Source organism: Sceloporus occidentalis, unplaced genomic scaffold (genome assembly GCF_023333645.1).
Source record: "Sceloporus occidentalis isolate IW3139 unplaced genomic scaffold, rSceOcc1.0.p SCAF_232, whole genome shotgun sequence".
Classification (NCBI taxonomy): domain Eukaryota; kingdom Metazoa; phylum Chordata; class Lepidosauria; order Squamata; family Phrynosomatidae; genus Sceloporus; species Sceloporus occidentalis.
In genome coordinates, this window is record NW_028317212.1 from 698,204 (window position 1) to 770,292 (window position 72,089).

Sequence of the window (72,089 nt, forward strand, 5' to 3'; positions counted from 1 at the left end):
GGGGATATATTACTGTATACAGCAGTGGGGATTATTATTGTATACAGCGGGGGGGGTTATGCTCAAAATTAAACATATTTTTTTCATAGAACTTCCCCTTTCAATTTTTATTTTGTAGATTGTTCAACGTTCAATTCCCGCTTTAGTATTACCATGTCACATTAAGCCCCGCCCACATTATAACCAAGCCCTGCCCACTTCGCGCAGGGGGCGCCTATACAGCTCCGCTCAGAGACACGGGGTGATCACGCTTTAAACAATTAGAATTTTGAATCCATTTGTAATCTGAAGGTATTATCACACCTCTCCTAGCGTCATTATCACTTGTTCCTTCGTATGTAATGTTAATTATACTCTTAATTTTTTTATATATATGACATACATTAAAATGCTCATTAACATTATTTAAATGCCCCACCCCTTTCTGACGACAAAAACATTTAATTATATACATTAAGTGGTGATATAAGCTTTAGTTTTGCCGTACAATGTCCTCACAAGACTTTACATAATATGTGATATTCTGCATCATGTAGGCGATTGTTTGTGCACCGGCCGGCAGATCGGCCCCGTTTGGCCCGTCTAATCTGCCCGTTTCTCCTCAAACCTTAATCAGTCGTTGGTCTCGTCTTAGATTCAGGAGCCATATGCCTATCCCATGCATGTTTAATACCCTGACTATATTACCCTCTACCACTTCTGCTGGGAGGCTGTTCCCTTATCTACCACCCTCTCAGTAAAGTAAAACTTGAATCTTTATGGTTTTTTTCCTGGAATAAAGTTTATTGTGTGACTACGTTTAGAGTTGTGTCCCATCAGCTTTCCTCAACTCACCTCTAGTTGAGCTCAGAGGTAACACCATTAATGGTGGGGGTATCATGGGTCCTGGAGATCATTTCGGATCTCCAACAAAGAACATAAACTGAATCTGGATGGGCCAAACCAATAACATAAAAGCTGATGCAAGGGTTCCTGGTGTCCATTTGGACTAAAATGTTGGTCCCACCTTGGATGAACTCAACGGAGTTCTCTTAGAAGTTGGTGGCCGAGTCGGCTGTCACGTTCCTCTCTATGGTTGAGGAGATCTGCGTGGAGAGATTGCAGATTAATAGAATACTGAAACTAATAAACTGATACAATCATCGGATATTGTTACACCGAGTATCTACATCATTCGTATCCAGGGCCGAACTGGGGATGCTTCTTCTCATGGAGCAACATGATGATAAGGGAAATATAGGGTTAACGATGAAGTTAAGTATGAAGCATCACCTCTCTATGGTATATTATTGTCCAAAATAAGCTTCTCCGGCCAGGAGAACAAGATTGTCGTGGTCACACCTAACACGCTGATTTCTGAAGAGGAAAAAATAGCAATTCCTACTCCTTTAGTAGTCAGGGCCGGCTCTTCCGTATAGGCAAAGGCATTGAGTTGATGATGATGATGATGAGTTCCACCATCATGTCCTCTACTGTGGTGGCCATTAAGCGCATGATGGAGGAGAAGTCTGGTTCCTTGAGGGTTCTAGGAACCCTAGGCCGGCTCTGTTAACTATGTTACTGGAATCTCAGTTTGAATTATCTCATCCCATACTGGAAACACCAAAAAAACAGATGCCTACAACCGACGGCCTCAACCAGTACAGAACGCTGCATTCAATGAGACATTGCCTTCCGCTCCACTCCGCTGAGGGTAAGTACAGCAAGGAAATATGGAAGAAGGAGAGAAGGTTGACATAAGGGAGCGTCAGGAAGCAGCTGGGCTTTTCCAGGGGGCTCCAATGCTGGAGGTTCTCAGTTGTAATCCTGAAGCCCCACAAGAGTCCAGGCTTTCAGGATCTCCTCAAACGAGTACCGTACGTTCCGATGTATTCGGATGCTGCTTGAGATGATGCCAAATCCATTCCAAGTTCTCCAGTGCAGACCATGGGATCAGAGATCTTTTGCTTTAATTCTTCAAGTCTGCCCCAAACACCTAAAGAACGCATCACAACATTAAAATTTTTGTTTGTTGAATGGCATTGGATGATGTCATAGTTGTACAGGAGCACGATTGGCTGTCGGATGCCCTCATCTTTACCCTTCTGGATTGGACACTGACAGATAGACACCTGTTTATTGCCCCGGCTTATTTTTAAACTGCACTTGATGCCCTATGTAAAATATGTATATCCCAGTACGAGGACGGCCCAGCCTTGGCTTATCTCTCTGTGCATGCGCTGGCTGTACTTACTTAGATCTCTTTATCCAGAAGCTGCAGGACGACTCGCTTATAATATTAACATAAAGATACAGAGAAAAGCTTCAGAAAGGCATACTTTCTGCCCCGTGGAAACTCCTATGGGGGGGGGAAACATTATTTTATTAAATATAAAGTAAGGAAGTTTTACTTTGCTGAAAGGGTGGTAAATAGCTGGAACAGCTAACCAGCAGAAGTGGCAGCAGCTAATACAGTGAGGGAATTTAACCTCTATCTACATTCCGTAAAACAAAAGTGCCCTTTAATCATTTGGAATGTTGGATATACATGCGCGTCTCAGAGTAGTTACTAGGCTAATACAAGCGGTAATTAAATCAATGTCTTTTAGAGCAATTATCTATCTTATTCTCTTTTTTGGGGGGGTCTTTGGAATCACCCTGGGAGAGTGTGACAGAGCAGGGAGAAAAGCACCAGTCGGGAGAGTCAGAGATCGTTAAATCAGAAGAGAACATTCAGGAGCCGGCTCCACACTGCGTGACCCCTGAGGATCTTGGCTGGGCAATTAATTCATTTAATAACTAATTACTATTCATGACTAAAGAAAACGAGATATAATCTTTATAGAGAAATAATTGCAAAATTGTGAAATCTTAGACAAAATCACATAAAAATTTCCAGGAACTCTCAGATTTTATGACAATGGGACTGTAGTATAACTAGATCAGGATCATAGGGTGGACTCAAGAAGAAAGCCCAGCGGAACGAGCCCGTGGGCAGCAAACTGGGGCAAATGTATTTTGGCTGTGTGAGTTCTGTAACAATATTTTTTTTATTTTTTTATAATAATTTTTTAAAATATATTTATTATTATAATTATTATTATTATTTTTTTTTTAGAATGATTATGTATTATAGGTATTATTATTTTTATTTTTATATTGATTTTTTATTTATTTATTATTATGATTATTATTATTTTTATAATGATTTTTTATGTATTTATTATTATTATTAATTTTTTTTAGAATGATTTTTTATGTATTCGTTATTACTATTATTATTATTATTATTTAAAATATTTATTATTTTTAATTCTGTAGCGCTATTACAATACAGGGAGAGTGACCACGGACAATAACATTAAACTAACGATATATAAAATTTATTATAACATTAACTCGCTTTAAGGCATACTGGTTCAAGAGGAGACGATGGCCTTGCTCACATGAGCTTACAATCTTTTAGGGGGATTGTTACAACATAAATGGTTAAATAATGTTGGAATAACGTTTGAATTGCGTCATTTCCCGTAGATATACCTAACGCATCACTTAGTGCTTTGCTTTCACAGCTCGGGATGTTGTTCATGACATCATTCTTTATTTACGCTGTTACTTGGATGAAATGCCCTGAGATGTCTTATTGTTTTCGCGTACAGCGTGTCCTTAAGGCATTCACGCTACAATGTTGCACAATCGGAGAAACCGAATGCATGGAATGGAACGCTTGTGCTTGTGCACACATTTTTAGTGCAAGTAGCTTTTAAAAAGTATCAAATATTTCTTTATATTATTTATTAATAATAACTAAACTCCCCCAATTCTCCCAGTGTCGTACGAAGGGTTATCCAGAGATTATAATCCCCTAATACTAGGATGGCGGGTGTGATTTTACGACAACGGAGTTGAATTGTGGAATTAAGTGAAAATATGATGTAATTGATGACATCACCAGTAGAGGTCCCCTGTGGAAAGCCCCTGATTGCTGAGATGAAATGGACATCAGTGCGATTAAATTCCCATTTGAATGGAAAGACGCTCAGTTAGAGCATTTGGCCCCAGCGGCCAGAGGGGAGGCCAGGCTGAGAGCCTGATACCCTGTGTGGTGGCAGGGATTTAGCCCGGCTGGTGTAAAAAGAAGACAGGTGAGAGCAGGGGGGAGTGGAAGATGATGGGTCAGAGCAGAGGGACTCTGGAGGGAGCAGGTGAGAGCAGGGAGGGCAGGAAGGTGCCGGGAGGATCAGAGGGCAGCTGGAGGGGGCAGGGAGAGGCAGCGAGGAGCGGTGGGTAGTAGATGGACTCGGAGGGCAACAGAGGACACTTGTCTTTGGTGAAAATTGATGAGAGGCTGGGAGGGACGAGGACCAATCAGAGTGCAGCATTTGTGCTCTGCTTGGACCTTAAGCGCCAGCCAGTGTGACCGACAATTCCCACGGTGACAATGATGTTATATATATTGGGTTGCTTGTTTTAATCTGTAAGTGGCAGTGAGTGGGTTAATTTAGCGTACGGATCCATAAAGTGTAGGGTTTGGGAAAAGCGCCAGATCCGCTTTTATTACACTGCAGGTACCGGTGCTCAACGAGCCCCCTCACCGTCTATTAAACAATAATGTTATAATCAGGAAATAATAAATTCATTATTCTGAATATTATAATAATAATAATAATAATAATAATAATAATAATGACCATTATTTGGATTTATGGCATGATTTCCATTAAAATGAATGTAAACGAACACACCATAAAAGCGGGAATCCAGGTCAGACCTGGCAACGATGCAAATGACCAAAAAAAGGATACATTTATCTTAAGGGTGTGGCTGTGGGTGTGGCTGTGGGTGTGGCCACAGGGCAGGGTCGTACCATGACTTTTGTAGGTGACTTCATTACCTGTTGACAACAATTTTAATAAATTATGCAGAACGTGACCAAACTATTTCACTTCAGCAAACTATTTTGGAAAACAAATTCCGACGGTCAACTCCAGCTCTGGCTCGGGGAAGGTTGTTGGGTGATCTATGGGAGATGCTTAAAACGGCCAATCAGTGGCGAGAATTGTGATGCCATGAAGCTTATTATATTACTCATAAAGTGCTTCTTCTTTGGTAAGGCTGTCGAGGCCATTAAACCTTTAAGTTTGTAAAAAAAACCATGAATTTAGGGTTTTAAGAATAGTAATAATATATATTTTATCGCATTATTATTGATTCCGTGCAATGGGGTTCTAGAAGCAGGAAAGTCCAGTGCGAAGCCAATCATACTCAATATATTGTTATTCTCATACAGGAGCCCCGGTAGGAAATCTCCAAAAAAGGTGCAAATATGAAAAAAAAACTATAATAAGAATAATAATTATTGTCATATTAGCCCCATTTGACCCAAAATAAGAAACATTTCATAAGCTTTTGAGACCTCAGAGGTCTCTTCTACATCTGTTTCGATGTTGGTCCAATGAAAGGTGCTGTTTCTATACACATTATCGGGGCTTTTAGGGCTGTAGAACCCTGCAATACCCTCATACCCAGCAAACATTCTGACCTCCTAGAAAAGAGGGGCAACAGGGGGGGAGAGAGGGGCATCTGATGGAAGAAAGAGGGATACAAGGATTTGGGGCACAAGGTGGGACTGGTCAAGCCAATAAGGGACACTCGGTAGGTGTGATTGGTAGCCGGGTTATTGGACAAGGAAGCTGGCTTAATGTGTTTAGACTTGCAGTAAAAAGCAGCTGGAAGGACTCGTCATTATTACCCTAATCCGATCCACTAACATGACTCAATAACAGGTTCGCCCGGGTAACCCCAGCGCAGCGAGATCATCATACAACCCAGCACAGTCCCAGCATACCGAACACCAACCACCAGAGGCTTACATGTGACATTAGGAAGTTTTACTTTACTGAGAGGGTGGTAGATAAGTGGTACAGCCTCCCAGCAGAGGTGGTAGAGGGTAATACAGTGAGGGGATTAAACACGCATGGGATAGACATACGGCTCCTGAATCTAAGACAAGACCAACGACTGATTAAGGTTTGAGTCGTTACAGCAGGAGAAACGGGGGACTAGACGGGGGCCGGCGGGGGCCGATCTGCCTGCAGAGTTTCTATTTACTAATGTTTTATGATGTCATTATATCGTTCACCCCAAAGGGGCGCAGAAAGCGGTGACCCCCAAACCCCAGCCATTTCTGAGCCGTTATTGGCCGTAGATGGTTCAGATCCTGACAGATCCTTAAAATCCCTTTATTCACCATTTTTTTAAGGCAGAAAGAGTGTTTTTTCCCCCGCATCCCCTTATTAATGATTGTTACCGGGGGGGGGGGGGTTATTTAAGGTCAGCCAAGAAACCGCTTTTAATTTGCAATCAGCCCCAATTTTTTTTTTTTTGGATGATTTCATCCTCATCGGGGTTTTGGAAGATTCCAGAATCTGGGATGTTACCAGAAAACACCCCGAGAATTCGGTGATTGGAACTTCGCGTTGTGCCGTGCGGGAGGTGAGGGGTGGGGAGAGGAGGCTCCGGGCACCGGCCAGGGGAGGTGTCTGAATTTATAAACCCGGGCTCATCATCCGAGCCGGTTAGTTGCACAGAGCAGCTGACAGTCCGGGAGCAGAGCGTCGGGAGCAGAGCGTCGGGAGCAGAGCGTCGGGAGCAGACATGGGGCGACAGAAGGAGTTCGTGAACAATGCCAACCGAATGCTCAGGATCAAGAACATGCTGCTGAGACAGGCGCTCGCCGAATGCCTGGGGACACTCATACTCGTGGTAAGGAGCTCACTCAGACGGGACGGTGTTAGAACATGATTGGAGTATTGCTGAAAGCAGAGTGGATACATGGAACAGCATTCCAGCAGGGGTGGCAGGAGAAGGCTTTTTTTTCTCTCACTAATAGCGCGCATAAGAACTATCATATGGAATGAATAAAATCAGAATCGTATTCATATGGAACATAGATTCAGGAGCCGTATGCCTATCACATGCATGTTTAAATGCCTGTATTACCCCCTACCACCTCTTCTGGGAAGCTGTTTCATGTATCTACTACTACTTTTTTCTTATTTTTTTTTATATGCTTGTCTTTATAATGCCAGAAAAGATGGAAATGTCTCTTTAAAATATTCATGAAAGAATTTAGTAATATAAACTCATGTTCAATAAATGCCTTGTAGTAAAGGGTTAACTGTTTGTTTTTTGCTGATGAGTGCACATTGTTGGCTGGATGAGGGTAGTTGGAGTTAGAGTCTGCAGCAGCCGGAAGGACGCAGCTAGTCCATCCTTATTGCAGGGTAAATGGTGGTCCGGCTCCCGCACAGCAGCTGCAGGTCATCTGGTTGATTTGGCTAAGGGTGATGGGAGTTTCACGGGGTTCCAGGTGGCAGCAGGGGGGCCGTGACCAAAAATGGCAAATGTCAGCTACGTTCTGTGATCTCCTATACGATCTGTTTGTAAGACTGTTTGGGCATTGGGAGGTGCTGCTCCCCCCCCCCCCCGGCAGTGGAAGGGTTAATAACCGGAACATTGGGGTATACCGGAGCTACTTGCACAATTCTCCTGACGGTTGCTATGGCGATTGCACCACTTTTGCAACTGTAAACCCCATTTGCTCTTTATGCATAATACCAAAGATTCTTCCAATGCGTGTCTCTGTTGACACTGGCACAGAAACCTCTGCAGTCTCTTCTTGGGAGTGAAGCAGGGAGGTGTACAGAAGAGTCAGTCTCCCAAAAAACACCTGCTTTAAAAAGTTTTTAAACTAGACTGTCCATTAAAGAAGTCCGTATTTAAACCGTACATCACGCTAGAATGTTCTGTGAGAGGCCAAATATTATTTGCAGACAGGAGTCCCTGGATATCTGGGACAGCTGGCAGGTACGCCCAGACTCTCGTGGTTAATAACGTTCTTTCTTTCTCTCTACGTTATCAGTTTTCTCCCTGAACCCGCTTCACATTAACCCCTCGCCCCGGCCGAGACGCCTTATCTGGGGCTTAGTAGTCCGCGCCGCCTATCTTCACGGACCTGTCTGTCTTTTATCAGGCTCAGCAGTCAGGCATAGGTGGGATCCCTTATCTCCCAGCGGAGCGGAGTTCTTACGAACGCGAGACATCTCCGCAGAAAGAGCCATCCTGGGGCAAAAAACAGTAAAGCAGGGACTCTTATAGAAACCCAGAACCTGCCCCAGATCGGCCCCATCCGGCCCCTTCTAGTCGCCCGTTTCTCCTGCTGAAACCTTAATCAGTCGTTGGTCTCGTCTTAGATTCAGGAGCCGTATGTCTATCCCATGCATGTTTAATACCCTCACTGTGTTACCCTCTACCACCTCTGCTGGGAGGCTGTTCCGCTTATCTACCAGTAAAGTAAAACTTCCTTCCATTCCATGTTCTAAGCCGACGTGGTAGAGGCTAACGCTACGGAACACATGAGGAGTCTTCTAGCTGTTGGCCTGCGTGGTACGCGCTGGCCGAGGGGATCGTGTTTGGAATCCGTTCCCGTTTGCATGTCCCCAGTGTTCTCATGTTGTGTGTAGTTGCCCCAGGAGGGTATTTCAGGTTAGGTATTTGCCTCTTGCGGCTGCGATTGCTTTCTTCCCGTGCTGGGAGCGTTTACTCCACGTTATCCGGATCCAGAAATAATGAAAACAGCAGTACTAGTGCATACATGCCAACAGTCCCGGTTTTCATGGGACAGTCCGGATTTTCAGAAAAATATCTGCTGCCCCAGATAGCCCCCCATGCAGCTTTTTGGGGGCCGCAAAAAGCACGGGGGTATATCCTCTAACCCCTCCCGACCGGCCCAGGTAGGTCGAAAATCTCCACTGCAGCTCCCACTAGTAAGGTGGCTATTCAAGAAAGGTGGGCACCATGTATCTTGTCACGCCCACTTCTTAGACTGACCACACCCACTTCTGGCGCTGGACCTGCCCCTCCCTGCCTCTTGCCACACTCCAACACAGGTGTCCGGATTTGGACAATTGAAATGAAAATGGTCTTATCGCCATAGCAACCATTGTGATGCTGTTGCTTAGCGTTTGCATTATGTTGTAAGCTTGGCTGGGTTTGGTAATGTGTGTGATTATCGGCTGCTGCAGAAGCTCGCCTCAGAGGGACTTTGCGCAATGTTGTCGTAAGTTAAAAATAAAACACATTAAAGTAATACATTATTACATCATCACATCATTACATCATTAGGTTATTACATGCTGTGGTTAGAAGTGGGGATGGAATGATGAACTCTGATTCTGGGCAAATATTCATTATTCTTCTAAGTTCCTCACTCAATTACATAAATATCAATTGGTAACAAAGTAACACAAAGAAGCCCCGCCCCTGGACACACCTTAAACCACACCCTCTAAACAAAAGTGCCCCTTTTGGGAGATTATAAAGCTTGGAAAATACACAACGCTCCAATACAACATTACCCCCCTGTGCTGCGCTGCAGAATATGACGGCGCTATAAATCAATAAATAATAATATTCTCCGTCCATCCTGCTTCTTCCAACCAATTCTCATAGAATTTTTAAAATGAAAGGAATTTATCTGTTTGTTTAAATATACACTTTTTAGGTATGGCTTTATTGTACTACGCTGCACAGTCTGTTGGTGCTATATCTTAACAATACAAACTAATGAATCTCCCCTCATCAATGACCATCATATTCATAAAATAATGGGAGCGAGTAAGTGAGAGGTTAAGGGAGGGAGTATGCATGAATGTATGTATGTTAGAATGAAGTGTGTGTGTTAACATGAATGTGTGTGAGCATGAATGTATAAGTTTGTGTGTTAACATGCCGGTGTATGTGTAAGTGTTTATGTGTTAGCATGAATGTGTATGTGTAAGGGTTTGTGTGTTAGGATGAATGTATATGTATAAGTGTTTGTGTGTTAGCATGGATGTATAAGTGTTTGTGTGTTAGCATGAATGTGTATGTGTCATTGGTGTGAGGGAGTGTGTGTGTTAGCATGAGTGTGTGTTAGTGAGCGTGATTAAGTGTCAGTGTAAGCATGTGTATGTGTATTAGTGTGACTGTGTAGGCTTGTGTGTGACAGTGCATATGCTGTGGGGGGGGGGGCAATGAGGCCACCTGGCTTTACTTGTCCCTCTTTAACCCTTTTAATCCCTGTGGGCGGGATAGATAACAGTACTGAGTATCACTTCACCCAAAGCACACGGATCGACGACAGAGCCGAGCGCCGTGACACTGACAGAGGCTTAAATAACGATTATATACATTAACCAAAAAACGCACGGATTAAAGGGCTTACTCTCAGAATCAGCGCCATGTTTACCTTTGGCCCTATGCCTGACCCAGGACCACGCCGCCAGCCCCCTCCCCCCTCCCCGAACATTATCGAGACCCAACTCTACCTGTGAGCGGATTGCTATATTTAAATGGAAGGGCTATTCCTGGACGCTCCTGATTATGTGTCACGAGGTTACAGCTCCTGAACCGGCATCACATTAGATAAAAAAAACTATTGGGACCTCAGTGGTCTCTTCTCTAGATGGAATGAAGAAGAGACCGATGAGGTTCCAAAAGCTGGTATAACTTTACAGTTAGCCTTACAAGCAGGCCCGGACTGGCCATCGGGCACACCGGGCCGGGCCACGGCAGGGCCGCATTGACTTAGGGGCTGATGGAGCTGCAGCTCCAGGCCCCTACCCTACCTACGGCCGCATTAACGCAGGGCATAAGGGGCACCTGCCCCTTAAGCCCGCCGCAACTGCGACCGGGTCCGCCACTCTAAGGGGCCGGGAAGTCCCCACCAAGGCCGGCCTTACGGGTCTGCGGCCGCACAGGGTTTAAATTAAAACATCGGGGTTTTTTTTCAACTTTATTTAACATCCTCCATGTTAAATAAAGTTTTTTTTAACTTTATTTAACATGGAGGATGTTAAATAAAGTTGAAAAAAAACCCCCGATGTTTTAATTTAAACCCTGTGCGGCCGCAAACCCCTAAGGCCGGCCCTGGTGGGGGCTTCCCGGCCCCTTAGAGCAGGACCGGCCTTTGGGGTGTGCGACCGCACAGGGCGTCACACTCTAGGGGGCGGTCCGCAGCGGGTGCCGCTCATCAGCGGGTGCCAACTTGCGGCACCCGGCACCCCTCCAGAGACGGACAGTAATGTCCACCGCTGGAGGAGCAGGCTCGCAAGGGAGCGGTATCGGAGGTCTTTAACAGACCTCCGGTTCCCTTGAGTGATTTTAAGCCGGGTTCAACCTCCGATACCGCTCCCTTGTGATCCGCGCGGCAACAGCTGCTGTGCGCCGGGGTTTGTTGTTAGATCCCGGCGCACAACACTGAAGCCGCGCCCACCGCTGTCCGTGCCCTCTGAACCGGAAGAAGACAGAGAAGACAGAAGAACTGAAGAAGAGGAGGAAAAGGAGCTGTAAGGAGAAAAGAGGAAAGGTAGGAAAATATTCAGTGAGAGTGGATTAGTATATATGTGTGGATTGGTATATATGTGTGGATTGGTGTATATATATGTGTGGATTGGTGTATATATATGTGTGGATTGGTGTATATATATGTGTGGATTGGTATATACGTGTGGATTGGTATATACGTGTGGATTGGTATATACGTGTGCATTGGTATATACGTGTGCATTGGTATATACGTGTGGATTGGTATATACGTGTGGATTGGTATATACGTGTGGATTGGTATATACGTGTGGATTGGTATAGGTGTGGATTGGTATATATGTGTGGATTGGTATATATGTGTGGATTGGTAAGTGTGTGAGAGTGATGGGTGTTATGCTGTACCATTTCCAATGTCTTTTTCATGATCTAATTATGCTCTAAAAGTACATCATAACTCCCATCACTCTATACTGTTCCATACAGTGGCAGAGCTGGGAGGCAGAGGCCTTGCACCCTCACCGCAGGACTCCTGAAAGGTAAGTGAACTTCAAAGAGGGAGAGGGTAGATAGTTAGGAGGGGGTAGATAGGGAGAAGGGCGTGAGACGGGGGAAAGGGGGTAGATAGGGGGAAAGGGGGTAGATAGGGGAGAAGGGAGTGAGAAGGGGTAGATGGGGCAGAAGGGAGTGAGAAGGGGTAGATAGGGCAATCATACTCCTATCATGCCAAGTCTGCGAGTACATCCTGGAAACTGGGTATGCCTGGGCATGATAGGAATGTGATTGCTGTTAACAATCATATATATATACATATAATATTGTTTTTTAATTGTTTTGTCCTATTTTGGTGTGTTACTTACTTTAAATAAAAGGTTTTTTTTTTATGGTGTGGGGAGGTCATATTCGGTTTCGGACAGGTAAATGCTGCATTTTCGGTTTCAGTCCAGAATTCGTTTCGGTGCATCCCTACTACTAAGCCAGACAATGAAGTGGTAGGCCTACACCACAACAATGTTTGGCGTAGTATATAGTGATTGGGGTTATGCTGCACTATTGTCAATGTCTGGCTCAATGTATAGTGATAGAGATTACGCTGTACCACTGTCAATGTGTGCCTCAGTATATAGTGATAGGTGTTATGCTGTACCACCGTCATTGTCTGCCTCAGTATATAGTGGTAGGTGTTATGCTGTACCACCGTCAATTTCTGCCTCAGTATATAGTGATAAGTATTATGCTGTACCACCGTCAATGTCTGCCTCAGTATATAATGATAACAGTGAGAAGAGGCAGAGGTGGTAGATAGTGATACAGGGGGATAGATAGTGAGAAAGGGGAGTTTTGTTACAAGTTTTTATTCCTTTCTTTTTTTGGGATGGGGGGGCACCAGAGGAGTAGTCCGCACAGGGCGCCAGAACACCTAAGGCCGGCTCTGCCTTAGAGTGGCGGACCCGGTTGCAGTTGCGGCGGGCTTAAGGGGCTTTGCCTTAATCCGGTCCTGACTGGGCCTATTTTAAGGTAGGAGCCTGGAGCTGCAGCTCCATCAGCCCCTAAGTCAATCCTGCCCTGCCACAGGCGCAGTCGCAGTTGCTGCTTGCTCTGGCAACAAGGTAAATAGGGTGAGGGAAGGGGCTGCAGTGAGAAGGGGCAGAGGGGGGTTAGGTAGTGAGAAAGGGGGAGAGGGGATAGATAGAGGCGGTACATATTGAGAAGTGGGGAAGGGGGTTACATAGTGAAAAGGGGGAACATAGTGAGAAGGGGCAGATAAGATAAGAATGAATAAATGTGTGGATGAATTGTGTGAATGCGTATGACAATTAATGAATTCATGTGTGGATGAATTGCTTGAATGATTTGTGAGACTGCATTAATGAATGTGTTAATGATTTGTGTGAATGATTAAATGCAAAGATGGTACATGAAGGGTGGGCTTTAACAATAAATAAATAAATAAATATGGGCTGCTCAGGCTTAAATGCCCGGGCCTATTTTTTGTCCCAGTCCGGGCCTGCTTACAAGTATCTGTATGTTCTGGCCGTATGGTTTTGTGAACATATATCACCCATCGGATAATACAGCTATATATATATATTTTATCCTAGCTGCATTTTGCTGGATTTATGCCCAATTTTAAACAAAGCCTTCTTGTCCCCGGCCTGTAAAATCCCTCGCTGTTGCCCTTTTAACGGCTCCGCCCACATTAAAATTCACCGCAAAAAGTCATTTTAATTTTTATAATCATCTCGAGCCAACGAAAAATTTGCCACAACCAAGACATTCACCTTCTGCAGCTTCGGCCTTGATTTTGACTTAACCCCTTGTGTGCCAACTTTTTTTTCCAGTTGTCAGCTGGTGAAATTTTTTTTGGTAATTTTGTTAGTTATATTTAGGGTTCAACTTTCTAAAAAGCACTTTACAGGATCAGTTAAGCTACTTATGCGTGGTGAAAATAAATAAATAAAAAAAACCGTTACATTAACAAAATTAAATAAAAAAAATAATATAAATAAAATAGATACAAATAATATATATATAAAATAAGTAAATAAAAAATATAAATAAAATAAATACAAGTAATATAGAAAAAATAAATAATTCAAAATAATATAAATAAAATAAAAATAATATAAATAGAATAAATAACAATAATATAGAATAAATAAAAATAATATAAATAGAATAAATAACAATAATATAGAATAAATAAAAATAATATAGATAAAATAAATAAAAATAATATAAAATAAATAAATAAAAATAATATAAATAAAATAAATAAAAAGCTGTTTCATCCTAACTACGCCTAACATGCTCAGGACTGTTCTAAGAGAGCAGGCAAGCAGTGTCCGTCACCTGCGAGATCAGCGCTCTGTGGATCTCTGCCCAACAGGATCCTGGCTCCGATTACTGAATGAAAAACAGGATTTTCACCCGGGGGTGGCAGCTTTCCACGTGGCCAAAACGCTGAATTGTTCTTTAAAGTGTTTGCCAAATAAGGAAATTCTCTCACTTTCTGGAAAAGAGTAAATAGTTTTAACACCTTGCATGCCAACCCGAAAATATGCACCCACTCGCCTGTCCTACATGCAAAACGTTAACTATTAAAGGAAATACCGGTAAATATAAAATGTATATTATTTAAAAGCTGCAACGTTCTACATCCTAAAAGATTAAGCAATTTAATAGGCATTGTACAGCACCGCGGAATATGATGGTGCTATAAAAATCAATCAATAATAGTGTTATAACATCGGGTGGGTGAAATGTAAACCTGGATCCATAGCAATCTTATATAACGAAGGAGAAGACTGCCGTCTGTCTCTGTTTTATTTTTTGGGTAATACATCACTTTTTAAGTATCTTTGAGATCTGCAAGAGGAGAAAAATCATATGAAAAAACATTCCGTACGGGCAAAGAGACTTTGGGGGCGTGGCTAGCGGCGGGGCGGGGGCGGGGCTATTTGTGCCCTATTGCGGGGTATTTGTGTAACTGGGTGGGGCATTTGGAAGAAGAATAATGGGTTTTATTTAAAGTTTATTATTTTAAAACCCTTTCCTGCTGTTTCTATACAAAAAAACACTAATGGGGGCTTAACTCTTCAAAGTCTGGACCTCCCCTGCTCAATAATCACCAGGCAGGGAATCAAATGCTCCAAGATAATTAGATAAGACAGAATAACAAAGAAAAATAGCCTTAAAGGTTTCCTGCACTGCAGGACTTCATCATAAGCTTAGGGTCGGTCGGCGGTGACAAAAACCTGGTTTTATCTCATTTTGCCCCAATAAACTCCCTTTATCTGCAGACCTGGAGCCGCCGTTGCTGTCAGTCATGTGATATTTTGGGTGACTTTCCCGGCTCAAACACCACACTGAGCTGATGCTTTATGGCGATGCTAATGAAGTCCGTTCCTCCATAGACTTTCATTAATCAGAGAGTCCGACTGGATCCTTAAGACTGAGCCATTCTCTTCTTCCCCACAGGCTGTATGATAGGGAGTTGGGGGGTTTGTAGATTGGGGGTCGGATAACAGAGCGAGAATCATACAAACGGCTGCAAACATTATATTATGGGGGCAAAAAGTAGAAATGGGGTAAAAAAACCAAAAATCAGAGCAATAGTTTTTTAATCCGATACAAGAAATAAAAAGAACTTTGGTGGGAATAAAAAATCTTTATATTGACACAAAGGACTAACGTTTATACAAAGCGATTCTGGGCCGAGTTTTCATGGATCCGAAGGATTTTCCATAAAAACTAAGAATGTTCTTAGAATTTAGTTCTGTAGAATTGGATGTTTTTGGTAGACGAGTCATGACTGTTGTAGCTTTGATTCTCCGGGCTGGGCTTAACTCCCCATTAAAAACCCCCCAATAATGACACCGCACCATAAATATGGATGAGAAAAGGCCACAGCCAATTTTATTTATCAGAGTCATTGTCACGCCAAAACCTAAAAACAATAAACATCGGTGCGTTAACAACGACAATGACTCAGAACACCAACATGTAAATATATACAATAAACACAATGAACACACCAAGCCTGCCAAGTAATCCGGGTACCAGAACCAGATACCACTTAAGGAAGGGACCCGGATGCCCCCACCCTGACCTGAGGTTCCCAGCACTGACAGCCAAGAACCTCCCACCAGATGTTACCAACCATTCACTTACCACCACATTAACCCCCTGGATACCTGGCAAGCTGCCGCCCCACAGACTGTGACAAACGACACAAACCAACCAACAAAACAAAAAGGGAGGGAGGGTGGGACTCGCAACCAGGTAAGCTAACCACAAAAAATGGTTCCTGAGCCCGGGAAAGCAGCCACTTATATAATCTTCCCCCAACTCCGCCCCCGAAATTCCCGCCAAAAAGCCTACCCCTCCTCCGCACAACAGTCAAGGCCCACTATAGCCCATGCTGGCCCCCCCGTGGGCATCATTATCATGAAAGATATCATTTAAATATAATAGTTTACATTTACCACCCCTGCCTAGAACCTTTTACAGTAGCGGCAGCAATTAAAAAGAAAGAACAGTCCGAAGAACATATAATTACTAAGGATTCATTTCCGTTGCTCAATCCTAACGTATATTGGACTCTCTACAAACTCTAATAAATAATTAGGGAAAACGCTACTGTTTTGACAAGTTTAGACGTTTTCAGGATTCCCTCCCTTTTGGACGTCGCCCCATAAACTCGGCTGCTAATTACCTGCTTGGCTGCGCCCGGAATCCTGTAAATCCCCAAATAGTCTTTATTACGTCATACGGGCGTCATCCATCGGCCCCATCCGGCCCCCGTCTAGTCGCCCGTTTCTCCTGCTGTAACGACTCAAACCTTAATCAGTCGTTGGTCTCGTCTTAGATTCAGGAGCCGTATGCCTGTCCCATGCATGTTTAATACCCTCACTGTATTACCCTCTACCACCTCTGCTGGGAGGCTGTTCCACTTATCTACCACCCTCTCCGTAAAGAAAAAAATATATCTAAGACTCTTATTTACACATGAATCATTTTTATAGCAGATCTGGCTTGAGCTTTGATGTAATTGTTATGATTTATGACGTTATCACTCGTCTGATGTCTGTCCGTAGGATCGAGTAGAAACCTAAAGATCTGAAAGGTAAAGGTGATCGTTAATTTACGGATCCGCTTTTTTTTTTCCTCCCCTGCAGATGTTTGGCTGTGGATCCGTGGCTCAGGTGGTTCTCAGCAAAGGTTCCCACGGACAGTTCCTTACCATCAATCTGGCCTTCGGCTTCGCGGTAACGCTGGGTATTCTGGTCGCAGGACAGGTGTCAGGTATGTCCACGGGGGCCGCGCGGTGTGTGTGAGATCTGCGGCTAATAACACTGACGGACGGACATCGAATTTGAAAGCCGCAGAATATGACTCGGGCGGCCACCTGTCCGATACATGAGATGCACTAAGCCAGGGGTTTGCAGGAGAGAGAAACATTTTAATGCCCTGACTTCTTTATGCATTATGAAGGGCCGACCCTGGGGGGGGGGCTTCTCCTTCAAGAAGGGCTGCACCAGCCATGTATAATGTATAGATAAATCAGCGAGCCGGCCCCTGTATAATGTATAGTTAAATCAGTGATTGGCCCCCTGTATAATGTATAGATAAATCAGTGACTGGCCCCCTGTATAATGTATAGATAAATCAGTGACCGGCCCCCTGTATAATGTATAGATAAATCAGTGACCGGCCCCCTGTATAATGTATAGATAAATCAGTGACTGGCCCCCTGTATAATGTATAGATAAATCAGTGACCGGCCCCCTGTATAATGTATAGTTAGATCAGTGAGCCGGCCCCTGTATAATGTATAGATAAATCAGTGACCGGTCCCTGTATAATGTATAGATAAATCAGTGACCGGCCCCCGGTATAATGTATAGATAAATCAGTGACCGGCCCCCTGTATAATGTATAGATAAATCAGCGAGATGACTGAAGAAATCTCCCAACATTAACCAAACCTCTCGTTCCAGGAGGACACCTGAACCCGGCCGTCACCTTCGCCCTCTGCCTGATGGCTCGAGAGCCGTGGATCAAGTTTCCGATCTACACCATCGCGCAGACTCTGGGGGCTTTCCTCGGAGCCGGCATTGTTTACGGCTTATATTACGGTGGGTAAAGCGCAGGTAGATGCCCCCCCCCATTTAAAATACGTTATACGATGATGTCACCTTTTTATTCTTTATCGTTTCTTCATATATACTTAGTAAGTAAAAGCTGCCCCGGGAACAGTCCTGTCTGTGCCTTGGAATACAAAGTAGCGATTCTTCTCCTTAAAGATCCGTGCTGAGAACGAGGATATATGATGGTCACTCGGCCAAGACCAGCAAGCCAACCAGCACCCGTTTCTTGGTCCCGTCACCATGTTATCGGGGGCGCCCAGCAAAACTCGAGTCGCTTCGGTGTCACTAAAGTCCAATCCCTTCTGCCGTTTCAGATGCCATCTGGTTTTTTGCGAATGACCAGCTTTATGTCACCGGCCCCAACGGCACCGCCGGGATCTTCGCTACTTTTCCAACGGGCCATTTAACCCTCATGAACGGGTTCTTCGACCAGGTGAGTGAACGATTTCCTAAAGGGTCTCATGGTATAAAAATAACTCTTTTTCTTGGAGTTTTAACCCCCCAGCGCTCAAACACCGCACTGAGCTGATGCTTTATGGCGATGCTAATGAAATCCGTTCCTCCATAGACTTTCATAAGTCAGAGAGTCCGACTGGGTGATTAAGACCGAGTCATTCTATTGTTTCCCACGGGCAGTATGATAAGGAGTCCGGGTGTTTGTCTAGCAGATTAGGGCTCATAGAACAGAAGGAGAACCGCAGCCTGAAACATTACATTATGGGGGGGGGGGGTGGAAACGACACCTGCTTTTAAAACGTATTTTTAATCTGATGAAAGGAATGAAAAAAAATGGATCCGCTTTAAAATGCGTTGATAAAATAAAGTAAAATAACGTTACACCGAGGCACTTGTGCCAGAAATATTATACCGCTATCTGGCACGACCTTGAGAAACGTAACACCCCGCACGTCTCTTGCGTGTCTTGAATGCCTGACCTTGTGAAGACACCAGCGGCATCTCTCCCTTCCAAATGTCAATTCCCTCTTTGTTTGTGTTACGAAAAAGAAAAAAAAATCAGGACGGAATCAAACGAGGAGAGAGCCCTGTGGCCTAGCAATAGTTAATATTTCTTGCGGGACCATAAGAATGTATACATTTAACCCTCGCGGGGTTGCAAAGACAGACGTACTAAATGTATCTAATGTGTCTTTCATTAAGAAAATCACAGAAATAGTTTTTTTTGGGTGAGGTACATACTTTTTTTCTGGTTTTGTGCCATCGGTATTATCACCTGCCTATGATTCTTCCTCCCCGTTAAGTTATCTCTCCCCTAATAATTGTTGATTCTTGCTGATTGGTTCAGGTAGCTTTTGTAAGGGTGGGGAGGAGGGGAATGGAGAGATCCTCAGGACAGAAAATTATATATATATATATATATATATATATAAAATATTCAGAAATTTTAAATGATATAAGGATCGGACACTGTTCAAAAAAAAATATCTACATTTTAATAATTAGCTGATTTTGTACTCCTTAGTTTCTGATGTTTCACAGGCACAGGAAGTGCTCAGCTTAGTTGGTGCATCAAAAAATGGCTTCCCCGTGCAGACTGAAATTTTTTAAAATTTTTCTGATGTTTCATCTACTTGTTTATTATATTTTTAATTTCTTACTGACCATTTTCCAAGTTCATATAGCCTACAATATTTTTCTTTTGACGTGACCTTTCGCCTTTTATCTCTAACAGTTCATCGGTACGGCAGCTTTGGTGGTCTGCGTCCTGGCTATTGTGGACCCGTACAACAACCCCATCCCTCGAGGTCTGGAGGCCTTCACGGTTGGCTTTGTAGTCCTTGTCATTGGGCTCTCCATGGGCTTCAACTCTGGATATGCCGTAAACCCCGCCAGGGACTTTGGACCGCGTCTTTTCACGTCTCTCGCCGGTTGGGGCACGGAAGTCTTCTGGTAAGCGTTCGCAGTGTCTCATATCTATCTGTTTGATGATGAACACGCCTCGCAATGTTCCTCAAGTCCAATAACAGCTTAGATATATTGGATAACAATAAAGCCTATTAGAAGAACATATATATTAAATTGCTTCAAACGAACACCAAGATGCCAAGATGTTCCACCTGCCAAAAGTGGTATTATTAGTAATCTACCTACAGAAGACGCAGCTGGTGGAGACTAATGATAGGTTACGTTCGAGCTTCTGGCCGAAGGCCGAAAACCGAAAATGTATTCCCATGGGAGGATTTGCAAACACCTCTTGACATGTACGTCTACTGTTGGCGACACCTCCCGAGGCAACGTCCATACTCGCTAAAGTTGAACGGAACTTTAGAACATTGACCCGTTGACATTATAAAGCGTTCAACGACTCTATCTACTGCCTGACATGTCTCATGAATTATGACATAAACACTATGACCAAGATGGCCTAACTGGTTGGGGAACATGTTTGTTTTTTCCAGCCAAAGTCTCCACGGGACAACTGGAAAGTGTAGATTTTAAGCTTTCACCCAACTCTACTTCTGAGGAATATAGCACCGGGTACATTACATCATATGTGCCTCACCCAATCACAGGACACCTTAGTCTCCATAGCATGCAAGTTCCATGGGAACTCTTGAACATATAGATATTCCATAACATCGTCGCCTCTCTCTCCATCCAAGCCTATATCCACTTCCACCAATATGTCCTCCTCATAGAACCACCCAACTCTAGATTAAGGTAGCTTCCCACACCCTCATCACCCGAAAGAGTTAAAGAAATACTAAGGTGATCAATAATCTCCTAATAAATAATATGGAAATGAAATATTGAAAATTAATACGAAGGAGATGTTTTCTAGGCCACACGAAAGTGAAAAGTATTACTGGAAGCCACAAGTTTTCCAGCTTTTATCTTTTCGTGACACATGAAGAATTCTGCGTGACCTCGTTTAACCTGACACCGAAACAGTTATATTATTCGAGATTACCGGTCAACGTGCTAATACTAGAACTATAGATTATTAAAGCCATCCTAGAAAATATTTTTGTTCTAGAATAAATCTAAATATTATATAATAATACTTTTTTTTTTAATTTTTTTTTACAAATTCTTGTAAAAACGTGGTCCTGTAGGATATTTTTTTTTTGTCCCAAGTCTTTCTAAAAAAATCTATAATTTCAATAGAATTGAATAATTTGTTTTATGGCATCTGGGAGGCCCCATGCTATGTAATACTGTATTGGCTCGGATATAGGCCGCCCCCGTATATAGGCCGCACCCTAAAAGTTTGGTGCTTTTTTAAAGAAAAAGTTTTTTTCTTTAAAAAAGCACCAAAAAAACATGCTGCCACTCTGTCTCCCCCGCCCGAGATATGCTGCCACTCTGTCCCCCCCCCCGAGATATGCTGCCACTCTGCCCCCCCCCCCGACTTACCAGAGCAGACTCCCAGGTGTCTTGCGGGGCCGGCGGGGGACATCTACGCAATACGCGTATACAACTTCCGGTGCCGGCACTCAGCGGATGTAAAACGCATCGTGCGGACGGTCACCGGCTGCGGCGATGCGGGTAAACAACCTCTGCAGCCGGTGACCATCCGCACGATGCGCTTAGACAACCTCCCGTGCCGGCCCCCCCCCGTGTCTGAGCGTATCGGGGAGTAGGATGCGGGTCCCCTGCACCGCTGCGGGGGATCTGTATCCTAACCCCGCTGCCTGCCCGGCGCCCGGAACTGCATGTCCCGGGCGTCGGGCGCTAGACCCCGAATATAGGCCGCACCCCCACTTTAAAGACTTAAAGTGGGGGGGGAAAGTGCGGCCTATATTCGAGCCAATACGGTAATAATAATATTAATAATTTATAATTAATTATTATAATTATAATAAATAGCGCTTCTCCTTACAGAATTAAGATAACGCCGACCCGGGTATTTAAATCCATAGACCTGTTTAGACTTGTAATTCATTGTCATGTTTCGTTCCAGCCTAACGAGACTTTGGGGTGAAAAAATGTAGGGCAGTAACTTGAGACAGCAGTAGGACAGTATGAAGGCGTTTAATATACTGAAGAACACAATGTTACCATTGAACAGAGCTAATCCCGAAATTCCGGATGTTTCCGTGTGAATACATTGCTCTCGGCCATGACACAAGCAGTGCTGATTTTTATTGGCTAAATGCTGGCTCAAAGTCTGGGAGGACTTTCTGTTTTGTTCCGAATGTCGACGGATCGTCAACATTTATGACCTGTCCTTTATGGTGATACCTAAAACAAATCTTTAAATGGCGAGGGAGAACGATTAGGTTGTATTCACTAAACAGTGAGAAGAAACATATTATATTTCATCTCTTTACCATACATTATAATGGTGCGTTTCTCTTGCAAGAAGACCTTGGGCAACGCGTTTCCCAAAGATACATTGTAACCATAAAAAAAACATTCCTAGAAGCTATACTTTTTTGTTTAGATTTATCTTATTACACTTTTGTCTTATTTTGTTTTCCTTCCACCTTCTCCAGGTCCGGAGGACAATGGTGGTGGGTACCCATCGTCTCTCCTTTACTTGGGGCAGTCGCCGGAGTTCTGGTCTACCAGCTGATGATCGGCTGTCACATCGAGCCTGCCCCCGAGTCCACCGAACAAGAGAACGTTAAACTGGCAGATATCAAACACAAGGATAGGATCTAGAATGCTCGCATCTCTAAACGGACTGGCGATTCTCACGGGGGCTCCAACGATTGAGGGGGTCCAAGAGCTTTTTATTTTTTACACTCGATGACCCTTTGTGGCTTTTTGGATGTGCAGTTACACCTTTCCATACTCTGTACATAATCACCCAAGGACTGGAGCAGTGAATGTCCACCGGCACAAACACGAGCTTGTCTTATATTCTCTTTTTTTTAACCTTTTCTTTGTCTAATAATGCATTAAAATTATTTGATGTATCTCACGACGCCTTTAAAAAAATGATATTGTGTTCAGAAGAAGATAAACGACATTTACGAAGCGGCGTAAAACTACCAAGGGCTGGAAATAGATCGCTATGTGGTCGAGATCAGTAATTGGGGTTCCTTTGCTTGCTCTCGCTGATGATTAAATTGTCTTCTAATGGGTGGGAACGGTGAAGGAGCCTTTTGGGTTGATCTGGATGTAGGTTGTAGAAGGGGGGGAGATGATGGGAATAAGGATGGAGTGGAGGGAGAATGAGCGAGTGGAGCTATGACCTTTCTAGGGGATTATGGCTTTTGCTTGAAACCCTACTAGAAGGTCTCTTTCAAATAGACAGCATCTGCCTGAAGAACCATCTACTCCACAATAAGACAGCCACGAGTCCTACTGTTACACACACAGAAAAATAATCACAGACTAGCAGATGAGTGGATATTTCCAGCCCCAAAAGTTTACCTAGCTGAGTAAGATATGTAAGCACTATAATGAAATTTGATTGGTGGGGCAAAGTCCGACGTTATTTGATAAGAACTTATTATCCAACCGAGTGCTGATAATAACACGGGCTGAATCTCACCTTTTTTTCATTTTTAAAGAGACACCAACCATAGCGCCCCGCCGCGGCCGATCACCGTAAACGGAACTTTCCGAACATCCGTTGGAATGTTGTAAATAGGTGGTGATATTCGTAATATTGATAAAGCTTTCAATTCAAAGCAATGACATTTCTGTCCGTCTGTGCTTTGAATGATCCTACCATGGCCGTTGCCGCGTTCTTATAAATGTAATAAAGTTACATTGTAATAAGTTGGAAGATTTTCACGCCAATAAAAGACCCAATTTTATTATTATTATTTTTTTTTTTAAAGTGATGCTACAATGTAACATTTTTAAAAAATATAGTTGGTTTTGTAAAAAATGAATTTGCAGCTACACTTGGCAATAAGATAAATATTGCCCCTAGTTACCCTAAGAGATCTCCTCTCCTAGGAGCAATATGTATCTTATTTGGGTCTTCCTTGGAGTGAACTTCTTCCAGCTCGTTAACTTTTTTTCCGCTCTGTCAGATGGGAAACGGGGCTTGTTTCATTTTTTTTTTTTTTTTATGAATTTTGTAAGAACCGTCTGTGATCTCGAGGAAAACGCAGATATTCTTTCTTTTTTTTTTATGCAGGCTTTGTCTTTTTTGCTTTTTGGTACACGTGCCTTTGTATATGCTGGCTGGAAATACTCGTTCTAAATTCTGTACTTTTTTTATTTGACAATAAATTCCCCCCCCCCAAAAAAGAGCGTTTTTGTGTTTTATTAAAATGTCTACTTAAAGTTTGTCCTTTAATGTGATTTATGGGAAAAAGCCTGAGGTGTCTCGTTTTTACCACGACGGTAAAGATTGTAAAGCCACAGCGACACATCGGGGTCCCCAATCTTCCTCTTCTGGGGCCACAGTCCCCGAAGGGATATGTAGCCCCTTCTCCCCCTCTGGTAAAACCAACTCTATGGAAGGACAAGGAAAAAATAATGATGGACTGAGTTGCGGATATTAGGATAGTCACTCGGTCTAGGAAGATGTGAATGAAACTGCGGCTTATTCCACAACAGATTGCGGATCCACGTATATTACTTACAGTTCCACCTTACTATTAGGAGGGGAAGACTGGGAATGGATAATTGGCCCTGGAACTTTAAAGCCAGCAGCCTCCAAATGATCTACCACTAGGGATCTACCTATAGTATTTAGCACCCGGGGTGGATCCTATATTTGGCACCCGCAACACAAACACAGATGGCGCTGCAGCATAACTCCCATCACTATATACTGACCTAGACATTGATGGTGATACAGCATAACTCCCATCACTATATACTGACCTAGACATTGATGGTGATACAGCATAACTCCCATCACTATATACTGAGCCAGATATTGATGGTGGTACAGTATATCCCCCATCATTATACACTGAGACAGACGTTGACGGTGGTACAGGATAACTCCCATTATTATATACTGAGCCAGACATTGATGGCCTACACGCTCTCTCAGACTCTCTGTCAATGTCTCTCTACCTACCGGATCCCTGTCTCCTTTCTTGCAACTCCTCTTCTTCTGTCTTTGTAAGCTTTGATGCTGACAAGGCTTACGGGATCCGAGTGCTTCTTCACAAGGGCGGTGAGTACAGTGCTGAGCGCCAGCATACAACGTCATATCTTGGTGATCAGCATCACAAGGGGGAAGCAATACGGAAGTCTGTATGAACAGTCCTCACATGGTTTTGGGCTCCAGCTCCTTCTAATAGCAGCAGACACATCCAAAAAATCTAAATATTGAGAATAACATTTTTACTAAAGGACACAGGTCAGATAAGTAAGTAGATAAGTGGAACAGCCTCCCAGCAGAAGTGGTAGAGGGTAATACATTGGGGGTATTAAAGATGCATGGGATAGGCATATAGCTCCTGAATCTAAGACAAGACCAACGACTGATTAAGGTTTGAGTCTTTACAGCAACAAAAAATGGTGGCTAGACGGGGGCCGATCTGCCGGCAGGTTCTAGGTTTCTATTAATTGATTAATTAATAAAGACAAAAACTGAGGCTTCAGTAGTTTAAAAAAATCTGCTTCATGTGCCTTATTTTTGAGGAATTTCAATAACCCATTGTAAAAAATGTATATATATTACATAAACATCAAATAACATATTATTAAAGGGACGCCCCGGCCATAATAAGCACTTTAATGCCAAGAGTCCCATTTAAATGTATGCCCCCCCCTGGAAATGCTTGAAGGGATTCTGTAGCGTCTCCCCCTGTGCATTTGCCTCTTTTGCCCACCTCCCATCCCCTTGGCTTGCAGGACTGGCAAGGCCCCTGGGAATCAGCGTAGCTAAATGGACAGGGAGCATGTATGTGTGTGGGTGAGTGCATGCTCAGGGCATGTCCGTGTTTTGATTGGGGTATGTTAATTGAGGGGCGGGAGACCCTAGGTGATATAAGGTGCCCTCTTGGTGACCCCGGTCACTGTCCTTTTTACAGACACGGCCAACAGTCTTACCTGCTTCCCTCCCTCCCTCCCTATTTCTTGTGTACTGACTTTCTTTCTTTTGTCACAGCTGGCGGTTTGCGTGTCCTTGCCGGTCTGGTTTTGGTAAGTGATGGAGTTTGGATGCTGGTGTAATGGAAGGCTCAATCCTCCCCTAACCTCTGGTGTTTTATTGGACGTGCCCACCGAGCTTGTTGGACGGCTGGTGGTTAGCATTGGTGGTGGGACAGCGAAAGGTAGCTGTCAATTTTGTTTGGACGAGGGGGGAGGTGAGTACCTGTGGTCTGGATTGTGCAGTGTGAGAGGCCGGCAAGGACGGGGTTAATTCGGTTCCTGTGTTGGTTATGTTTTGAATATGTTACGGTAATGTGTTATGTATATTTGTATATTTGTATTTATTATTTATCGGTTATTGTATATTCTTGTTACTGGTTTATGGTGTTTTGGGCCAACACAGTGTTTTATGGTTTTATAATAAAATTGTGCTGTGGCCTGCTTTATCCAATCTCGGTCTCCGTGTCGTTATTTGGTGGGTTAAATGGTATCGGGTTCACAATGCACGGTACACACTACCTACATACATGACTCGTGCAGTGTAAATAGGGCCATGAAATATAAAACATATAACGAAACAGACACAGAGGCAATAAACGCTACGCTGCATGAAACACCGACAATTTTTTTCAAGGCAAACTGTGATAAGCGTATGAATCAACTGATAAAACGTGTTGGCTTACTGGGGAGTTTCTTGCCAGTGATTGGCTGCTCCAATCAGCCAAGACTGCAGCTCTGGAGCTGCACTTTCCACTTAAAGCGAGTGTTTTCAGTAAAAGAATGCACATTAAAGCTCTTACAAAGTACTTTAATGCATTCTTTGTTCAGCTTCCCTTGAATACTTGGATTATGTGTTTGGGAAAGGTTTTCTGTATTACGTTTATCTGATCAGAGACGTTCTTTGCTTTTAACTTAGAAGGAGGTTTATCGGAATGATCAGAAATGGAATTTATCAGCTGACCTCTCCTCTGCCCCATTTGGCTTCTGCCGGGGATAAAAAACCGATCACCGGAGATAGGAATTTTTAAGATGTTTCAGGTTGCCCAATACGTTCTACATACGGGTTAATCCCGCAACATTGTCGCCAGTGGATTTTGCATATAGGGTGACCGCATCGGCCGTGTTTTCCAGGACACGTGTCTTTTTTTTCCTGGCTCTGAGAAATAATAAATCGTGAGCGAGGGGACCATTCTTAGAATTATTCAATGAGTGGCAAGGGGTACATTTTTTATTTATTTTTTTATATGGCGCCATTATATTTTATAGCGCTGTACAATGGGTATCACCAGTGGGTGGCCATACTTGGTAGACTTCAGAAGTCAAAGATGGCTACCTGGCTGCAGGGTCAGTGTTTTTAAACTCCTGGTCACAACTCACTCAGCTTTTACCCACTCACAACCTCTTACACATCAACCAGGGGCTAATTCTACCCTTATTTGTGGCTACCCCTGGATCCTTAACATGGCTGTGCCCCTTCCTGCCCCCTATCCAGAGCAGGCGAGTTCCGGTGGGCACAGGGGGGCAATGGGAAGTTCCCAGGTATATGGATAGTTATGCTTGGGTATTTGCGGATAATAAAGGTATCGTCTTTACCAAAACCATAGTTTCTATACACATTATCGGGGCTTTTAGGGCTGTAGTACCCTGTGACACCCTCATACCCAGCAAACATTCGGACATCGGCGTGGAAAAAGTGGCATCAGGGGAGGAGAGAGCGGCTCAGACGAGGGAGAAGAGGGACACAGGGATTTGAATCACAAAGAGGGACTGGTCGGACGAAACAGGGACACTTGAGAGGTATGAGGGAGTATACTCTAGTTCATGTATCTGTTACAAAGTCTTCAGGCGTTTTTTAAGTAGGATCCTTGAAGAATAAATAAATATAGACACATATTTGGATTAAAACATTTTTGTGTGTGCCCAGACATAAACATGTTTACTACGCTAATGTTTACACGCATCGCCGGGCTTTCCTTACGTGACACGTTAACACCCTGGCTTAAGATGCTTTTCTTTTACAGGCATGGAGATCCCTATTCAAGGCTCTGAGAACCCTGAGGCACTAGGACCCTACGCCTCTCATGCTTCCGTATTACAGCGAAATAGAGCAGAAACATAGAACCTCTGGCAGATCGGCCCCATCCGGCCCCCGTCTAGTCGCCCGTTTCTCCTGCTGTAAAGACTCAAACCTTAATCAGTCGTTGGTTGGTCCCGCCATCTCTGCTTTCTCGATGTTCCATATCCACATTACATAGTGGGATACAAAGATATAATAGAAAAAAAACTTTGGCAAGGTTCCACGTTTTAATTGTCCCGGGTTGTCAGGATTCTGAGCACCTTGGAAGCCAAAAAAGTTGGTCTAGTTCTAAAAAGACTAATTACTCGAGTGACATCCAAATGGACCCTGATGGTCAAGCCTGTTTTAGGGAGGGTTGTCTAGAAGGCCACACAGTTGGTGGGGTTTTATAATGGTCCATTTGCCCCATAGTCAACCAACAATGTTTGATCCAAGTTCATAATAATATATATTACGAGGCCTTCATAATCTGCTTTGGAAGAGCCCAGGTGTTTTCACCATGCTGGCTGGGGCCGGATTTCTCTACCTTCCTGTCTGTTCTTTTGTCCCCAGGGGCAGGATCTTAAGCCAACTCTCATTAAGTTACCTCCTGGCCCCAGTCCATGGGAACGAACAACAAGTGGCGATTAGCTTCAGTGATTCAGAGAGATGGCAGGATTCCAACTCCTCGTTGTTACTTCTGTAAATTGCTTTGACATGTTCTATGAAACGCAACTTCAAGCTGAAAGTATCTTCCTCTTCTCTTCAGATCATGCCACTTATTGGCCAACTGGTATAAGAAGATCCCATCTTCATATCATTGTCAGCAGTGAGAATTCCACTTCCGCTCTGCTGTGTCTTCATTTATGTGGCCTCTTGGTTGGTTGACCCAATTAATGTTGGGCGCCAAAGATTCCTGTTGAACCCAAATTGGAAGTTTAGTGAACAGTTTAGTCCATCCCTCCATCAGATGATAGACTTTTCCTCCGACTCCCACCCAGCTGGTCTCCTGCAAGTAGCTGTAAGATGACACAAGGACTTATTGAGTGAAATACAACTAGTGTTGAGACTTTAGGGGGAAAATATTATGTTTGGGTATTTCTGAGGCCAAAATCCTGGAGGGTTATCATTTGGGATGGGGTATTGGCCAGGTAGTTGGTTAGTTTTGAGTCATACCTAGCTAGCTGGGATAGCACAGGGCAATGGGTCACAATATGGATCCATGGAGTAGTAAAGAAGGGGTTGGAATTAGTTAGAATGATCACTGAGATAATGGGTGGGCAAAAAATCTATTGCCCTGGCCAGAGATTAAATACACTGAGTGACTGGGATCTGCGGGGTGCTCCTTACCCACAGCAGCGCTGCCAGCTGCCCCCCTCCGCAGTGTGTAGGTATGTTACTGCATGTAAGTATGTTAGACAGTTACTGTGTGTCCGTACGTATGTGTGTCTGAAAATATCTGTTTTTACACGTGTGTAGGTATGTTACTGTATGCGTGTGTGTGTAAGTATAGTGCTTTGTGTGTTACTTTGTGGCATCAGCCATCATCGTGTTGTGTTAGAGTATGTGTGTTTTGGTGTTGGCATCCCTGTGAATCAGTGTATGGTGTTACTGTAAGGTGTTAAGTGTTTATGATGTTAGAATGTGTGTCTGTATGTATATGTGGGTGTCAGCGTATGGTGTTGGGGTGTTGGGTATCAGTCTAGGGTTAGTGGCAGCTGGGAGAGGAAGAGAAGGAGCAGGACGGTGTTTGAGTAAGTGTGCATGTTAGTATGTATAGTATACAGTGGTGGAACTACCGGGGTCGCAGGGGTCGCGACTGCGACCGGGCCCTGGAGTTCTGCCTGTCAGAGGGGCCCAAGGGGTGCCGAGCGGTTGCTGAAAACGACCGCTCGGCACCTCTTGGGCCCCCCTGACTGAAAGAAATCCAGGACTCCTCTGCTCCCCGCCGCCGCTGCTGCTGCCACCACCGCCACCTGCCTCAGCGCTGCCCAGAGTGCAGTGTTGGGAGCGTGAGGCGTTTGTCTCGGGTGCCGGCGCTTCACACTGAGCGGCGGCATATCACGTCATATGCCGGCGCTCAGCAGTGAAGCCGTGCGCAGCGAGACAGAGGCCTCGCGCCCCCACCACAGGAGTTGACGGTAAGTGACCTACAAAGAGGGGTAGGGAGGGAGTGGGTAGATCGTGAGAAGGGGGGGGTAGGGAGGGAGTGGGTAGATTGTGAGAAGGGGGGTAGGGAGGGAGAGGGTAGATTGTGAGAAGGGGGGTAGGGAGGGAGAGGGTAGATCGTGAGAAAAGGGGGGAGGGAGGGAGAGGAGACATCGTGATAAGGGGGGGTAGGGAGGGAGAGGGTAGATAGTGAGAAGGGAGGGTAGGGAGGGAGAGGGTAGATATTGAGAAAGGGATAGATGGGTTGGGGGTGGGGGGGCCCTTAACAGATTCTCGCACCGGGGCCCTGAGGTTTCTAGTTACGCCCCTGATAGTATAGTATAGTAAGCCTAGGCTCACCCCTGCTCTCAGGGCGCTTATGGGAAGATGGTAAGGTGGAGTGATAGGTGGGAAAGTGTGATGAGGTGGGCTTATGGGAGGAGCGTGGGGGTCCAAGCATTAACCCTGTACTGGACCCCAAGATTTCTGATGGCGGCCCTGCACATACGCAAAGACATGTTCTACTAAATAACCATTTAGAACTAAAGCAGGATAATTGCCGTCAGCAATGTGCTGCACACTGCGGAACAGGATTTAGGATACACGCCAATCGCCCTCATCTGATGTCTTTCCTCAACAACATGGCGAAATACGGTGTCATTTTTACAAAGAACAGTCACATTTATATTTACCCCAAACGTTCTATTACACTCAGACAGTCTTTAGTGGGGAAGAGAGAGGTCTCACTTGACCAGGACCTCAGGTTGGCAGATGGGTCTAGCTCCTCATATGGTTCTAGATCCCCTCAATATAATACCATTTAATATCACATCTACCAGAAAGTGACTGACATGGGTTGTAGTTCCCGGACTTAATTAACGTGTTATCGCTCTATGTTATTTGATACTTTTTCATGTCACAAACCCGCTGAAATAATGAGCTCTCGAAACGTCCTTGTTAACGAGTTCTGCCGCTTGTAAAATCTCCTCAACGTCAACTTTAAGAGACAAACATGACATCCAAGAGCCTCCTAAGGAGATCAGGTGTTGCCTCCGCACTAAATATACCCAGAGGTTGGAACGACATTGGGTTTCTTGCTCCGGGTGTAACTTGCAGGTTTATCTCATGTGACGCGACTGATATTTCTCTGGAAATGACTATAAGCCATTTAAAACATGTGAAGTGCACCAAGAGGGCATCGGCGCACGACGCGAGCAGGGGCTTGTTCCTGAGAATTGAGGTGAAGACCTCGAAAGTATAAAGTGTCAGCAGAAAATGTATACACCTGGAGTATATATATATATATATAACACAGGGGGCAAAATGGGAAAAAAACAGTAGATAATCAAGAGTTGTGGAATTGATCTTTTAATGATGCAGTATTAAACATTAAAGCATCAAACAAGGCATTATTTAAAGGGTTAAACAAATTCCAGTCTTCGCTGCTCCAGAATATCGTGTTTTATTGATTTTCTATTCCGCAAACCTGAATAACCAATCCAGATTTTGATCCATTTTTCTTAGCTTGGTGGAATAATGATCTATAATTCAATCATAGAATTATAGAATTCTTTCTAAGGACTACGTTGTTTGCACACAAAGAATACGTTTCTGATATCGTTAATATATCACATGAGCTGGATATCTATAAACGCATCACAGCAAATAAAAAAACAGTTGCTATTGAAATTAATTTATGGATTTAAGGAGTAGATGCAGGGAACAGAAACCTTAGTTTGGAAGTCTAATATAATAAGAGGAGACGAGAAGAAGTGAATTGACCTGTGTGCTATTAGTTGGTTTTCTGATTACTTTACTTAGCTATAATTATTATTTTTATTATTATTATTTTTGTTGTTATCTTTTATGTGTTAAGCGCCAACAAATTACGCAGCACTGAACAATTTGAATGGGGCTGTTAATACATACATACCAAATATATATTAATAAATGGACTACCGAATGCTAACCCACTCCCTTGTGATATCCCATCTGGATTATTGCCACTCCCTACTAACTAGGAGGATCGGGGGAGAGGACCTACCCGGATGCACCACCATATCGCCCTCCGTTCATGTTAGGGAAAAATAACAACGCTTTCTGTGACGTCCTCTCCCCCGATTGTAGAAGACGTGACCGCAAGCGCCGCCATTTTGCAAGTTTAGAAGAGGGAAGAGATGATAAAAGATAGAAGAGGAAGAAAAAGAAGCAGAAGTGGTCGGCAGAAGTCGACGTGGTCAGCAGAGAAGGTAGGGAACATTTAGAGAATGTGAGAAAGAGAATGAACGAGAATGAGAGAAAGTGAATGTTCAGTGACGGAACTACCGGGGTCGCAGGGGTCGCGACTGCGACCGGGCCCTGGAGTTCTGCCTGTCAGGGGGGGCCCAAGGGGTGCCGAGCGGTCGTTTTCAGCAAGTGAAGCCCCGCGCACCGCCGCAGAGCAGTGAGACAGAGGCCTCGCGCACCCACCACAGGACTGCACAGTAAGTGACCTACAAAGGGGGGTAAGGAGAGGGGTATATAGTGAGAATGGGGGGGGTAGGGAGAGGGGTAGATAGTGAGAATGGGGGTAGGGAGAGGGGTAGCTAGTGAGAATGGGGGGTAGGGAGAGGGGTAGTTAGTGAGAATGGGGCGTAGGGAGAGGGGTAGATAGTGAGAATGGGGGGGTAGGGAGAGGGGTAGATAGTGAGAATGGGGGGGTAGGGAGAGGGTAGATAGCCTGAGAAAGGGGGGTTGATAGTGAGAAGGGAGGTAGGGAGAGGGTAGATAGTGAGAATGGGGGGGTAGGGAGAGGGTAGATAGTGAAAAGGGAGGGAGAGGGGGTAGATAGCCTAAGAAGGGGGGGAGGGGGTAGATAGTTAGAGAGGGGGTAGATAGCCTCAGAAGGGGGGGAGGGGGTAGATAGTGAGAGAAGGGGTAGATAGTGTGAGAGGGGGGTAGGGGGTAGATAGTGAGAAGGGGTAGGGAGAGGGTAGATAGTGAGAATGGGGGAGGGAGAGGGTAGATAGTGAGAATGGGGGGGTAGGGTGAGGGTAAATAGTGAGAAGGGAGAGAATGCCTCCGAATTTTTGACCGAATTGAATGAGCCAAGAATGAGTTGTTCTTGGCCCATTTGCACATGTCTACTAACTACCCTCCCCCACTCCTGCCTTTCCAGAACCAACTCATTTTCTTACTCCATTGCTCTTCATCTTTTGCCCCCTGTGCCACTGGCTGCCCCCATTCCCTCCAGAACTAAACGCCTCACCTGCAGAACTCTTAAGAACTCTGGGTCCCCCATAGCTCTGCTCTCATATCCAAATACTCTCCCAACTGCCCTCTTCCAATAACTTGCCCATGACCTGCGCTGCTCCTATTCTCTGGAATTCCCTGCTCCATTCTCTACTTCTCATCCATTCACAGAAGCTTACAATCTATCTTCCCAACATCCGCAACATTCATCCTGATGAAACCATCCATCCTCCCCACCTTTGAGATCTCCAGGCTACTGGCTTCTCCGCATCCTCCTCGCTACAACCCTACCATCAACCGAGCAGCTGCCTCTCAACCGCCGAATAGATTGTAAGCTCTCAAGATCAGGGCCACATCCTCCCTCTGTACCAGTATATCTTAAAGTCACGTTATATATTAGCATTTTAATTTTGACGTTTTTCACTGCCCCCCATATTGTAAAAGAGCCACGGTATCTGCTGGGGCTCTGTAAAACAATAAATAATAAAAAGAAATAATAATAATAATAATAATAATAATTATAATAATAATAATATAACATAATATAATTAATTCGAGTGGTAACAGTTCCATTTCTTTGATAGGGTAGGGTGATCGGGACACGTTGGTAAAGGTGAAATAAAATCTAAAATGACAGTGTTGAATTATCCTGAGGCGGAATCGAATTATATTAATTAAAAACATACTTTGAGTGTTTATTAACGTGTAATTAAAAGACCGGCTTTAACTTGTAACATTGTAACTTCTGTGTTTTTTGCTGGCAGTTTTGCGATTGGCTAAAATGAAACCTGATGTGTTTGGGATCGGGTTAATGTCAGGACAAGAATTATGGACAAAACTCGAAATTTCGTTATTTTAGTTTCAGGCATTATGGGTAACGCCTTAGCGATTAACTTTCCTTTAAACTTTTAAACTTTGCCCAGGCGATTTCTAACCATGATATATAAAATCCCTGAAACGTGCAATAAAAAGTTAAAAAAAAAATTCAATATTTAAAGTGTATAAAATAAAGAAAATTTAATAAAAAAATAACATTTTTGTACCGATCAATTGAATGGAATAATATTTATTTTTCTCAAACTATGCATTTAGATTAATGGCATTTTATAAAATGTTATAAAAATTTGGAAGTTTTGAAGGAAAAAGTGAAATGAGTTGGTTCTTTTTAATCTGGAAATAATAAGAAGAAAAAATCTTATTTTTAAAGAATTTCTCCTTTGTGACACCTTCTTTCTCTTTGGATTGTGAATTTGGGGTCAGAAGCCCTAATTAATTAACCTCAGAAGGACAAATTATCGAGAATAATTACTGGACAAAAAAAAAAAAATCTATCAACATCTTCGTCCGATCACTTAATGGGGAGGAATAATAATTCAGCCAACGAGAACCGGAAGTTAAGATGGCTGCTTCTATAAAAAAGGGTTCTAATGCATATATTGCTTATATTAATCTTTTCCCCCATATTACTCTTACTGTCATTGTTGGTTTAAAGATACGGTCGTCATGGAAACCTTGACTCGTCTTGATTTAAGCCCTTCTATTTAATATTATTCTGAAATCATACAATGAATTGCATGAAATAAAATCCTCCCTAGTCTGCTATTTGCTTTATAATAATATATCCCGCTCAGGAGGGACGTGGCTGTTGCCGAGAGTCACAGTTAAAATACAGGCGTCATAAAAAGAAACCCCAAAAACCTGTTTTTTAGTAAAAAAAAATAAAAAATAAAATGAACACCCAGAGCTTCGTTCGCAACAGTAAACAGCGGAAAAACGAGAGCCGCTTTTATCCCGGTGATTCATCATGTCTTTAAAAATCCCATAAAAAGTCCACACCATAAAAAAATAAAATAAAAAAAAAAACAAAAAAACAATAATTATTACCCAAATTGAAAGGAGTTCCGTATAATGCGATTAAATTGGAAGGATTATTTCTGAGTCTCACCCCGTCTACAAGACGAGACAAGTTTCCCCAGAAAACAAGACTACAATGCGCTCTACACCCAGCCGAAATGCGGTGCGAGCCGGTGGAAACTGGCGTCTAATGCCGCTCCAGCTCATCCAGTAGGTTTGTTTCCCAGGCGTTCAGTAGATTCAGTGGATTCAGTAGCCAGTAGCTCTCGGGCATTTTCATGTGTGATCATGTTAGACCTAGAGTGAACAATTAACTAAATGTAAAAAAAAAAAAAAAAAAAAAAAAAAAAAAAAATCTAAAATCCCCCCCCCAATTATTTTTTTTTTAAAAATTAAATATTTTTATTTTAAATGTATTTTCTTGACTCGCCTCCTGTGTTTTAAATAGATAGCGGACCCGTCTGAGACACGACAAAATAACTTCGTTTATATGAAAACTCTTCTTCTGTTTAAATCTTATTCTTGGTCTTTACAGGAAATAATTAATCGGAATATTTTTTTTTAATATAAAATGATAAATTCTACATTTAAATTTATTAGGTTAACCAAAAAAAATATTGAATTATTCATCCCAAACTGTAGTTTTCCGTTTGGAATGAGGGATTCATTTTTATAAATCATATACAGGAAAAACATTCAAATATAACCAGAAATCAGAAATATTTTAGTTTATTTTTGTCAATAACATTTACGGTATTTTTTGTCAATCAGTGTAATTGTTAAGATGTTGCCGTTATCTGATTAATTTCCTGTCCTGAAGTTTTCTCCTTACCCCTCCCCCACCGTTAAAAGCCAATCAGCTACAATCAGCAAGTTAACAGGAGACTGGAGATCAATAACTTAATGGGGAGGAATAATTGTGCGATTCCTGAAAACAGGAAGTTCAGATGGTTGCTCCCATTGTAGACACGTTAGGGGGGAGTTCTAATAAATATCTTATTTTAATCTGTATATATCATCAGCGACGTACGATATCAAGTGAATGTAGGATTAGAAATGCGTATTAAGGTGAAATCCTCACAAGATAAACTTTTTATTGGAAAAATGCAGAAATAGACATAAAGTTACATAATCTTGGAAACTTTGACTTGTCTCGATTTAATTGTAAAAGTTTTTAACAAAAATAATCCTGCAAATTTATTTTGGGTGTTTAAAGGGGAACCGGAATTCAATAAAAAAATATTACTGTATACAGCGCTGGGGGTTATATTACTGTATACAGCGCTGGGGGGTTATATTACTGTATACAGCGCTGGGGGGTTATATTACTGTATACAGCGCTGGGGGTTATATTACTGTATACAGTGCTGGGGGTTATATTACTGTATACAGCGCTGGGGGTTATATTACTGTATACAGTGCTGGGGGTTATATTACTGTATACAGTGCTGGGGGTTATATTACTGTATACAGCGCTGGGGGTTATATTACTGTATACAGCGCTGGGGGGTTATATTACTGTATACAGCGCTGGGGGGTTATATTACTGTATACAGTGCTGGGGGTTATATTACTGTATACAGCGCTGGGGGGTTATATTACTGTATACAGCGCTGGGGGGTTATATTACTGTATACAGCGCTGGGGGGGTTATATTACTGTATACAGCGCTGGGAGGTTATATTACTGTATACAGCGCTGGGGGGTTATATTACTGTATACAGCGCTGGGAGGTTATATTACTGTATACAGCGCTGGGGGTTATATTACTGTATACAGCGCTGGGGGGTTATATTACTGTATACAGCGCTGGGGGGTTATATTACTGTATACAGCGCTGGGGGTTATATTACTGTATACAGCGCTGGGGGGTTATATTACTGTATACAGCGCTGGGGGGTTATATTACTGTATACAGCGCTGGGGGTTATATTGTATTTACACCGTTGTATGGATGGTGACAGTAATGGAGCCGTATGTTCCGCTGACGCTCCCTCTCGGTAAGGACTCGTGAGGTGAAGGCGCGGGAGAAGCGGACAGACATATAATATGGATTTATGACGTGGCGGAGGTGTCTGGACGCGGCATCTGGAATAATTTGTAGATGGAACCCGTAAAAAGATTTATGGGGTGTTTTGTAAGATGTAGCCTTCAGTGAGAGAGAGGAATAATTACACTTTCAGACAATAAAAACCTGGAAGATGATACAGAATACATCGTGTGATTCAGAACGCGCGGTAAATGCTTGTTGATATTGAACTACGCACTTGAGAAGTGATGTCAGACTCATCGGCCCCTATTAGGTGAAAGTGGCCCTTTCAGGACTATTCTTGCAACAACACATAATCAGCCCCGCGTACCCACCCCATATCCACCCCTTCTTACCTCACATAATCCCTATAATACCACTAACATCGGCTGCCTCTGGGAGGCCAATCCAGGTATCCACCACATTCTCAATGTAAAAATACCAAGTCTCCAAACTTCGAAAGCCATAGCATCTCGACCCAACATTCCTCCCCCCTTTGGAATATTGGGGGGGGGGGGTCCTTTACCAAAAACATTCTAAATGATTAGCGGCTTATCCAGGGTTTATTTGGACCTATAGAATAATGAATGTTTTTGATAAAATGTTTTATTTTATTTATTTATTTTGCTCAATGCAGTTAGGAATCATCTAAATGGGAGATAAACCCGTCCTATTTATCACCATAAAGAGAGAAGAAACTGGACTGGTTGCATCCTGGAGTTATTCAGACCTAGCGAATAACGAACAAAATAGCGAATTTTGGGCAAAATGTGGGAATTTTTTTATTTTTTTTTTGCCCGTAAAAGCAATGAGGAATCATCTACCTTGGAACCTTGGTATGGTTTGGTGAATAAACCCCACGAGAGAACCGCCCTGTGCAGTGTAAAACGTATAAAGAGAAGAATAAGTGGGTTTTATGACATTCTGGCGTGATAAGTGCCGGGCCGCTGTGTGAAGACAAACAGACTGCGTGATAAGTGAACAGAAACGGGCAATAAAGACGTGGAATTGGGTTTATGGTGCAAACAGCGCGGACAATCTCCTGTAACCCGCTCGGTGATCCGGGTTTAATAAATGTTTCACGAGCCTCATATTCATCCAGCCACTGAAAATGACGAGGTGTGGCTTTTTTAAGGTGGTTAGCGCATGTATAGGTCAAATGTAATATATAGGTTTCATTTTAAATACTACAGTTACTAGAAGTAGGAGATGTTAAAATAAATCGTTACGTTTCCATCATTTTTTCTATTTAGATTGGATTTTATGGGGAAATAAATATATTTTTTAATTATTATTTTTTTTTATCACCATGGTATACTGGTGTACGATTTGCCCCATAATAACGTAGAATATATTTTGCTTAGCTTGACCTTAAAAAAATAAAAAAAAATAAAAAATAATGCTAATAAAATTAATTGCCCCCACCACCACCACCATCAAAAACCCACTTAATTATTATTATTTTTTTTTTTATAAATAAAATGAAATAATGTTTACTTTGATAATATTTAATTTTGATTATAATAAATGACATGCTGTGTGGGTCTACTCAGCGGGATCACGGATTTACGTTTGATCAACGGACCCCCCCACAGCATGATATCTGATTATTACCGTATTTGCTCGATTATAAGACGAGGTTTTTTTCAGAGCAAATGCTCTGAAAAATACCCCTCGTCTTCTAATCGGGGTCGTCTTCTAATCAGACCTCAAAGACTAGGAGACTAAGATCCAGATCCCCCGCACCGCTGCAGGGGACCTGGATCCTCCTGTCTCACCCCCCCCCATCATACACACTTACCGGTGCTTCCTGCTGTATTGCCGGGGCAGCGGGTTGACGTCTACGCGATCCGCGTAGACAACGTCCGCTGCAGCCGGAAGGAGGTGTGGCTAGCAGCGGGGGTTGTCTGCGTCCGTCGCGTAGACCTTCCCCGACTGTCAGAGATCTCTGATCTCTGACAGCCGGGGAAAGTATACGCGACGGACGGATACAAACCCCCGCTGCCAACTCCACCTCCTTCCGGCTGCAGCAGAAGGCGACGTCAACCCGCTGCCCCGGCTGGAAGCACCGGTAAGAGAGGGCTGAGAGGGGAGAGAGGGGAGAGAGGAGAGGGGAGGGGAGGGGGGGGAGAGAGTGTGTGTGTGTGTGTTAGTTAAATGGGGGCATAGGGCATTTCTGGAGTGGCGTTAAGGGGGCATTTAATAGAGCACTCTGCCTCCTGAAATGCCTTATACCTCCCTATATGCCACTCTGCCCCATAATATGCCTTTTAACCCTCTAAATGCCAGAGTGGCATATAGGGGTATAAGGCATTTCTGGAGGCAGAGTGCTCTATACAATGCCTTTTAACTCCCTTAATGCCACTCTGCCTCCTGAAATGCCTTATACCTCCCTATATGCCACTCTGCCCCATAATATGCATTTTAACCCCCTAAATGCCAGAATGGGATATAGGGGTATAAGGCATTTCTGGAGGCAGAGTGGCATATAGGGGGTCAAAAGGCATACCATGGGGCACAGTGGCATATAGAGGGTTAAAAGGCATATCATGGGCCACAGTGCCATATTGGTGTGGCAAGCCTGGGGGCAGATGTGCGTAACTGGGGGACAGGCTGGAAAATACAAGAAATAAAAACAAAAAAAATATTTTTCTCAATCATAGCTTTTATTAAAAAAAATAGTTTACATGAATTAACATTTACTGGTAAAACTTTTTTCCTTTAGGGTCGTCTTATATTCAGGCTTTTTCTTTTTTCCTAAGTTAATATTCAGATTTTGGGGGGTCGTCTTATAATCAGGGTCGTCTTATAATCGAGCAAATACGGTATTTAAAAGACGGCCATTGTACGACTACAATATACAAAATATTGGAAGACTGCGCGCATTAAAGCTGCTGTTCCACTTGGACAAAACATCAATTGCACACGTTATTCCCAACATATTTTAACCGCATTTTCAGGGAGCGGTGCCCCAGCGGAGGCTTTTGTCCCCTCTTTTCTTGAGCCTAAAGGATTAATTATATTTAAAGGGCAACTGCTTACTGTTTAGAGGAGCTTACAATCTATCTCTTACTGCAATCAAACCATCCTCACGCAAGCAGCCCCTCTCCTCTCATTCCCTGTCAATCTCCTAAATAGATTGTAAGCTCCCAGGACCAGGTGCCTCTCTTTCTTCTGCACCACTTTGACTTGAAGCCAATTCATCTTATTGTGGATTTAGAATATTGTCAATTTTATTGTTCATTTTTACTTCCGTTTCGTGACATCGCTACGGAATCTGCCGGCGCTATATAAATAAATGTAATGTAACCACGCTACGGAATATGCCGGCGCTATATAAATAAATGTAACGTAACAGCGCTACGGAATCTGCCGGCGCCATATAAATAAATGTAATGTAACAGCGCTACGGAATCTGCCGGCGCCATATAAATAAATGTAATGTAACAGCGCTACGGAATCTGCCGGCGCCATATAAATAAATGTAATGTAACAGCGCTACGGAATCTGCCGGCGCTATATAAATAAATGTAATGTAACGGCGCTACGGAATCTGCCGGCGCCATATAAATAAATGTAATGTAACGGCGCTACGGAATCTGCCGGCGCCATATAAATAAATGTAATGTAACGGCGCTACGGAATCTGCCGGCGCCATATAAATAAATGTAATGTAACGGCGCTACGGAATCTGCCGGCGCCATATAAATAAAATGCAATATAATGTGATTAGATTATTTTTCATTAAATGCCTTTAAATGTTTTTCCCACAGTCAGTCATTCTAAAAATCACCACAATCCACTATTGCTCTTAGCATCAGAAACATCGACCGTAATAAAAAAAAGTTATGTTTGTTTCCGATCACCTGAAATTTGTTGGAACGATCAACGTAAATTATTAAAAAATGTAATTTACCAAATTTCAGATTTGGATTTAATTTAAAGAATCTCGTGGGTTTTTCCCAATATCTTAGGAGCGACTTCTTCTCTGCGGATTCTGTGATAAAAGCAGAACGGAGAGATCTATTAAGTGATCCCATGTGATAAGAGCGAGAAATTCCTCCTTATCTCCAGACGCTGGCGCATGTTTTTGTTCAGGAAAATGTATTTCACTTTTGTTGAAGACTCTTTTTTTTGTTGCATTTTGTAATCTCATATTTCATGTGTATAAATAGTTATTGCAATGAACAAACTCCCAAAGGGTTAATCATTTGGAATGTTTATTTTATCGCAACAATGTATCAAGGTATCCAATTACATTTGGTTTTGCAACATTAAAGACAATAAAAAAGGAAAGTAATGTGCGTCATTCCAAACATCTAGTGAATTGGATCATAAAATGTAAGTGGAACTTTATCAGTTCTTTTTGTTTTATGGCAGGTTAAACAGGTTGGCCCCCAGGGACCAGCTCCTGTAGGGGCCACAGATCCCCTTCTTGTTGATGGTTTAGCTGCATTACCCCCCAAAACAGCTGCCTTGCTCTTGATGTCGGGACAGAAGAGCTCACATCTTGCCATGCATGGGTCTGGCCACATAACACAAGGGGCTGGCAGTTTTAACACTTGCGGGACAGCCAGGACTGTTGGCAGCTATGATTTAGTTTGGCAACATTACCCCCAAAAGACCAGCTTCGGTGCTCCTTATGTCGGGACAGAAGAGCTCACATCTTGTCTTGTTAGGGTCCTGCCACATAACACAAGGGGCTGGCAATGTTAACACTTTCTGGACAGTCAGGACTGTTGGCAGCTATGATTTGGTTTGGCAACATTACCCCAAAAAAGACCAGCCTCCTGATGTCGGGAGGGAGGTTTGTATGTATGTATGTATGTGAGCACGGATGCCTATGTACAGGTGTATGGGAACACGGATGCCTATGTATAAGTGTAGTGAGCATGAATGTCTATATATAAGTGTATGTGAGTGTTAATGTCTATGTATAAGTGTATAGGAACACGGATGTCTATGTATAAGTGTATAGGAACACGGATGTCTATGTATAAGTGTATAGGAACACGGATGTCTATGTATAAGTGTATAGGAACACGGATGTCTATGTATAAGTGTATAGGAACACGGATGTCTATGTATAAGTGTATAGGAACACGGATGTCTATGTATAAGTGTATAGGAACACGGATGTCTATGTATAAGTGTATGTAAGCATGGATGTCTATCTATAAGTGTAAGTGAGCATGAATGTCTATGTATAAGTGTATAGGAACACGGATGTCTATGTATAAGTGTATGTGAGCATGAATGTCATTACATATCATTCACAGGTCCTGCCACAGGCCTGGACAGCTAGGGCTATTCTGACTAATTCAGGACTGTTGGCACCTATGACTAGGTTTAGTAACATTACCCAAAAAAGCAGGGGTTCTGGCACGTAATGCGGAGGGGGGGGGGGGGAATTTGAACACTGGCTCATGTAGCCAATAGCTAGCACTGTCTCGTGTAATTTAGGACTGTTGGTAGCTATGATTAAGGGCGTTTATAGCGTGGGATAGTGGTGTGACGGTACAGCCCCTTTATACATTCCATTCAGTTTCTTCCTCTGCCAATAACACACAATTTAGATAAATTGGCAAATCTCAAATGTTCTTTTAATCTCTTCACAAGTTTCTGCCATTATTTCTGCATTAACACCCATTATAGGGGATTTAGAAGATCCGTTTATAACACGTTTAGTATTTAGCGGTTAATGCGGTTAAGGCACGTGTTGGATTAGAGATGAAGACTGGGATTTAAATGCCTTTGGAATAGCAAATTAATGGATGATAATGGGACTTGTCAGGCGCTCGTTCTGCTTTCAATCCGTATTATCACCCAATCGCCATTAAGTAGAAGTGAAATGAGGAATTTGTTATTGTGGAGCGATACAGGTGTAAGTGAATAACGCGGGAAGTCTAGAACTCATTAGAACCCTTCGGAATCTTTGTATTAAATGATGGATTCTCTCAATATAATCATTTACATGTAATATATAATATATAATATATAATATACTGTGTCATATAATACAAGGGCGGCTAACATTTCATACTTGGGGGGTTCTCCAATAGTCATAAACTACGTTTCCCATAATCCTTGGCTGTATAGGGATATGATTGGCCGAGGGACCTTTTATTTGTAGTTCACAGTAAGTGGGGTTCGAAACTTTAGGCGCTGTTGGCTTAGTACATCTTGTGGGTAATAATCACAGCCAGTGGCGGAACTACCGGGGTCGCGACTGCGACCGGGCCCCGGCGGCAGGGGGGCCCAAGCCAAGGGGCCGCCCGAAATCTTTTTTCCGTTTTTTTTTTTTTTTAAATAAGGCAGGGGCGTCCAACATGCGGCCGCACCTCAAGCCCTGCTACTTACTTGTGGGAGGGTCTTCTGGACTGCACAGAGGAAGCGGAGTTCACGTGACTTCCTACTTCCTCTGTGCTTTAGCAGAGAAGGCAGAGGGAGGCCGCGCCCCCTGCTGAAGTCTGTGAGCGGCATCGAGGAGCTGCAGTGCAGGTAAGGGGGTGGGGAGGGTGTTTGAATGAGTGTGTGTGATTGAGGGAATGAATCTGTGAATGAATGATTATATGAATAAATGAGTGTGTGTGTGATAGCATGGATGTGTAAGTGCTGGAACCTAGGCATGATGGGACTGTGATTGCTGTTAGCAATCACACTCCTATCATGCCAAGTCAGCCAGTACATGCTGAAATCTGGCTAGCTGCCCCCCTTGTGTATTGATGCTGCCAGCAGTATGGGGTCTGCACATCACTTACAGCCACCCTGTACCAGCGTGTATTGGCTGACTTGGCATGATAGGAGTGTGATTGCTAACAGCAACCCTTAACAGATTCTCGCACCCGGGCCCTGAGGCGTCTAGTTACGCCCCTGATCACAGCCTTTCATCAGAATGACCAGGGAGATAGCCGGATACAGAGCTTTATCAGCCTGTAAGAGGGACTGAAGGTCTATTCACTAACAGAGATGTCCAATCCAAGGTGCCACCAATACACCGCTGGAGGTTATATTACTGTATACAGCGCTGGGGGTTATATTACTGTATACAGCGCTGGGGGGGTTATATTACTGTATACAGTGCTGGGGGTTATATTACTGTATACAGTGCTGGGGGTTATATTACTGTATACAGCGCTGGGGGTTATATTACTGTATACAGAGCTGGGGGTTATATCACTGTATACAGCCCTGGGGGGTTATATTACTGTATACAGCGCTGGGGGGTTATATTACTGTATACAGCGCTGGGGGGTTATATTACTGTATACAGCGCTGGGGTTATATTACTGTATACAGCGCTGGGGGGTTATATTACTGTATACAGCGCTGGGGGGTTATATTACTGTATACAGCGCTGGGGGTTATATTACTGTATACAGTGCTGGGGGTTATATTACCGTATACAGCGCTGGGGGTTATATTACTGTATACAGTGCTGGGGTTATATTACCGTATACAGCGCTGGGGGGTTATATTACTGTATACAGCGCTGGGGGGTTATATTACTGTATACAGCGCTGGGGTTATATTACTGTATACAGCGCTGGGGGGTTATATTACTGTATACAGCGCTGGGGAGTATATTACTGTATACAGCGCGGGGGGTTATATTACTGTATACAGCGCTGGGGGTTATATTACTGTATACAGAGCTGGGGGTTATATCACTGTATACAGCGCTGGGGGTTATATTACTGTATACAGTGCTGGGGGTTATATTACTGTATACAGCGCTGGGGGGTTATATTACTGTATACAGCGCTGGGGTTATATTACTGTATACAGCGCTGGGGGGTTATATTACTGTATACAGCGCTGGGGGGTTATAATATTGCGTGTGAAATTTTTATAATGCTCAAAATGTTCTTCTAGTTGAGGAAACAGACTGATGGTCATTTTATTCATTTTTTTAGTATTGCAATATAACATAATCCTCTCTCAATCTACATATTTTTTTTTAATAAAAGTGAGAAATAGAAACGGATATGATTTTTTTAGTAATAGGAACCCCCTTTTTCCTATGAAATTCCAAAGATGGTAAAAAATATCTCTTTTCATTTTTAGAAAGTCTTCTAATTGTTTAAATAATAAAGGGTTAGATGCTTAGATATATGTTGGAAACTTCTAATTTACTGATGGTGGTAGGTAAATGGAGCAGTCTCCCAGCAGAGGTGGTAGAGGGTAATACCGTGAGGGTTTTAAACACGCGTGGGATAGACATACGGCTCCTGAATCTAAGACGAGACCAACGACTGATTAAGGTTTGAGTCTTTACAGCAGGAGAAACGGGCGACTAGACGGGGGCCGGATGGGGCCGATCATATTCTTCCACTATTTTATTGCATTAAAGTTGCCCATGAATCGTTATTTATTGTATATTCGGGTAACGGCCGTACAAATCATTCTTACCATCTGAAGCATTTGCAGGACAGGATTTCCATCGAGATAACGAAGGTCACAGCAATTGCCCTAAAAATGACAGGAAAGGTAAAAAATGAAGTGAATGTTTGAGAACAGGCAGTGGGGTCAGTGAGGTCGGTGAGGTCAGTGCAGGTCAGTGAGGTCAGTGCAGGTCAGTGAGGTCGGTGAGGTCAGTGCAGGTCGGTGAGGTCGGTGAGGTCAGTGCAGGTCGGTGAGGTCGGTGAGGTTGGAGCGCGTGTACCGGGACTCGTCTCCGAGGAAAGCTTCCATGGGGAATAGAAGGCTGACAATCGGCATTCCAGCTGCTTGACCAATAACTCAACGCAATGAGAAAGCCCATTGATTATTAGATAATATTTATTGCTCGAGTCTATAAATACCGCACTCTTATATAACACATATCTTTCCAGAAATATCGCTCTGTGTCTATGTTTTAAGCAGTTTGTAGTTTTTGCCCCGTAATATAAAGTTTTCAGGCAGCTGCATATCAGCCGTTTGTATGATTCTCGCTCTGTTATCTGATCCCCGATCTACTAAACCCCCCGACTCCTTATCATACTGCCTGTGGGGAACAATAGAATGGCTCAGACTTAATCACAATTCAGACTCTCTAACCAATGAAAGTCTATGGCGAAACGGACTTCGTTATCATCGCCATAAAACATCAGTTCGCCCAAAAAGACAATGGCGGCCTCCAGGTCTGCAGATAAAGAGAGTTTATTGGCAGGATTATTATCAGTATTTTTTATGTTTTTGGGGGAGAGTTTACCGTTTCCATCATTTATACAAATCCCATTATTCTTAGCCAGCCGTCAATACCTGGAATTATGGAGGAGATCGTGCGTTCACTTAAACCTCCCTCTGTAAATGAAATGCTGGGGTGTTAGCGCCCCCTGGTGTTGATATAACACGCACACGCACTCACACACGCTAATGCACATGTTCACGCTCACACATACAAAAAAATAACTTTCATTTTTGATTAATAACCCCCCCCCCGAAGTACAGCTGAATAGCGTCCATTTTTTACGCTCGACTTCCGCTCCTCTGACATAAAACCCGGGCAGATTCAATCGTTTTATCCGAAGGGATCCTTTATGATTTTTGATTCTCCTGGGTTATTCTCAACCAAGATTTACAGTGCTGTGCAAAAGTTTTAGGCAGATGGCAAAAAAAAAAAATGCTTTAAAGTAAGAATTATTTCAAAAATAGACGTTAATAGATTATTTTTATTATTTAACAAAAATTCAAAGTGAGTGAACAGAAAGAACATTTTAAATGAATATTTGGTGAGACCCTTTCCCCTCACTGTGTATACGTATATATCACATACATTCTGTATGGCAGAACACGGATACAAATCTTTTTTATTACAAGTGGGGTCTTTACATTCTGCGCTGAGATTCCAGTGAGGATCAGAAAAAATGCCTTTATTTTCGGAATTTCACAGAGAATCCTTAATCTCGAACAGATGTTTTAAGTGGAAAGCCCCATAACCCCCCCCAGCACTGTATACATTAATATACCCCCCCAGCGCTGTATACAGTAATATAACCCCAGCGCTGTATACAGTAATATAACCCCCAGCGCTGTATACAGTAATATAACCCCCAGCGCTGTATACAGTAATATAACCCCCCAGTGCTGTATACAGTAATATAACCCCCAGCGCTGTATACAGTAATATAACCCCCAGCGCTGTATACAGTAATATAACCCCCAGCACTGTATACATTAATATACCCCCCCAGCGCTGTATACAGTAATATAACCCCCAGCGCTGTATACAGTAATATAACCCCCCAGCGCTGTATACAGTAATATAACCCCGGCGCTGTATACAGTAATAACCCCCAGTGCTGTATACAGTAATATAACCCCAGCGCTGTATACAGTAATATAACCCCCAGCGCTGTATACAGTAATATAACCCCCAGCACTGTATACAGTAATATAACCCCCAGCGCTGTATACAGTAATATAACCCCCAGCGCTGTATACAGTAATATAACCCCCAGCGCTGTATACAGTAATATAACCCCCAGCACTGTATACAGTAATATAATCCCCCAGCGCTGTATACAGTAATATAACCCCCAGCACTGTATACAGTAATAACCCCCAGCGCTGTATACAGTAATATAACCCCCAGCGCTGTATACAGTAATATAACCCCCAGCGCTGTATACAGTAATATAACCCCCAGTGCTGTATACAGTAATATAACCCCCAGTGCTGTATACAGTAATAAAACCCCCCAGCGCTGTATACAGTAATATAACCCCCAGCGCTGTATACAGTAATATAACCCCCCAGCGCTGTATACAGTAATAATACCCCCAGCGCTGTATACAGTAATATAACCCCCAGGGCTGTATACAGTAATATAACCCCCAGCGCTGTATACAGTAATATAACCCCCAGCACTGTATACAGTAATATAACCCCCCAGCGCTGTATACAGTAATATAACCCCCAGCTCTGTATACAGTAATATAACCCCCAGCGCTGTATACAGTAATATAACCCCCCAGCGCTGTATACAGTAAGATAACCCCCCAGCGCTGTATACAGTAATATAACCCCCAGCGCTGTATACAGTAATAATATACCCCCCAGCGCTGTACACAGTAATATAACCCCCAGCGCTGTATACAGTAATATAACCCCCAGCGCTGTATACAGTAATATACCCCCAGTGCTGTATACAGTAATATAACCCCCCAGCACTGTATACAGTAATATAACCCCCCAGCGCTGTATAGAGTAATATAACCCCCCCAGCACTGTATACAGTAATATAACCCCCCAGCGCTGTATACAGTAATATAACCCCCCCAGCGCTGTATACAGTAATATAACCCCCCAGCGCTGTATACAGTAATATAACCCCCCCAGCGCTGTATACAGTAATATAACCCCCCCAGCGCTGTATACAGTAATATAACCCCCCCAGTACTGTATACAGTAATATAACCCGCAGCGCTGTATACAGTAATATAACCCCCAGCGCTGTATACAGTAATATAACCCCCCAGCGCTGTATACAGTAATATAACCCCCCAGCACTGTATACAGTAATATAACCCCCAGCGCTGTATACAGTAATATAACCCCCAGCGCTGTATACAGTAATATAACCCCCCAGCGCTGTATACAGTAATATAACCCCCCAGTGCTGTATACAGTAATATAACCCCCCAGCGCTGTATACAGTAATATAACTCCCCAGTGCTGTATACAGTAATATAACCCCCCAGCGCTGTATACAGTAATAACCCCCCAGCGCTGTATACAGTGATATAACCCCCAGCGCTGTATACAGTAATATAACCCCCCAGTGCTGTATACAGTAATATAACCCCCCAGCGCTGTATACAGTAATATAACTCCCCAGTGCTGTATACAGTAATATAACCCCCCAGCGCTGTATACAGTAATAACCCCCCAGCGCTGTATACAGTGATATAACCCCCAGCGCTGTATACAGTAATATAACCCCCAGCGCTGTATACAGTAATATAACCCCCAGCGCTGTATACAGTAATATAACCCCCAGCGCTGTATACAGTAATATAACCCCCCAGCGCTGTATACAGTGATATAACCCCCAGCGCTGTATACAGTAATATAACTCCCCAGTACTGCATACTGATAAAGTAATGCTGATGAAGTACATTGCTCCATATACTTTAACTGGTCAGAGATTCTGACTAGGTGATTAAGACTGAGCCATTCTATTGGTCCCCACAGGCAGTATGATAAGGAGTCGGGGGGTTTAGTAGATCGGGGATCAGATAACAGAGCGAGAATCATACAAATGACTGATATGCAGCTGCCTGAAAACTTTATATTACGGGGCAAATATCTGATGCTAAAGAAAAGGTGTGAGAATTCTTTCTGGCGTCCTTTTCAAGGAAGGCCACTAGGTGGCACCGTTATCCAGTTACAATACGCGCCCCACACTCTTATGATTCTTATTATTATTAATTGTTTTATATAGCGCCATCAGATTCCGCCGCACTGTATAAATGGTAGACAGGACATATAACATAACAAGATGACATTCAGAAACATCAATCTAATGTGATAAAGATCTTTGACCAATCAGCCCGTCTTTGTGTTGTGTAAGTACTAGAGATAGCGATGGGCATGGTTCATGGTGGACTCCTTCATAGTTGATGGACGTTGAGAACAACACTATAATTTATTTTTTTAATTTAAAACAGCACTTTATAGTACTCTAAATGTGTTAGACTCTTTAGGTCCAAAACATTATTATTAATGGATAGACAATTAAAATACACACTTTTACGCGGCTCTTACAAGTGCCTGCCCATGCGCACACCCATACACACATACACACATTCACGCTTTCCCTCACACAAACATCCTGGCTTACACTTGTCCTTGCAGTCAGTTTGATCAGCAACAATCAAAAACTTAACAATAGGCATCCCCTGATGCCCCTCTTCCCTCCCCTGATGCCCCTCTTCCCTCCCCTGATGCCCCTCTCTCCTCCCCTGATGCCCCTCTTTCCTCCCCTCTGATGCCCCTCTCTCCTCCCCTGATGCCCCTCTCTCCTCCCCTGATGCCCCTCTCTCCTCCCCTGATGCCCCTCTTTCCTCCCCTCTGATGCCCCTCTTTCCTCCCCCTCTGTTGCCCCTCTTTTCTAGGAGGTCGGAATGATTGCTGGGTATGAGGGTATCGCCGGGTTCTACAGCCCTAAAAGCCCGAAATAATGTCAAATAATGCTATTTCGATGAATATGTATATTTTTTACTGGGTTTCTATTAGTCTCGTCGCACAGTAAAGAGCAAAGAGGTTCACGGCCACAGATGACCATCAGATGACTTTCAACAACTCTCGTCACATTAACTATACATTACACGGGGCCGGCACAGTCCTTCTTGAAAGAGAATCTCCCCGAGTTGGGGGCTGGGCGTGCGAGTGTCAGATGAGGTTCAATATAGAGAAATGCAAAGTTATGCATTATGGTAAAAATAATAAAAATGCAACCTATTCTTTAAATGGAATATCCTTGGGGGAAAAACTACCAATGAGTAGGATTTAGGAATAACGGTTGACAACAGACTTGGCAGCCGTGCGCAATGCCAGGGGGCAGCTGCGAGGGCCAATAAGGTTTTGGCATGTATATAACGGGGTATTGATTCACGGGAGGAGGATATCATCCGCCTCTGTACAGGTCGTTGGTAAGACCTCACCTTGAATACGCGATACAATTCTGGGCGCCGGTCCTTAAAAAGGAAATTATGGAATTAGAAAAAGTGCAAAGGAGGGCTACGAAATTAATAAGGGGATTGGGAGATACTCGTTATGGAGAGAGACTAAAAAAGTTAAAATTATATACACTGGAAAAACGGCGTCTCAGAGGGGATATGATATACATTATATAAATATATACGGGGCTGATATACATTATATAAATATATACGAGGCTGATATACATTATATAAATATATGCGGGGCGATAGACATTATATAAATATATACGGGGCCGATATACATTATATAAATATATGTGGGGCCGATATACATTATATAAAAATATGCGGGGCCGATATACATTATATAAATATATACGGGGCCGATATACATTATATAAATAAATGCAGGGCCGATATAAAGAGCTCCTCAGTGACCTGTTCAGGAAGGGATTCTTTACAGTGAGGGCAGTAAAGATATGGAATTCACTTCCAAGGGAGGCGGTGTTATCCAATACATTAGATGCCTTCAAAAGGGGTCTAGATATTTTCTTAGAAAGGCACGATATACAGGGATATAAATAGAATAATATTAATATTTTAGAGCTTCTTCATCCAAGGAGAAATCCGATTGCCTCTTGGAGTCAAGAAGGAATTTTTTTCCCCTGATGGCAGAATTGGAAGTCGCTTAATTAGGGGTTGTTTTTTTTTTGCCTTCTTTTGGATCAAGAATAGGAAGGTTGGGTAGAAGGGTTGAACTTGATGGACTTAGGTCTTTTTTCAACCTTACGAACTATGTAATGTGCATCATGCCTGCGTTAGTGAATATCCCTAATTAAAGCGTGTGCGTGCACACGCTAATCCCTGGAACATCATCTATCGTGTTTCTTGCAGCGATTGGATTCTGAGCACGGTGTTTGCGTTCTCTCTCTGCTAATATTTGCCTTACTATGAGTCTCAGTATGAATGGTTTTTTTTTCGAGCCTGGTACGGTCCTCCAGTCATACCGCACTATCTTCTGGTGGACACGCTTACTTCATACAATGCGCACGTGATACTAAAAAAATAAAATCATTGTGGATTCTGATTCATATGAATTTTAACCTAATTTACCAATTTCAGCAAATCGTACAGATGTGGGAGAACGAGGAAGGGCTCCAATGAAACAAACAAAAACGAAGCAGGGAGCCCCGAATATCCTTTCGCTCACTTTCTCACATGCTCTTTCACATGCACTCACCCGGACCCACTGTCACTCACTCTCACACGCTCAGTGTCTCCCTACCTTAACTGTGTCTCTCCTTCTCCTTCACTCTGCTTCTTGTTCTCTGTTTATTCTTTCTTCTTTCTTCTATCTTCTGTCTTCTTTCTTCTATCTTTTGTCTTCTGCCTTCCTTCTTCTGCCTTCTCCAACCGCATTCAGAAGCTTTTTTTCCCTAATACCAGTAGAGGAAGAAGCCGTCATGGAACTAAACAATGACATCATTATTGATGCCACGGCTTCCTGTAAGAGATGTTACTTTCTTAAAACCACTATTTGGCCGAACCCCACGACGCTGTCACATCTCCAAAACTATTATGCCGTTTGTTTACGAGGCATTCACACTTTATGACATGCCAAAGATTTTTCATACTTTGACCTATAAATGTTTTTCGAAATGTCGCAATACAGCTTAGAAAAAATATTTTGAACATTAAAGGGTTATCAGGACTGTTATAAAATGAATTAATGGCTACCCAATGTTTAGCAAATATTTACATCCAAAGAATCATTTGCTTTGTTTTTCAGGCTGTTTAGCAAATCATTTAGCAATTTTTTTTGCTCCAATTGTTTTTTTAAGAGCGCTACAGGTTGATTTGCCTGTTTATCGCCTGCTGTAAAAGGGATTTTTGTGTTTTAAATGACTTTTTTTCAGTAATTTATTTAAATAAACTTGAAAATTGGTAATTTTATACTTAAAATATTATGATGTCACGTGTTATGTGTGGTAGGTGAGATGGGAGTGATGTGTGATGGGAGTGAGGTGTGTGATAGGTGTTAGGGAATAATGCGTGACATGTGATAGATGTGACGTGGGATGAAGCGATGTGTGTTATGTGACAGGTGTGATGGGAGTGAGGTGTGATTGGAATGATGTGTGTGATAGGTGTTAGGGAATAATGCGTGGCATGTGATAGATGTGACGTGTGATGAAGCGATGTGTGTTATGTGACAGGTGTGATGGAAGTGAGGTAGTGATGGATGATAGGTGTGATGGGAGTGAACTGTAATGATTGAATGAGGCTGTTTTAGTGAGCATCTAACTGATATATGGTGACTGTGTGTGTTCTAATGTATATATTAGATAGTGATTGGGGGGCCACTGGGCCTTACCACAGGGGGAGGGGGTTAATTAGAATCATTGTGGAGAGTACGGCAATTGCAGTTTAACGTTGACAAATGTAAAATAATGCACTTGAGAAAAGATGACAAGAGACTTGGGAAAGACTAAAGGATCTCAGTATGTCCGGCATGAAGAGAGAGAGGGGATGGAGGAGAGACATTTAAATACAGAAAGGGATTTAACAAAGTACAGGAGGGAATTTATTTCAAAGGAGGAGAAAAGTTACAACAAGAGACCGGAATCTAACACTAGAGAAACAGAGACTGACATGGAATGACTTGAAGTTTTTACTGAGAAGACAAAAACCTTAATCAGTCGTTGGTCTCGTCTTAGGTTCAGGAGCCGGATGTCTATCCCATGCATGTTTAATACCCTCGCTGTATTACCCTCTACCACTTCTGCTTCCCTCACCTTACGGTGCACTCCATCATTCTTATCCCAGCACCTCCCAATGAGCTCCCAATGAGCTCTGGATGAACTTTTCTACCAGCCTAGTCCACAATGATATTTAGAACAATCTAGTGTCAGATACATTATATCACCAAGCTCCAAGAAAGAGCAATTGTGATTCGAAGCCAATCAAGACTGCACGACACCCATACCGCGTCTACCCAACATGCTTCTCTACACTCCGGGACCCACAATCCCTCAGCATTCCCCAGACAGGTGGTCTTCTTTACCCCAACAATAGTTTGAGGGGACGGCGGTTTGGTCTCTTCATAAATTTATTCTCTTACCAGCCTGAATCTAAGACGAGACCACCGACTGATTAAGGTTTGAGTCTTTACAGCAGAGAGAAACTAGACGGGGGCCGAATGGGGCCAATCTGCCAGCAGATTCTACGTTTCGAGACACGCTTTATTCTCTGCTATCAGATCTTTTCTTCTTGTTCTTTTCTGTTAGAAGAAAAGCGTCAGCTCAGAGAAAGCAGAGAGGGAACATTAAGACGCTACAAGATATCCAAAAATGGCCACATTGTGCGTCACATAAGAACCAAAGGTACGGAAGGCCCCGTTCAAAGAGCTTACGATCTAGAAGGAGGTGTTGTATATTTTAAGAGTGGCATTCCCACCAAAACCAGCTTCTCCTTGACCAAAAGCTGCCCAGACTATCCTTTTTACATTCCTACTATTGCGACGACACATTGTATCTCAATACAAAAAGAATCCTGCAGCATTTATATGGGAGAGTTTCATTTTGCTGTTACAACGTGTCACATCCATGCCGTTTCTGGAAATAATAAGCGGCTGGACCTTGGAGCTATCCGGAGAGAAGGGTGGAGGCAGATAGACAGATCCCCGTATTGATTGCAATAAGTCTTTCCTCCCAGTCACTTTTTAAGCTCTGCTCGTCCGTTCGTCTTTAAGTGACGCTCGTTAGTGTTTAACAGAACAGCTGCCTGCAGGAGTCAAAGTGTAACACGGGGCCATCATAGCCGCTGCCAACCACCAAAACCAACATGAAGACGGGCAAATCCATCGTCAGAAAGATCCACGGGGCCATTTCTATACGGAACCGGTGGGCGCGGGAGGCGTTGGCCGAATTATTAGCCACGTTTGTCATGATGGTAAGACCAAGTGGGGGGGTTTTTTTGGGTGGGATTTTGTATATTTTTTGGTTGAAAGATTATTTTTAAAATTATTATGTGTCTTTTGTTTTAGTCCAAATGCACTTGATAACCAACAAATATTCAAGGAAATGGGAAAGTACATAAGAAATATAAGAAAACATGAGATTGGATTTAAAATATATCATATTTGTTACACAAAATAAACTGCACAATATTAACTGTATAATATGAAAAAGGATTGTTACTTTGATGTGACAGCGCTGCAGTATATGATGGTGCTATGTAAAACCATAAATAATAATAATATTCCTATATAGGTGAGCAAAATTATTGCTGACTTTGTAATGAAAAGTATTTATATATAACATAATGATAATATAATTGTAATTATGATTAATATATATATATATATGTACACTGTATTTAATACAGTATATACCGTATATATAAATATAATATAATGATATAATTGTAATGATGTTTTATATATATATATATATACATATATATATATACTGTATATAATACAGTATATATATTATATATATATATTAGTATACACATATATATTAGTATATATATAATATATGTATATATTAGTTTATATATATATATATATATATATGCTTTACAGTTTACAGTATAATATATCTGGATGCAATATGTATGACTACATTAGGAAAGGAGGTCCCTGACCAGAAGAGCTTACAGTCTAATTCTGTTTGCAGTGGTGTTATACAGGAATTCTGCCTTATTACAGAAATTTTTTTTCCAGTGCTCGAAAAATGTAACAATTTAATCTGTACAAAGACATGTGTTTAACCGCGTTCTACAAACTAGGAATTTTTTTTTTTTAAAAGGAATAAAAATTACAGATCAGCAGAGTCCATCTCCTCGTTATTATTGTACCCACATTATTATTTATATATTGTGTTACTATAATTAATTACTATTATTTCTGGGAAATATTATATATTTCAATAATTTTCTGAAAACATTAATTTCCAAATAATAAATAACACTGCACTCAATTTTTATATTTATAAAAATATAAATTATATAAAAATATTTCATATATATATATATATATATATTCCACAGAACAGAGATGTGCACTCACCCTTTATACTGATCCATATACATCAGTTCTGGCACTTTTTATTGCATTCTGAATAGGAATATAAGCATTTGGTATTTTCAGGGTTAATTTTTTTTTTTCTTTCTTGGAGTCTACTACACCAGGATATTAATGGTTAACCTCGGAGTGAATATGGGTTACTGATACATAACTGTTTTCTCAGCGCCCTTTTAAAACTACTGAACCGACACCACCTGTGCCAAAGCAGAATTCCCTTTAGATCCGAAGGTCCGTCCGTTTATCAAAAAATGCTAGAAAAGCCGGCCAAAAACCTGTTTGCCTTTCTTAACGTCCGCGGAGGTTTGCGTTAGAGGGTTGCTGTATTTGCATTAATAGGCAGGTAAGGCTTGGTACCTGTTTGGGTTATCAGCCAGAGGGGCTTATCCTGCTTCACAATTCATAAGGAGATACATACCTGCCAAGTTCCTTGGATTTCCAAGAACAGTCCAGCGCTTTTTACTTGGTGACTCGCTTTCACGGTGACCTGCCGATTGTCTTCGGGATGGGATCTTAGAAAGAGAGGTCCCAGAAAGCTGCGTTCCCTGCGTTCCGTTAAGAAACGGATTATGTTTTTTTTTTCCTATTTTTCTCTCAGGGTTTTTGCCCCAGTCTCAGGGTCTCAGGGGCAGATTCTCGGGGTCACACAGTCTGGAGTCGCTCCTGTTCTCCCCTTCGCTGGGATCCCAAGTTGGTGTTTTTGCTCCCAGTATGTTACGGTTGATATCTCTGCTTGAATGCAGGTGTCTCAATTAAATGTATCTTTATATAATGACAAGCCAACTTGCCCACGGGGGCCGTTATCAGAGCCATTTGGGTAACACGTTTGGTGAGTCGCTGCAAAGAATCTTCATGATTGACTATTAAAGGGTTAATATTTTCCGAATTTCAGTCCCCGGGGTATTTTGATTTCCCGGGCCTGTAAGTAAATCATGGTGTTTTATGTATTGGGCCAGATTGGGGATAACGAGGTGGCCCGACCATTTTAAAGCCGGCAGCCACTTAACGGTGTAAGCGCGACTGACGGTGGCCACACACTGCGTACGGAGCGATGTTGGGCAGCAGCGGTGTGACAGGTGGCCAGTCCGGGCCGGCTTGTGATTGAGCATATTTATAGAAATCTACTAACCATCTGATTTCTGACTTCATCAGAATTGCATACGTGCGAGGGCCGCACTCATTTTTGAAAATATGGCCTTTAATAAAATATGCAGATTAAAATAAAGTAAATGACGCAAAACCTTTACTTTTCCTCTCACTGATTTCTGGGATTTCTGGGCCTACAAATTCAGGATTCTGGATAAGTAAAAATAAAATAGTTCTATTTATTTTAGGGAGTCACTAAAGTGAAAATTCGGGACCAAAACCGAAAATTCAGGGTTCACTTAGCCGAAACTGAAAGTGACCCCCCACACACTTTTAATAAAAGTAAGTTACACACCAAAATTGTACAAAAAATTATATATTATGATTGTTAACAGCAATCTCAGGCATACCCAGATTCCAGCATGTACTGGTTGGCCGGGCATTGTATTTTTTGTCCAATTTTAGTGTGTAACCACACTTTTATTAAAAGTAACACAACAATATGACTTGGCATGATAGGAATGTGATTGCTAACAGCAAACACACTCTTTTTATACCCAGGCAACCAGTGAATGCTGGAGACTGTGATTGCTGTTAGCAGATTGCTGTTAGTTGTTAGCAATCACACTCCTATCATCCCAAGTCAGCCAGTACATGCTGGTACAGGGTGGCTGTAAGTGCAGACCCCATACTGCTGGCAGCATCAATACACAAGGGGGGCAGCTAGCCAGGTTTCAGCATGTAGTGGCTGACTTGGCATGATAGGAGTGGGATTGTTAACAGCAAACACAGTCCCATCATGCCTAGATTCCAGCACTTACACATCCATGCTATTACACACACACACAAATTCATTCATTCACAGATTCATTCCCTCAATCAGGCATACTCATTCAAACACCCTCCCCACCCCCTTACCTGCTCTACAGCTCTCGATGCCGCTCACAGACTTGAGCAGGGGGCGCGGCCTCCCTCGTTCTCCCCACAGAGGAAGCGGGACTGGAGCAGAGAATAGACCCTCCCACAAGTAAGCAGCAGGGCTCTTGTGATCCTGGCTGCTGATCTCACGCACCTCGAGGCCGCATTTTGGACGCCCCTGTTCTAGACCAAAAAATAGTGTTTTGTCTCCACTACCTCTGTGCATAATGTCATTTAGGAATAATAAAGCTATTCATTAAAATGGGGCACCCTTTTGGGGGTCGTGGAAAAGGTCAGTAAACATACGGAATCCGCAAACTACGGGGGAGGGGCAAGAGGCGTTTCTAAGAAAGCACAACAGAAACGGACCTAATATTCTTTAGTTCATGGCATGCATGGGCTCTCTCTTTTCTGGGGGAGTGGCTTTGTAAAGGGGAGGGGCTAGTTATGCATAGGGAAGGGATAGGTGGGTAGAGGGGGCAGGGCTTTAAATGGTACGGGAGTGGGGGGTGGAGAGTGAGGGCCTGGCAGGAAGTAAGCAAGAAGTGCGCATTGCCAAATACCGCTCCCCTACCCAGAGAAAAAGAAAGTGACCCGGAGACCCAGGGAAGCCGCACTTCACCCAGAGACTCCGGGTCCAACCTAGAGAGTTCCCCGACGAGACGGGCCGACCAAGAATAATATTTAGTATAATACGTTTCCAGGACCACAGTAGTCTCTTCTTTAACTGCAATCTGAAAAAGGGGACCTATGTGCTCTCAAACCGTTCCATCTGAAGAAGAGACATCTGAGATCCTGAAAGTTTACCTGACTTAATTTTTTTTAAGGTATTATGCGCGACTAAAGACCCTGTCGATCGTCGTTAGTACAGTTATCAATAAAGCTTGTAAAATAAAACGGCCGCGATAAAAACATCCAGTATTATTCAAAGTATCGGCCCAGTGCTCAGTGAGGCGCGTAAGCATCGCTTCCGATCGGTGGCCATTAACCTTTCGCTGGCCTTTACCGCTTCCTGATATTTCTCTTCGTTTAACACGAATATTATACTTTGTTTGTCTCAGTAAAGAGAGCAGGCCTCCCACACGCTCCACGTCTAGTGTTTGCCGATGTCGTATGAAATGTTTGCTCATTATCTCCACTCGGAGTGTCAGCCGGGGGGGGGGGGGATAAAAAAACGACAACTTTAAATTAAAAAAAAAAAAAAAAAAAGGTTTCAGTGGTGAAAGGGTTAATAGGTAGAGTAACCAATACCCCGGCAGTTTGGGGGGTAACCGTCCGGAACGCGCGTATTTATTTTTTATTATCTATTTTTTTTCTATGCCAGCCGCTATCAGGCCCGGCGAGCGTTGGTGTTTGTCGGAGAGGCCAGTGTGCGTTCCGATAAGCGTGCTGGGTGAAAGGTGTTTTGGGGACACTGTATTATTATCATCGTTTTCTATTGCGCCATCATATTCCGCAGCGCTGTACAATGGGTATTAATGGTTTTCCGAAACTAGAAGTTACTGGATGTTTTTTTTGGCCAAAATGTATCCATTCCCCCCCCCCCAGAACGTCTGCTACAAGGTGTCACATTGTAACAAGTTCAATGAATTTCTTCTTCTTTATGGAATGGTTTGGACCTCTGGTTTGGACGTTTACCCCGGTCTCACTGGAGGGACATCTGTGCGTGGGAAGCTCTGGCCAGCACCTTGGGGGTACAAAGACTGTAATAGCCCCCCAAAATTCTGCTGTCCCTACACATACAGGGGTGAAAAGCCCCCAGGGGCATTTAAAGTATTCTAAAGCTTCATGTCTGAGCTTCTCCGAGCTCCACGAGACACTTAGAGCCTTCAACAACTGCTCTTTTCTCAACACGCCAAGAACATATATATTATTTATTGAGCTGGGTTGAGTCATGTTTTGGGAGAATTCTCTGCATTTTTGGTATGATCTCTCAAAGCTCCTGGAATGGTCTAATGTTCCAAGTGGACTTTGATTGTCACCTTGTCCTGCGGCCAAGCGCACTCCACACTCATTCCAAACAATGGACCACAGCCGCTAACAATAAAGATCAATAATTCTTATTTTTCATTATTTTCGCACATTTGTTATGTAAACATAATATTTCTGCAAGTGAAGGTGGTAGATAAGTGGAACAGCCTCCCAGCAGAAGTGGTAGAGGGTAATACAGTGAGGGTATTAAACATGCATGGGATAGACATACGGCTCCTGAATCTAAGACGAGACCAACGACTGATTAAGGTTTGAGTCGTTACAGCGGGAGACACTCACTTTCAATCAAGATGATAAAAACATTAATTTACATAATAATTTGCACCGGGGATGAACCATCGAACACCTTTAGGAACGGAGATTGTCTGACCTTCTTAATAGCATCGTAAGCCCTGAGCAAAGCAATGCAGTGGGGTCCCTACCGCCCCCCACCAAAAACAAAAAAAATTGCCCTAGCCTGGGCAACTGCCACCATACTCCACGGCACCATACAATGGGTTAACAGGGCTTACATAACAATGTGGACAGAATAAAAGGCAGCGGCGGCCCTGCTCACAGGAGCTTACAATCTATAATGTAAATAACCAATCAGCACAACTGGGAACTTTCAGGCTCCGGCTTCGCGGAGCCCAATTTTGCGGGATGTAGGTAGGCGGTCCTGATGACATTGGTGGGCGTTTCCACTGATTTCAGGGGGCAGTCCTGCTGATGTTGGGGGCCGTCCCGGCGATGTCAAGGGCCAGTTGTCGAAGGGAAAGTGGGGGCAAGGAGTGGGACACCCCCCATGATGTTCCTGCAGGGTAAATAGCTGGGGGAGTGGGTAAATACAGGTGAAATGAATCCCCTTTGCATTTGGGGGACAAGGCAAAAAGAAACCCCTCAGATATCATGTGTGTTGAAGTGTCCCTTTAATCATAGGGTACGGAAGCCCCACGAGCCCAAACTTATCAAAAGTGCACGACTCATGTCTAAAAATCACAATTAAAAAGGTGACCAATCAGAGAATAGTCGTCAGGTGATAACAACCGACGTACGGAAGGTAAACGAACCGACGGCGTCTACACAGAGGTACAATAACTCATATACTTCAACGCAGATAAACCCGCCAAACATTAACAGCCCGCGTGCACCCGTCTCAGGCCAAGCCATGGCAGCCAACGCCAACGCCAGGGCCAATTGGGGCCATAAATGCTTCAGGAACGCCTGAGGCCCGTATCTAAGGTCAAGGATTAAGAAAAAGCGATAATAGACGTGAGGAGGAAAACAAACACGGAATGCGGGAAAAATAATCATTTTACTTTTTAACACTGCCGATTGTGATACCAACCCCGACAGTGTGCGGCTCCGGTGACAACTACTAAAAGAAGACTGAGAAAATGATTGGCTGTGTAATACATCTATCTCAAAGGGGACGAGGCAACATCTAGGGGCCGCGTGCAGGAATTGATTCCGGTGCAAACTTTTACACATGTCTTATCACCATGGCAACAACCGAATGGCCTGATTAGACCATTTTAGTGTTTTCTATAGCGGAAAAAAAACACTTTTCCAACTTTGCACCAGATTCATTTTATAGATTTAGGATTGAAAGCTACGGGAAAAGCTCAAATACTTCCCAACAGCCCTGCTTTCAATAGACGAGTCCCGCTATTGCCCCGTTTTTGCAGGCAGGGTTGGGGGAATCCTTTGATCTGCCCTGATTGGCCCGGAATCGGTGGCGATCTGGGCCCCCCAACACTCAATTCTGGCATCTGAAAAGTCGGGGTGTATGGTGATTGGCTAATATGGCTTGTGGCATAGGTTGCCATGGAAACAAAGGTATTGCATTACCTATATTTTATTCAAATATTGAATCCAGTGGATCTTCTGTAAAGTTTAAGCAACTTTGGTGAAAGGTGGTAACAATGGAGCTATCACCATAGCAACAATAGTTTCCGTTTTAGTACTTTACACCAGAATAGCTCATTATATGTACGTCTAAAAAAAATCAGAGTGACTGGTGGGGACAAGACCCATCCGGCCCCCGTCTAGTCGCCCGTCTCTCCTGCTGTAAAGACTCAAACCTTAATCAGTCGTTGGTCTCGTCTTAGATTCAGGAGCCGTATGTCTATCCCATGCGTGTTTAATCCCCTCACTGTATTACCCTCTACCACCTCTGCTGGGAGGCTGCTCCATTTATCTACTACATTCTAAGTAAAGTATAAGCCAACGTTTACTAAATACTGCTATTCTAATTTTGTATGGTTTTAATATGTTAGATTGTAAGCTCACATATGTGGCTCTCATAAACCCACCATTCCTGCCATTTTTTTCCATCAACCATCTAATTTTTACCTGTTGCCTCCCAGCATTATAGGGGGGGGAGGGTATATAAAGCTGATTAAGTACCGTAATTGATTTCCTTCTGTATGTTTATACCTCCCACATACTGCAGGGGGCAGCAACACGTAAAAATTTGACATGTCCTCCAATAAAATGCTGATATGGCAACCGTTGATGGTATAGCGGCTCTTTAATGTGCCAGGATCTCCGATAGGGGGTTCACAGTACCCTGGCAGCTCTCTCCATACCCCTGAGCGGCTCTGGGTGACCTACACGTTAATTACTGTAACAGGGCCACAGTATCTGTTAGCGCCTTCAAGCAAAATAATATATATATTAAAATAAATAATATAAATAATAATAAAATAATATAAATACTTATAATACTAAAATATTATAATGCATTTCCTAGATTGTAAGCGCCTTAGATCTCTAAGTCCAATTTGTTATGTGCTTCTGTACTTGTTATGTCCTCTTTACCCTATATATATATATATATATATATATATATATATATATATATATATATATTGCTATATGGTAACGCTATATAAATATATGGTATATATATATAGATAATAATTTCAAAGTAGCTCTTGAAATATTATTTATTTATTATAATTTTATTTGCACATGTATATTTATGGAAGGGAATGGGGGGCCCCCGTATCAGTCCCAAATCCCACTGTCCTCCCAAGCTCTCTGTGGGACAGCAGGATGATATGGCAAGAACAGGACTGTTCCACACAAAGCAAGACAGTTGGGAGGTATGCCTTAGCGTCCAAAGGCTGGGAGAATACAGAAAAACAATAAAATCTCTTAAAATTTTTAACGAAAGTTCTTGCGATTCACTGCTGGAGCCTTATTAGTAAGAGGGTGGTAGATAAGGGGAACGGCCTCCCAGCAGAAGTGGTAGAGGGTAATACAGTGAGGGGATTAAACATGCATGGGATAGACATACGGCTCCTGAATCTAAGACGAGACCAACGACTGATTAAGGTTTGAGTCTTTACAGCAGGAGAAACGGGTGACTAGACGGGGGCCGAATGGGGCCGATCTGCTGGTGGGATCTGAGTGGTAGAAGCGAAGGGCAATGTCTGATTCGACGGCTTCTGCTGAGAATGATTTATAAAGCCTGTTTTCTTTCGCAGCTCTTTGGTTTAGGTGCCGTGGCCCAAGTGGTTCTGGGTAAGAAGCAGTTCGGACAGTATCTGAGTATTAACCTGTCCTTCGGATTTGGGGTCACCATGGGAATCCACGTCGCCGGAGGGGTGTCTGGTGAGCGCTTCCCAGCGTGCATTCCGATGAAAAACCACAGACAGTTTATTGGTTACAGTGTCACTCACGTAATATTTATACCATATATATACACTGTATATGTCTGTCTATATATAATATTAATTATATATTTATTCATTCAAAATATTGCAATTATCAGTTGGTGGTATATTTGCAAAATATAAATTTTTTTACATTAGTTTACAGTAAATAAATTAGCACAAAAAATACATATTGTATAAAAAAAAAAAAAAAAGGAAATTGAATGCAAAATAAAACAAAAATGTGATTATTATTATTATTGTTATTGAGTTACTCTTTCTTCTCTTTTTTTTTTTCCAGGCGCTCACATGAATTGCGCGGTTTCCCTGACGAACTGTGTTCTGGGGCGGCTCCCGTGGAGAAAGCTCCCCGTTTACGTGATGGCGCAGATGCTCGGGGCCTTCCTGGCGGCGGCCGTGGTGTTTTGTCTGTATTACGGTACTGTTGCATCTAGAAAATGTATGGCGTGTAGACAATTTCTATTTTTTTGCGGTGATTTATGACCCGCAGCGCAGGGATTATGACATCATATCCATACCAGGGAACATCCCGGCTCTGCCCTCCTAGAGTTCTCCTTATTTGTGATGCGCATAGGTGGTCGGCTGATGCCAGTGGGCGGTCCTAGTGAATGCTGCTCGGGGGAATGGCCGTGGGAAGTGGGGTGTGCCACCACTCTGCTCTCCCGCGACCTGGAGTATCCCCATGGTGACCTGCAGAAGCGACGTGGAGGGGGCAGCTGGTGGTGGTGCCCTGGGTTAGGAGGGCAGTCACTCTTTGGGACCCTAAATCCCTGTGTCTCTCCTCCCCCGATGCCCCTCTTCTCTAGGAGGTGAGAATGTTTGCTGGGTATGAGGGTATCGCAGGGTTCTACGGCCCTAAAAGCCCCGGTAATGTATATAGAAACATAAATTACTGGGTAAATGGAGGTGGTTTTTATTGCTGGGGGGCGCCATAGACTGGAGCAAAATTCTGCAGATATAATAATTCAGAAAGAATGTATTTTTTTTTTTTAAATATGACTTTTTTTGTGTAACAGAGGCTCTGAACAATTATACTGGAGGAAACTTCACAGTGAGCGGCCCCTTGGCCACCGCTAGCATCTTCGCCACGTATCCCGAGCCCTACCTGACCATCGGGGGGGGCTTTCTTGACCAGGTGAGTTGCACAGTAAGCATTTACAAGTTTTATCTTTTAAAGAGAATTCCCATCAATATTTTATTACTAGTTTTAAATCAAAAATATATTTTTGAAAAATATTGGTTTCTTTTTTTAAATGTTTTTGCCCCGTAATATAATGTTTTTTATGGCTGCTGCATATCGGCCATTTGTATGATTCTCGCTCTGTTCTCTGACCCCCGATCTACTAAACCGGCACGCACATTGCTAAAATGACTGTAAGCTCTTTGGAGCAGCGAGTGAGGTATTGAGTGAAAATAAACCCGCCGTAGAAACTGAAAAAGGTCTCTGGGTTCTTTTTATGGCACCTTTGCTGTTGGGAATGTTTTGTAGAAGTGGAACTGCAGCTTTAAGGGTTGTTGTATCTACCCATTTAGGTGATCGGCACCGGAGCGCTGCTGTTGTGTATCTTGGCCATCAATGATAAGAAGAACAGCCCTGCCTTGGACGGCACCCATGCCCTGCTGGTTGGACTCCTTGTCACGGTCATCGGGATGTCCATGGGAATGAATTCGGGATACGCCATTAATCCGGCCAGAGACCTCGGCCCTCGCGTCTTCACCGCCATGGCTGGCTGGGGAATGGAGGTTTTCAGGTAAAATCACGTTAACTCTGTGTAAAGATCTGCATCCTAGAGACAGAGGGTATTAATATTCTGAATGGAGTCACCTGGATTCAAGCAGGGATTCCAGCTGTGATAAAGCAGGGAGAAAAGCACCAATCGGGACGCTCAGATAGATATCATTAAATCAGAGGAGAATATGAAGGAGTCGGCTCCAGACTGCTACTGTTATTGTTTTATATAGCGCCATCAAACTCTGTAGCGATGTACAATGGGTAGACAGGACGTAACAAGTAGTATGTAACAGAACAAATTGACTAACAGAGACAACAGGTGAGGAGGGCCCGGCTCAAACCCCATTAACCCCGAGGCCCGGAGAATCTGCCCCATTCACCCCGACAATCTGCCCCATTCACCCCGAGAACCTGAGACTAGGGTAAAACCACTAGAATTCTGCCCATTCACCCTGAAACTATGAGAATGGGATAAAAACCAAGAGAATGTGCATATTAACCCTAAGAGTGGGGTAAAAAAACATGAGAAGCTGCCCCATTTACCCCGAGACCGGGGTAAAACCACAAAAAATCTACCCATTCACCCTAAGATTGGGGTAAAACCACTAAAAATGTACCCATTCACCCTGAGACTATGAGAATGGGTCAAAAACCCTGAGAATCTGCCCATTTACCCCAAGACTAGGGTAAAACCCTGTGAATCTGCCCCATTCACCAGGAGGAAGAGATGACGAGAAACGTGGCGGCCATGAAGACGGCGCGTGCCTTTACTATTCGGATAATATTTATAGCATGAAACGGAATGAAATACACATTACTGCCCACGTCACGGCGATAACCCGCCTCATGCCAGAGATAACGGCCCGGCCCGTATCGCGTTTGTAGGAACACCTCTGTTATCAGGGGTAGATGATTAGAGGCAGCCAGCTACAATGTATATATAATATATACGGTATATTTATATAAATAAACCCTCTTGGAGGAGGGGAGACATTTTAAAACAAGTGGGTCAGAGGCTTACTTTACTGCCAGGGTGGTTGATAAGTGGAACAGCCTCCCAGCAGAAGTGGTAGAGGCTCCTGAATCTAAAACAAGACCAACGACTGATTGAGGTTTGAGTCTTTACTGCAGGAAAAACAGGCAGACTAGATGAGGGCCAAATGGGGCCGATCTGCCGGCAGCTGCCATTCCACCTACAGGGCTGAACCCCCAGCGGGAAGAATAAAATGACAGATCGGCTAAGGCTGTTTTGCTTAACGTACTAGAGGGCTGCATTTAATGTTTTGTGCAAGTGGGACAGAAGCTTTAAAGGAGCTGCATATATAAATATATATATATATAGATTGCAGGGGTTACCTTTACGTGGAAACCTAAACCGTCCCGGCAAACACAGACCTGGAACCTGCTCACTGTGACTGTAATACTTAAACTTACTATTCTTATCACAGAATTACTGGAAATAGCATTTATTGTTAACACCTTACACTCCCACTGGAATAAATTCGTCATCAGAGGGGTTTATTCACTAAGTCTGGAGCTGACTGGAGCTGCTTCTTGGACACTTGGATGAGTTGGATGAAAAGAAGTAGATTTGGGATATAAATATATATTTTTAATGTTTATTGCCTCCTGAAAGTTGAGCCACTCTGGCTTGGGAAAAACAACAGCTCGGGGGGTTAATTCCACCGTTCAAAGGCCCTGTAATCAAGGGACCTTTTCACAGCTTCTAATTATTCAGCGAAACCCTCTAAAAGTAAAATATTCACAACGGTGCGAAAATTTGAGGTCACTCAGCTTTTTTCATGGAAATTTCTGTCTGTAACATAATTACAAAAGGGTTTTCTGACCATCAATTATGCTTTTAAACGTAAACTTGGATCAGCAAACACAACGTGCCATTGGAACACAGGAGTGATGGGAGTGATAAAGGGCCATTGGAACACAGGAGTGATGGGAGTGATAAAGGGCCATTGGAACACAGGAGTGATGGGAGTGATAAAGGGCCATTGGAACACAGGAGTGATGGGAGTGATAAAGGGCCATTGGAACACAGGAGTGATGGGAGTGATAAAGGGCCATTGGAACACAGGAGGGCCGTTGTACGCCTATGAAGAGATTGCATTAAAAATAAGCCATTTATGACATTAACCCCATCTGCGCTGGATTTCTGATCTACTTCATGTTATTTTTTTAATGGACAAAATCTGCTTATCTTACAAAAACAAGGAAGCTTCTAAGTGACCCCAACCTTTTGACCGGTAGGTAATCGTGATGTCTCACTTAAAATGCTATTAAATGTACTTCACACATTATAAAAATCCCCACCAACCGAAATTATTTTATGAAATACGACCCTTTTAAAGAAATCATCAGTGATAAAAAAAAAATCTGGGCTTTAAATGTTGTAGTGGCCCCCCCCTTGCACACTCCTTGTACAACACTGCAGAATATGGTGGCACTATATAAAACAAATAATATTAATAATGAAAATAATAATAGTAATAATAATAAAAAAAATAACTATATTTCCCCTTTGTAGACCCCCCCCTATATGCATTTGGTATACTCCGGTGCTGGTTTGGTGGAATAAGTGCGTCTATTGATTTTAATGGGAGTTCTTTCCTGCCACTCGGCTGCTTTTACCTGATTACGACAAACCATTCGCATTGACTTTCATCGCATTAGCTCGGGATAACCGCGGAGTGTATTTGTTTGTATTGTTTCATGTGGATACTATCTTTGTTACACTCCCTGTACAGCATCGCCGCTCGTTATCTTTCCAGTAACGCTGATTAGTTCCCGCGCTGCCCAGCACACACACACACTGATTTTATTTTATCAAAGTAGTTCATGTCGCTAAGAACCCTAATCTGCTCCCGAGGAAAGCGCATTCACCCCAAAGGGCGTCACGGGGACATACGCTTTATGCTCACGTTGGCACGGTTCACGTCTCATTGAATGATGGTTACTGTGACACTGACAGGGGTGGATTAGAAACCCCTGTTAGCTTTGGTGTGTAGTTGTTAACCATCTCTTCACCGGTCATATTTTCTCTTCTCAGGGCTGGCAATTACTGGTGTTGGGTCCCCATAGTTGCTCCTTTGGTTGGTGGTCTGACCGGCGCGTTTCTCTACCAGCTGTTGGTTGCTTTGCACCACCAGCCCAAAGAGGAGGACAAGAAGATGCATGAGATGGAGAAAGGGAACTTGGAGAACATGACTTCCGAATACATGTGACTCTCAGAAGAGCATGGATGATCCTAAGACTGATGTTGCCCACTGGGGTATCGATGAGGTCATCGTGCATCACAAAGAGTTCTCTGAGCTTTTGTTAGACAAATAGATATAATACCAGTATAAGTTTACTGTAATCCCATTACAATCCATCTCCTGTGATCCCCATTCATTTGGCTAGAACCTCATGTCCAGACCATCTGAAAGGAGTCATACGGACAATTGGCAAAACAAGTACACACAAAACTGTATGTATGAATGTATGTGTATGAATGTATGTGTATGAATGTATGTGTGTATGTATGTGTGTGTGTGTGGGGAGGGTTCCTGCTGTATTTAAAGAGCTAATGTATAAGATTCTTTTCAATTACCCACCTGCTCATTAGCAATGTGTTATACTGTGTGCGCTCCTCACATGGGGACATGTTTGTTAAATCTGGTCTAGTCCTTCTCCAAAAGAATCTCACGCGGATACAAACCCAAAGCTACCACTACTTACGGACAAGTGCAGACGTCTCGAGTCCATCTCAGGTTCCTGGAGTCCAAGAAAGGATAACGTTTTGCCCCATCCGGCTGTGGCTTCCGGGAGAACCGACGGACGCTCACGTCTAGCTGATCTTCAGACCGGCGCTGTACATATGTATATACGTGTATATATTTCATTCCACTATTTAACGTAGCTTTAGGCGTATTAAAGAATGACTGCGTGAAATACCAGGGATGAGACGCCAAGTAATATGAAGAGAATTGGATGAGCGGTGGGATGCTGGGGTTTGCGGCTGGTGGGTGGACTGGAGGTCCAAGCAGGGACAAATCCGGATATCGGGTCAAATTCTATGTTGTATTTGAAGAAAGAGATTTCATCCAAGAGGTGGTAATAACGCAATGACAGCTATAGGGTGTATAGCATCTGTGTCTATACATCAACTCTAATCACCCAAAAATATCCAAGCCTAGAGCTGTCTAAAACTCCCGCCCGTGAGGGACATCCAAGAGACGGTTACTTATCCCAACAGCGAGAGTCCCGGAAGCCGTAAGAGCTTGCGGCGTACGTAGAAGGAACGTAGAGGTGACGTTCCTGAAGATCCAACGCCACCACCAGTCCCACCAGATCCGGTCCTACTCTGCTGGACGTTATTCTAATGCTTCAGAAGAAAAACAAAATACTTTCCCTGTTGACGTAACTCCCTTCCCTGATCCTCCCCGGAACGTTCTATATAGAAACAGAGACAATGTATCATTCAGCGTAACCATTTTCTAATATATTATCTGAAAAACGGCAAATAAATACTATAAAAAACTACACGATGTTCTGTGTGTCATATATAGACTCCAAATAACACAAAGGGCTCTTTGTCAACGACCAGTTATTTAGGGTAAATCAGCGGCAGCTACCAGAGGACGGAGGCCGAGATGAAAAAGCCCCAAAGTGGGAAAAGTAGAAGGTCAGTAAACTCATTTATTTTTTGAACAAACTGTATAATATTTTTTATGTAAAAGCCTTATGCCCCCCTATTTGCCACTCTGCCTCCCTGATATGCCTTATACCCTCCTATATGCCACTCTGCCTCCAGAAATGCCTTATAGCCCCTATATGCCCCTGTCCCATGATATGCCTTTTAACACCCTAAATGCATAAATGAGTGGCATATAGGGGTATAAGGCATTTCTGGAGGCAGAGTGGCATATAGGGGCTATAAGGCAGATAATTTATTGGCAAATAAAAGGAAATAAAAACAAAAATGTCTCAATTATAGCTTTTATTAAAAAATAAAATGGAACTTTTTCATCTAAAAATGTTCGCAGTAGCAAATGTTTTGATTCCATTCTGTGTAATGTATTTCATTTATTAGGGCCTTTTAACACTTTTGCTTTCTGGCATTTTAATACAAAAAATGTGATAAAAGAATGTTTTATAGTTATTTGTACACCAAATAGTGTACGACTCGGGTGTGTATAAGGGGTGCGTGTGGGTATAAGAGCTCGACCGCGAGATAAACTATATGGGGCTGCTCTCCAAATGTTTCCAGGGCTGCTTTTTAGTCCCAGTCCGGCCCTGGTGCCATCATATTCTAAGCCTGTCCTGGTGTGTGTGTGTTTGGGTGTCAGTGTGGCAGAGCCTGTCCTGTGTGCGTGTGTGTGTGTGTGTGTGTGTGTGTGTGTGTGTGTGTTTGGGTGTCGGTGTGGCAGAGCCTGTCCTGGTGTGTGTGTTTGGGTGTCCGTGTGGTAGAGCCTGTCCCGTGTGTGTTTGGGTGTCAGTGTGGCAGAGCCTGTCCTGGTGTGTGTGTTTGGGAGTTGGTGTGGCAGAGCCTGTCCTGGTGTGAGCCTGCCCTGTTGTGTGTGTTTGGGTGTCGGTGTGGCAGAGTCTGTCCTCAGGGGCGTAACTAGAAACTATCAGGGCCTCGGTGCGAGAATCTGTTAAGGGCCCCCCCAACCCATCTATCCCTTTCTCACTATCTCCCCTCTCCCTCCCTACCCCCTCATCTCACTATCTCCCCTCTCCCTCCCTACCCCCACTTCTCACGATCTCCCCTCTCCCTCCCTACACCCACTTCTCACGATCTCCCCTCTCCCTCCCTACCCCCCTTCTCACGATCTACCCTCTCCCTCCCTACCCCCCTTCTCACGATCTACCCTCTCCCTCCCTACCCCCCATCTCACGTTCTACCCTCTCCCTCCCTATCCCCTCTTCTCACTATCTCCCCTCTCCCTCCCTACCCCCACTTCTCACGATCTCCCCTCTCCCTCCCTACACCCACTTCTCACGATCTCCCTTCCTACCCCCCTTCTCACGATCTACCCTCTCCCTCCCTACCCCCACTTCTCACGATCTCCCCTCTCCCTCCCTACACCCACTTCTCACGATCTACCCTCTCCCTCCCTACCCCCCTTCTCATGATCTACCCTCTCCCTCCCTACCCCCCCTTCTCACGATCTACCCACTCCCTCCCTACCCCCCTTTGTAGGTCACTTACCGCCAACTCCTGTGTTGGGAACGTGAGGCGTTTGTCTCGGGTGCCGGCACTTCACTGCTGAGCGCCGACATATGACGTCAAACGCCTCATGCTCCCAACACTGCACTCTAGGCAGCGCTGAGGCAGGCGGCGGCGGCAGCAGCAGCAGCGGCGGGGAGCAGAGGAGTCCTGGATTTCTGTCAGTCAGGGGGGCCCAAGAGGTGCTGAGCGGTCGCTTTCAGCAACTGCTCAGCACCCCTTGGGGCCCCCTGACTGGCAGAACTCCAGGGCCCGGTCGCAGTCGCGACCCCTGCGACTCCGGTAGTTCCGCCACTGCCTGTCCTGGTGTGTGTGTCTGGGTGTTGGTGTGACAGAGCCTGTGTTGGTGTGTGTGTTTGGTCATCTGTTTCCTGGCACTTAACTTACAATAGGAATTATTTAATCCAGAGATAAAATACCCACCTGAAGTTGTAGTGA

General features: G+C 43.3%; 2 protein-coding genes across 2 annotated transcripts; both read left to right on the forward strand.

The window, feature by feature from the left end:
- The first annotated feature begins 6,636 nt into the window (after nucleotides 1-6,636).
- On the forward strand, nucleotides 6,637-22,625 carry LOC149276648 (aquaporin-3-like). The gene is made up of 6 exons (XM_089503400.1): nucleotides 6,637-6,744; nucleotides 17,028-17,154; nucleotides 17,850-17,987; nucleotides 18,314-18,432; nucleotides 19,690-19,907; nucleotides 22,457-22,625. The coding sequence occupies exons 1-6, from the start codon at nucleotides 6,637-6,639 to the stop codon at nucleotides 22,623-22,625; spliced, it is 879 nt and encodes a 292-aa protein (XP_089359526.1).
- Nucleotides 22,626-54,789: 32,164 nt separating this feature from the next.
- LOC149276649 (aquaporin-7-like) lies at nucleotides 54,790-68,661 on the forward strand. Its single transcript, XM_089503424.1, has 6 exons — nucleotides 54,790-54,897; nucleotides 63,505-63,631; nucleotides 63,974-64,111; nucleotides 64,710-64,828; nucleotides 65,227-65,444; nucleotides 68,487-68,661. The coding sequence occupies exons 1-6, from the start codon at nucleotides 54,790-54,792 to the stop codon at nucleotides 68,659-68,661; spliced, it is 885 nt and encodes a 294-aa protein (XP_089359550.1).
- Nucleotides 68,662-72,089: the final 3,428 nt, after the last annotated feature.

What these genes read in the sequence shown, in the direction of transcription:
- LOC149276649 (XM_089503424.1), top strand. Translation starts at nt 54,790, where the DNA reads ATGAAGACGGGCAAATCCATCGTCAGAAAGATCCACGGGGCCATTTCT. An exon ending in GGGGGGGCTTTCTTGACCAG is followed by an intron (nt 64,829 to 65,226) that starts GTGAGTTGCACA and finishes CTACCCATTTAG; the next exon opens with GTGATCGGCACCGGAGCGCT. An exon ending in TGGGGAATGGAGGTTTTCAG is followed by an intron (nt 65,445 to 68,486) that starts GTAAAATCACGT and finishes TTCTCTTCTCAG; the next exon opens with GGCTGGCAATTACTGGTGTT.
- LOC149276648 (XM_089503400.1), top strand. Translation starts at nt 6,637, where the DNA reads ATGGGGCGACAGAAGGAGTTCGTGAACAATGCCAACCGAATGCTCAGG. An exon ending in TGAACGGGTTCTTCGACCAG is followed by an intron (nt 18,433 to 19,689) that starts GTGAGTGAACGA and finishes TATCTCTAACAG; the next exon opens with TTCATCGGTACGGCAGCTTT. An exon ending in TGGGGCACGGAAGTCTTCTG is followed by an intron (nt 19,908 to 22,456) that starts GTAAGCGTTCGC and finishes CACCTTCTCCAG; the next exon opens with GTCCGGAGGACAATGGTGGT.